Source organism: Pseudochaenichthys georgianus, chromosome 16, assembly GCF_902827115.2.
Source record: "Pseudochaenichthys georgianus chromosome 16, fPseGeo1.2, whole genome shotgun sequence".
NCBI lineage: Eukaryota > Metazoa > Chordata > Actinopteri > Perciformes > Channichthyidae > Pseudochaenichthys > Pseudochaenichthys georgianus.
In genome coordinates this window covers 10,959,483-11,030,227 of record NC_047518.2, presented here as the reverse complement: position 1 = coordinate 11,030,227, position 70,745 = coordinate 10,959,483, and the positions used below count along the sequence as shown (strand labels likewise).

At 42.3% G+C, this 70,745-nt stretch overlaps 5 protein-coding genes across 6 annotated transcripts; 3 read left to right on the top strand and 2 right to left on the bottom strand.

The window, feature by feature from the left end:
- Positions 1 to 10,368: 10,368 nt before the first annotated feature.
- fbl (fibrillarin) lies at positions 10,369 to 17,775 on the bottom strand. Its single transcript, XM_034102806.2, has 9 exons — positions 17,641 to 17,775; positions 16,325 to 16,498; positions 16,013 to 16,147; positions 15,681 to 15,775; positions 14,660 to 14,830; positions 13,981 to 14,113; positions 13,651 to 13,763; positions 13,232 to 13,377; positions 10,369 to 11,410 (listed from the first exon to the last, which is right to left on the bottom strand). Exons 1-9 carry the CDS (start codon positions 17,648 to 17,650, stop codon positions 11,386 to 11,388), a joined length of 1,002 nt encoding a protein of 333 aa, XP_033958697.1. The 5' UTR covers positions 17,651 to 17,775; the 3' UTR covers positions 10,369 to 11,385.
- Positions 17,776 to 19,840: 2,065 nt separating this feature from the next.
- On the top strand, positions 19,841 to 21,928 carry LOC117461419 (beta-1,4-galactosyltransferase 5-like). 2 transcript variants are annotated; one of them, XM_071206128.1, is made up of 5 exons: positions 19,841 to 19,934; positions 20,024 to 20,211; positions 20,379 to 20,501; positions 21,367 to 21,421; positions 21,583 to 21,628. In XM_071206128.1, the coding sequence occupies exons 1-5, from the start codon at positions 19,887 to 19,889 to the stop codon at positions 21,583 to 21,585; spliced, it is 417 nt and encodes a 138-aa protein (XP_071062229.1). In that variant the 5' UTR covers positions 19,841 to 19,886; the 3' UTR covers positions 21,586 to 21,628. The 2 variants fall into 2 exon arrangements, with proteins under 2 accessions (XP_071062229.1, XP_071062230.1); XM_071206129.1 differs by lacking the exon at positions 21,367 to 21,421 and having other exon boundaries at positions 21,583 to 21,928.
- A 2,488-nt stretch (positions 21,929 to 24,416) lies between these two features.
- Positions 24,417 to 33,531, top strand: tcaim (T cell activation inhibitor, mitochondrial). The gene is made up of 11 exons (XM_034101952.2): positions 24,417 to 24,936; positions 25,275 to 25,434; positions 27,226 to 27,358; positions 27,546 to 27,696; positions 27,770 to 28,025; positions 28,667 to 28,789; positions 29,607 to 29,704; positions 30,543 to 30,634; positions 30,710 to 30,942; positions 31,020 to 31,151; positions 32,615 to 33,531. The coding sequence occupies exons 2-11, from the start codon at positions 25,403 to 25,405 to the stop codon at positions 32,838 to 32,840; spliced, it is 1,476 nt and encodes a 491-aa protein (XP_033957843.1). The 5' UTR covers positions 24,417 to 24,936; positions 25,275 to 25,402; the 3' UTR covers positions 32,841 to 33,531.
- A 121-nt stretch (positions 33,532 to 33,652) lies between these two features.
- On the bottom strand, positions 33,653 to 59,270 carry cnot10 (CCR4-NOT transcription complex, subunit 10). The gene is made up of 19 exons (XM_034101951.2): positions 59,061 to 59,270; positions 57,248 to 57,339; positions 48,287 to 48,448; positions 48,016 to 48,166; positions 46,397 to 46,533; positions 44,840 to 44,917; positions 44,676 to 44,759; positions 44,145 to 44,262; positions 43,841 to 43,990; positions 42,599 to 42,798; positions 38,633 to 38,754; positions 38,204 to 38,380; positions 37,727 to 37,807; positions 37,536 to 37,649; positions 37,323 to 37,453; positions 36,165 to 36,197; positions 35,910 to 36,037; positions 34,717 to 34,792; positions 33,653 to 34,038 (listed from the first exon to the last, which is right to left on the bottom strand). The coding sequence occupies exons 1-19, from the start codon at positions 59,158 to 59,160 to the stop codon at positions 33,896 to 33,898; spliced, it is 2,277 nt and encodes a 758-aa protein (XP_033957842.1). The 5' UTR covers positions 59,161 to 59,270; the 3' UTR covers positions 33,653 to 33,895.
- Positions 59,271 to 68,632: 9,362 nt separating this feature from the next.
- On the top strand, positions 68,633 to 70,285 carry calhm6 (calcium homeostasis modulator family member 6). The gene is made up of 2 exons (XM_034101553.1): positions 68,633 to 69,151; positions 69,860 to 70,285. The coding sequence occupies exons 1-2, from the start codon at positions 68,633 to 68,635 to the stop codon at positions 70,283 to 70,285; spliced, it is 945 nt and encodes a 314-aa protein (XP_033957444.1).
- Positions 70,286 to 70,745: the final 460 nt, after the last annotated feature.

Here is a 70,745-nt window from a genome sequence, read left to right as displayed (position 1 = left end):
ACGTTTTCCTGTCAAGTTAGTATTTTATAAATTGCAAACATTGCGTAGAAACTGGCATACGCCATTTTTTGAGCGTATATCCCTTTATAAATGAGTCCCCTGGCCTTGGCTGCATCACATGATCCTGTTTTCAAACTCGACCCTACACTGAGCATAACCCACCGCCTGACAGCGGAACTATTCATTTCTCTGATCTACAACACGTCAGATCCAAGCATGTCCTGTCCGTCTGTCTGTAAGTCTCTATGCGAGTGTCTGTCTCTCGCGCAAACACTCAATACGCACAGAGTCATTCCTGAAAGCAGCTATGGTATACTTATAGCATGTGCATCCAACTGTGTCAACACCCCTCAAAGATTGAATCCATTTGGATCACACAATGAGTCCAACATACATTTATACAAAAAAAAAAGCAGTGGCTTTTCTTTAGTCCAGCAAAAAACACATCTTCATCATCTTCCAGCTACTGAAAGTGAACCTGTTGTGCCCACATTAGCCTTATCCCCGTCTTAGGAAAAGGATTCAGTTGGGTCACAGTTTTGCTGTAACGGCCGGGTCCATTTGAACCTATACAGCTTTGCTCAAGACCGGAATAACACACGTGTACACACACACACACACACACACACATAGTGCATACATACATATACAGACACTGTTGCCAGGCGAGACATAGTCAGGTTCAGTGTGAGACCCAGAAATAGAGTCCCAGTAAGGACAGGTGGAGGGTCACATGCAACCTCTTCGCCTAAATTACCACTACACCGAAAGAGAGACGGAGAGACAGAACCCAAAAGAGACTAATATACTAAAAACACACAAGCTGAATGTTTTTGGATCTGAAGTGACAACTACATTTATATTTATGGTTAGGATAATCTCAATCCCAGTAAATTCCAACTAACTACCTTTCCACCTCTTTCAACCTGATTTCACAGTTTGCTCATAGAGACAATTATTTCTGTATTTTCTTTCATCCTTTTGGAAAATATTGGAAAGGTCACCAAGCTTTCGGTTGCTGCCTGTTGCTGTCCCAACTCTTGGTTGCTACACCCATCTGGTGTTACTTTGGTCTGTTAGAAAACAGCCCCACATTAAAAACAGGGCTGCGGGTGGGAGAGTTTAGTTAAGGTACTGGTGAGACAATGAAATACGATCCGGAAGCTGACCTGATGCAACATCTTAAAGACCGTCCCGGAGCTATTATTTCTGCTGGAGAAGCGTGGAACCATTTCAATGAAATATTTAACGGCCAACCTTATTGGATATCAGTTATAGATCGGACGCTGCAGCGGACCCACTGATGTGATGCATTTCAACACTACTGCACTCTCATATCAGAGTGATGACATATAACAGATTTAACTCAAGTGCATCAATCTAAAGTTATATACTGTAACCTATTTGTTTTAGGATTTACCATCTAGTTAAGTATCTATCTCTTTTCAAGATAATTTGTTTCTCCCAACGAACTGATTATGGATGCAACTAAATCAAAGAGAATAGAAGTTGTTCAGCAAGAAACACCTTTTACATTTGTATTTATGTTTTTTCTCATTCAGTCACGTGATGCTGATAATTCCTTGGCACTGGGTTTAATATGGTGTTTGTTTAACCTGTTAAGCCCTGAGTCTGTTTTTCAGGTTTCAGGCTTGAAAATGACATTCCCAGAAGAAATGACTATATCTTCACTTCTAAAAGGGGTAAATTAATAATCTTTTTTCTCAAAGCAATTATAAACCAGTGAGTTGGATGTAGAAAAGTCAGAATCTATATAAATGTTTTTATTTTTAAAGTAAATTCAGATTGAACATAGTAAAAAAGTCCAACAAAAATAAAACATTACTTATAGTGAAAACCACCCATGATGGGATAGTAGACAAAAAGCTTTAGGAATCCAAACTATAACATATAATAAGTACCCTGTATCAAGATTGATGCAAAACAAGTGACATTTGACCTTTTTAGAGAGGTTTAGAAAAAGAAACCCACCTCTGGGGTCATTGGGTGTATATTTGCCGTTTCTCTGGAACCCATTGGTCGATTTTGGTGATTGACACCTCTTTTTAAACGATAGAGCCAATAGAATAGAGGGGAAGTTCCTAAATCCATCAAAACATTACCATTGAGAGTGATGCACACGCAGTTTGCCCAAAACCGGAAGCTCCGTTACACTCTATATTAAAAATATGGTTATTGCCATAAATGTCATGATGGATTATCAGTAATCAAAGTGACACAGAGACATTGGATTAACCTTCAGCAGTGTTTTGTGCGTTGTAATGCCATTGAACAGAACTTTGATCAGAAAACAGCAAAGGTAAGACGTATTTGCCCTTTTGGCTACGTAAAGCTAAGTTGTGTGTTGTCTGGTTTTGCCTTCGCTGCGCTGAGTTTTGGAGTCGTGGAGTGATGATACTTATACCATTGGAATCTGTTGAATCTCAGCTTTCATATAATATCTTGTTTGTGCAGATCCGATGAAGTATAACATATTTCTACAGTGAGTTATATGCTAAGTGCGTTCGCACTCTTTTGCTTCGTGCTCATTCAGAGTCTCAGCGTTATAATTGTGTTTTGTGTCGGTAAAAATGGTTCATATCGTCAGGTAGCTGAGTTTCTTCCCGTTAAGTGGGTATGACACATTCATAGTTTGTTAAATGTTAAGAAACCCTCAGACACTGTTTCTTGCAAGATGTTGCTCCGGGCTTAACAGGTTAATATATAACCAAATTAAAAATGTCCCTAAAAAAGTAAGCCTGATCAAAAATATCCAGTGTTAAAAGAACAGCAATATCATATCCTGATCCAATTCATTCACAAACACAACATCAATTAATACAGACGTTAATAAAAAAAAAATGCCATTTTGCCTCCAAGCAGGACATAGAATAAAAACAATGCAGTGTTTGTTCAACAGGTAACAGACCTGTGCTGCTCTGATAACCGTTTATTAGCATTAGCACAGCGTGTCCGGACACAAACCCCGTCAAAAGTCAGAATGTCTTATTTCTCTTAAAACACATTTAGTTTTTCCCTCTCATCCTGCATCACATATACGAGAGTATTTTAAGGTTGGGATGTAGCCATAGTTTTGCAGTCAGGTCATCAACTTTAAAAGGATAAAAAGCAGTTGTGTCGAGAAATTAAAAAGAGAGCTAGAGAGGAGTTTCAATGGTGGCTCCTTTCTTATGTCAGCATAGTTGACCAATCCCAGCGTGAGTTGTATGTGGATGTCTGCATGGACGTCAGACATCACAAAAGTGTGTGTGGGGGGGTCTGAAGCTTTTCAACTGTCAAGCATACTGGCCTTTTACACAACTGCTTATAGTGCTTACAGCAGTTAAAGTCAACGGTGACACAAACTGACCTATCAATTGCAGTATGTCAATACATCTGTTAAGGTGCAACAAAGCAGCAAAAATAAAAACAAAATACCACCCCGTACAAACCACATCGATCACTGCATCTGCCAGTGTGCTTTCATAGGCCTTCATCTTACTGGGTTGACCTTATAGAAGTCTTTATTGGGAGATGATCACACATTCTAAAACACCGGGGCTAAATCTTTCCCAAACATTGTGCAACCCACTGTTTTTCACAAATAATCTCAGGAAACCTTCATGATCATGAAAGTGATGTAAAGGGTTAGAGGTTTTGGAAGATGGCAAAATATGACATTCCAATATCTGCTATAGTCCCACTCTTTTGTTGCCTCAGGTGTATTTTCCAGATTTGCTGTGGGCAGGTACAATTGTAGCACACACAGGGCTCTTAGTACAATCCTTCTAGCATCGTCAGCATATCCTCCATGGTTTTTTTCATGCCTAATAAACTAATACTAGTGACCATCTGCTACATCACTTCTTCCAGCTCCCTGACTGGGACCAAACCAATTTTCAACCTGTAAAGTTCTGTGATGCAAAATTTGACCAGGGCGAAAAATGATGGCATGTAAATCATTTTTACTTGAAGGACAGCACTCGTGCTTTTCACTTTCTTTACCGACCAAAACTGTTGTAGCTTTTTGGAGCCTGAAATCAGGTTATAATCTCGAATATAACAAAACATAAATAAAATTACACAAAACTCAAGGAGCAAGCCAATTTTAAGTGAGTCAGAGTTGTAGCTAGCTTCATGGCTAACTCCTTTTACTTTAATCAGCAGGTGGAGCTTGGCTTAGGTCTTGAGGAGTTGTAGCATTTATTCATCGACAAATATACTGTACACACACAGCACTGATACCGACAGCTATAACGTTACTGCTGACTTTCCAGGCTAGCATACAGCGTCAGAAACCCTGACAGAGTATTCCAGGCAGACACAACTCATTGATGCAGTGGAGACTTACAGGGGAAGTGGCTGCATGTGTCCACCACAATGCACGCAACATCTGGGCTGCCAAGGACAGGTGAAATGGGGACTCAGTCTCTTTCATTTGCAGAAACACTGTAGCTGGCAATAAATAAAGGATTTAGGGAGCCTAAATAAAGGATCAGTAGCCAGGTACAAATGTACAGAATGTATAATTAGCTGTCTGCTTTCATTTCAATGTGTCTTGTTTCCTTTGAGGATTTTTAACCTAGTGTAGACCAAACTCTTGTGTTGCATTGACCAGCTTGTATATACCACAATTGACTTTATAATCCTAAAGGTTAAAGGGCTGTATTTAAACACCAAGCAAAGTTGTTGTCTTCTCAAATTGTGACTGTTTGCAGTTCAAAGGTATATCTCCTCCATCATGTTACATTTTCCTGGGAGGACAAGAAAATTGCCTGTTTTGCTTATACTGTAGCATTTTATATGTCATGAGTTTGAGTGTCACCACTCACATACTGTGTGTATAATACACTGTTCATTTTACATTTGTTTATTTTACACATTCACATGTCTTTACAGCATACAGCATTTGTCATACTCTATTCTATCTTATATGTATATGTTTTTCTTCTACCTGACTTAATAATAATAATAATTCCTTACATTTATTAGAGCGCTTTTCCAGATGCTCAAAGCGCTTTACAAATACACATTACACATATCATACATGCAATGGTCATGTACTGTGGACAATACCCACAGGAGCAAGTTCAGGTGAAGTGTCTTGCCCAAGGACACACCGGCGGCGGGTTTCACTCCTTGATCTGATGATCATTGCACAGCACACTGCGCCACACCGTCCATCTTCACGCCTCGAAGTCATCGAGGCGCTTTTACAAGTACACATTAGTATCATACATGTACGGACTTCTAACTAACTTGCACTAATAAGTCTATTGCACTATTTCATGTGTTTCCTTCTTTATGTGAAGTATATTGTATGTTGGATTGTTAACTGAGACTTCCAATTTTCATTGCATACATTTTCGCTGTAGCTTCCTACAAAAAAATCCTTCAAATCTTATATTTGAATACGAGTAATATACTCAGTCAACCCCAAATGTATTTTGCAGTGGTGCACCAGTAGGTGGAGGTCGCTTGCAGCTCTCCTTGGCAGGACATCGTTGTTTCCGTGGAGTCACTGTGTTCTCGCTTTCTGCAGGAAGGGCCAGGACCCCCTACTTCCAGCACGATATTGGTTCTTAGTGCATCAGCTGTCAGTTGCGATGTGAGTGTTTTTAACATGTCATTCAGCATTAATGCCAAGTCGAAGCATTTACTGTCATGAGGACAGTTCAATTCTTAATTCTTAAGAAATTCTTAATTTGTCTGTCACTCTGAATGGCAAGGGAACACAGAGTATAAATAAAAAATGCATTCGATGAATATATCTATTCTATACAACCAAAGTGTTTATTATTATATTGTTTATAGAGCACAGAATTGTAAACCACAAAAAGAGCAGACATTTTGTATATAAACTAGACCCCTCCAGATGAGGCTAATGCAGATAAAATGTCAAGATAAAGATGGACTTTAAATGCAAGTTGAGGTCTCAGACAGCAGCTGCTTCATGGTGAGGCCTATCTGTGGCTAACGTCAGCTCAATCCGTACCATTTAGGGCTCTTTACTTTATTAGCCTTTTAACCCTTTCAGATTCCTTCCAGGGGCTGCAGAATCCCACCCTCCCTGACAAAACACTTTTCTGATGTTTTTTATGCATTGATTAATAATGTTTAGGATAGGGCTGGGCAAAGCCAATAGTCTTAATGATTGAGGCATAACAAATTGTATTCAAAACATAAACAATTTGTCAAAAAATACATCAACAGAAAAAAAGCTTATTTTAAATAATGAATTGTTTCTTTTTTTTCTAGCAAAAATGCCAAACACTTCATTCAGCTTTAAGAGATGTACTAAACTGATTTATGAGTTTTGAACCAACTGTTGATGTCATTAGGAAATGGTGACATTTCCCTCAATTTTCTAAAAATGTTCAGATCAATGATGAGTCGTAACTAATTGATCAAGACAGAAAGAAAATACAAAAGATCAATTTATTATAAAAACTCAATAGCTCATTTAATATGAACATTTATAGATGTCCAAATTGAATTGTGTGAGACAAATAGTTATCATTTTAGAAACTCTTCCAACACCAAATGTCTACTATCTATATATCTATACAGAAGTCCTGGAGCATCATTCCAGCTCTGGAATGATAAACCTAGATATTATTTGACAACAATTTGTTCCATTTGTCCGGGACATTGAAATCTTCCCAGAAATGTTGACAGTTGAACAGAACCACTGATGTATATTATGATATATCTAAAAAATGCACATTCATTTAAAATTGTTATCCATTTTCAAATGTGTTTAATTGTACAAACACCCTGAAAAATGGAAACTGTTGACAACCCCTTTTGAAGGGGGTGTTTTGAGGAATTTTGGGTGTTAACTTACTTTAAATGTAATCGATTTTTATTTTTATAATAAAAAAGCATATGTATGAACATGGTTGTACTGACATCCTCCACCAGCCTTGGTCAGCCACAAACCACAATTTCCAGATGAAATGTGCTGATGGTGCCATTTAGTGGTGCATTATACGACATGATCAATATCATGTAAAATGCATGTAAAGTCCGTGGACAGATGTGAACAAAGGAAAATAAAGGCAACACTAGCTGAAGCAAAGAGTTACAAAAGTTTCATTATGGGTAATAGTGTTAATTTCTCATCTGTAAAGAGAGAAAACAGATATGAACAGAACAATGAGAGAAGGGAGAGGATGATGAGACAAATAAGGGACGCTTGAGTGTTTGGAAAGTTTTGTAATGAGTCTAGAAAAGGTTGAAATTGGTGTGTCGTCGAAGCTGTGACATTCGCACAGTCGGAACACAAGTCCACTCGCTTTTCAAGGGTCAAAAGACACAGACTGTAAAACCCCTCCAGCAGTCAATTCAAGCCAACAGTTTACTTAACATTGTGTTAGTGAGATGAGGCAGTTTCTTGGAGTGAGCGTGGTCTCTAGGCATGGCCCTAACACAGGCCACTCCTAGATGGCCCTCCTCTACGGTGAAAGCTACTTTCCTACAATTTCCTCCATGTATACATGCTTAGGGTTGGGGTAATGGTTAAGTTGTTGTGGCACACTGACAATACTAGTGATTGAATGTGACTAAACAGCAGATCAGTGAGAACAACGTTCATTATGAGCAGAGCTCAGTCAGCAAAACTCAATGTTTCATTGTATCGTCTGTGATCGTGCAGGACAAACTATAAGCAATAATCAGACAACATTCAGACCTATTTCGATCTCTGGTGTGCATGCTAAAAATATATATATATATATATATATATATTAGGTATATCTGTGTATTTCAATGGAACGGCAATTGCCTGGATTACATGTCAAATCCTCATATAGAGAGGAAGCATGTCCCAACTGGTCAATGACGTTTCTGACAGTAGCCTCAACCTGAGAGGTGTCATTTATCGCTTTTGAAATTTTCATTTCATTTCATTTCAAACCTTTATTTATACAGATAAATCCCATTGAGATCATTAATCTCTTTGTCAAGGGAGACCATAAATGTCCATTATGCCCTATGAATGGCCTTTAAAATAGACTTGGACAAATGGCCAAAAAACCATGCATTTTAGTGGTTTAATGCTACCAAGACATAGAAGTGGTCAGGAAAAAATATCACATTTGAGACTAGAGATAGTAACCTCAACTTTGGCGGAGTGGAGGGCATCATTTGTGACAATCATACTTATTTTAATTGGTAACGACCACTACATCTTCTGTCGGGCATCGACAGAAAAACGACCAAGGAACCATATCGAGAGAAAGAGGGGAGATGTCGAGATGGTTCCAGGTGCGCATCTGCACTGCTCTCATCCTGGCCCTGTTGCTTCCCTAGGAGCAGCCATCTCCCGGCAGCTGATGCCTGTGTCCCAGGGTAGGGGCTGGGGCTGAGGCTGATGCGGTAGCTAAGCTAGAGGCTAGCGTTAGCAGCTATAGCAGGTGATTGCTGCAGATCTGCAGAGGACATTCGGGGGTTGCTGGCTTCCCATCCACCCCACATCAGGGTATGACCATATATTGTATAATAGAGGCCATCAATACGTCTCCAATATGTAACAATACATTCACCCCCCCCCCCCCCATCTCTACCTTATAGTCAACCGGCATCATGCCTTTCTACTTGGTGTCGTGCATTAACTCAGAGCAGGTCGCGATACCTCTGCTACTGAAGCGCGCGCGCGCACCGCGCACCACACTCACACATACTCACACACACCCCTTTATGACCAACCCAAGACTTACTGAACTCGGCAGATGGTTAGCTGTTACAAACGACCGTCATGAGATGAATTAGAAGGGCAGGGGGCTGATGGCATAACGTTAGACTTGGAGGACATTGCATGTTCCCAAAACGGGGTAACGTGTAGTCCATCACCATAATGCACGGCTCAGCTACTGTAGCTAAGGCAGCCAAGCCTTAATTGTTCAACACGATCCATTGTCCAGCATCGACGTTAACACATCTATTTAACCGAAGCCTGCCTACTGCCCCACCAGCCTCTGGAGTACCAGAGGAATGGGGACACGAGGCCGGGTGACAGGGGCGAAAAACGTATGAAGGGGTAACATAATGCTACATGAAGCTGTTACCACTATGTGACTGTCACGCCTCTAACATATAGATTCAAGACAATAATCAACTAACTCCAAATTCATAGATGAATAACAAAAAAAGAAAACGCCGACCGGCAATTCCTTACCTCAGGCAGTGTGTCGAACCAAGTTCCGCGTAGCAGCCATGTTCGGAACCCCTATCTCCCTCCGTCCGCACGAACCGAGCCCCCTCCCCCGGGTCAGTCGTACCTCTTCCACAGCAGAAATCCAAATAATGTATCGTAGAATTATCAACCGATTAAATCCCGGTGAGATTAATTCCGAGTAAAATGTGGTTATTCTCCGGAGCTCAGAGAGCGGGTTGTCGGACTGATTGCCGGCGCAGCACGGCTAGCCGTGCCTAAGGGGAGGTGGGCAGCCCGCAGCCTCCACCACGGACACCTCGAACTCAATCTTCTTCTATCCGGCAAACTTCATTTACTCGTTCGAGATTGATTCTCAGATATACAAGATGCTACCATAAAGCGTGGGCCTGGATATACAAGCCCGTCAGCTATTTAAATTAATTTAAATGCAAGACGCTAACATTAGCTAGCTATTAGCTAGCGTGCTAGCTGTCTAATATAATACTGCCATTGGAATTTGGAGGAAGACAGTCCGCACACTGCAGGCTGCTTGGCGGGCAACGGCCAGCCGATTGGCCGCTGGAAAATACAGGCAGACTATGAAGAACTAAATATATTTTAGCAGGCACAGCTACAGCTAGCTCTTTGCTGGCCAGCCCCTCTGTGATGTTAATATCGGTCAAAGGAGAGGGGCTGCATTGAGAGCGCACTCCCGACACAAGGCAAGTACGGCCCAGCGCGTTCCAGAGACATTTCCCACAAAATGGCTGCCAAAACAAATCTGCCGTCGAGTCACAAAACTTTACTTCCAAACGCGGCTTGACATCAGTTTAACCGTTTTAGTAGCAAAAACGAGTTACCCGAATTCCTGCCGATTCATCCATGTACAAACCGTGCAGGCAGTTAACATTGAATGGACATCCCGCAATGCTAAATTTAACCAAGACGTCTGCAGCACTGCCAGAATTTAAATTTTGAGTCCTAAATCCAGTTTACAGATACCAGTATGGACATCTGGCCGAGTGGAGACGCTGCTGCGGGACCAACAATGAACTGACAAGTGTCGCTTTTGGAACTGTGTGCAGTAATAGTAGACGTAGGGTATTTTCATGAATGTTTGGATAAATAGTTTATATAGTGTAAAAGTAACATTTTCCCATTAGGTTTGTAGCTATACATGGTCATTTAGTCAAAGATTACCAATCAAGAAAAACAATCATAAACATTTTATTAAAACAAAGTTGCCGTTTATGTCAAAATATATAAACTGTTCAAAGCATACATTGTTTCAAGTTACATCGTTCTGTTCCTTCCTCCAACACAAAAGCGATACCGTTATCAAATTACAAGTTTATGTGAAAAGGTCACCATCTATATATGTCTGTACACGCAGGGTCAAGTTTACAACCTCGCCAGTCAACAAATCAGCATTAAGGGATCTTTACCCACAAAGTAACGGTATTGTTCACACAACACCATTTTATTTTACCATACGTAAGATCTGACGGATTATTACTTAACACTAAATATAGTAGCCAGTATGAGTGGGATGTGCCAACCTATACAGGATTGTATTGAATGGAATCAGAATGCCCCTGATAAGGGCCGTTATGAGAAGCGCAAGGGACAGTCAAAACATGTCATTAAGAAAAGGACCTTCAGTAAGAAAAGACTCCGGAGCTAAGAAGTGATAAAAATATTGAAATAAAAATCGTTAGCAACAAAAAAAAAAACGTCAAACCATGCAGTAGATATGCAAACTGGCGTAACTGCACACACGTTTTTATACAAAGGTTTAACAGTTTATCCTGACTGCTTAAATACACATGGTAAGAGTAGGACATTGTTCACAGATGAATTAAGTATCCCCAACCCATAGGATATTTAACACATCATCCCCACCGTCTTGGTGTAATAAGGGTGGTCCAGCTAGACATTAACATTTTATAAAAACCTACACACAACTGACATGACTTGTTCCAATAGTGCCATCAACTCAGATCACAGTCCCTGGCTAAATGGTCTCCAAGTTATACAATGTGCTCCCAACCTTATCAGTAATACAATGACTCCAACAGCTGGATGCTGGCATCAGTTAACTAAAAAAAAGAAGGGATTCCCTCTGAATCCGACCCTCATGACATGACAGGCGGATATAGGGCAAGGGACAAGTAGAAAAAGTAGATGGTGGTTGAAAATAGTCATCAGTTCCCGCCTTCCTCCACACATCATTTCTTGTCTTTTGGTGGAGCCCTGTGGAAAGAAAGAATAGAGCATGTTAGCACAGTATATCAAGAGCAGGCCATGTACAGTATATGTACAGCTGACTGCAGCGGTTTGTTCGGAGGGGAAGGTCTGGATGTATGCGTCAACCTGTCACCATAACTCAACTCAGGGAACATTAGTAGGGAGGGGAAACGGCTAAACCGCAAAGTCCCCGTCAGAGCAGTACCATGAATATTTTTTCCTGCAAGTTTACTCGTTCCAAATTCACCATATTGAGAACCTAAACTCTGCCCAAAGTAAGATCTGACTGACTTCAAGTTAGTCCCTGCACTATACTCTCATCCCTCAGACGTGGCAGGGTAGAGCAAAGCCAGTGACCCCACTTGTGTAGCAAGATCTGGAAAAGTATGTAAATGAATTCTTAATTTACTTTGCCAGGTGAAGCAATTGGACATTAGCCTATCTGTATCAACAAAGCAGGTGTCAGTGTTGCAATAGGGGAAAAACGATCAGATTTGACCCTAATCAACTTGTGTGCAAAAAACAGATTATCATTGAATCATTTAATATCGGCAACCAAATTAAACTGTGCTATTAACGGTGTCCCATTGCTGGTAAAGCATAACCAGAATCTTTATGATTTAAAAAAGAAATGAAACTACCAACTATGCTCAAATTTACAGTGAGGTAGTATTAGCAACATTTGTGCTGTGCTCAGTTTTACCAACAAATAAAGTGATTTAAATAATCTGGAGTAAGTGATGGTTTGATAGTGTGCTTCTCTTTTCACACTTTGCTACCACACCATTAATTAAATGCAAGTTTTTTTTAAGGACATTTGCGACATGTGGTGAAAATGTTACCATTTTAATAATCCACCAGATGGAGCTGTAGGTCACAGCATCAACTCAAACTGGGATTTAAAAAAAGAATATTCTGAGTATTGATTACTGTCTGGATTAAGTAATAACAAATAAAGATCAAGTTAATTTTGTCGATAATGATTTATATGCTTTTTGAGATTATAGCAGCCCCAGCCGGCAGAATGACCCTGGGTTTTGCTGCATACCTCGGAGAAGCACCAGGCTCAGTTGATAGCTGAAGAAAATGTGCTTTATGTTAGGGAAATTATTGACCTAGACTCCTAGATATGACATACAGGACCAACCCTGATGTCTGTTTCTCCTTTAAGGACATAGTGTTCAGCCATAATGTTATTGTTCCCATTCTGTGACCAGGCAACGGGTCTGTTGTTGTGGGTGCACTGGGACACTTCCTTCTTTGTTGTTTGTGGACTCCAAGGTATGACATCTTCGAGGCCATAAGTGACGGACGCAAGTGACTCAGTGTGCCCAACTGTTTAAACTATCTTATCAAAATTATGTTGATTACTCTCTGGGAAACCAGTTAAATGGGCTAACGCGAGAGAGGCGCTCCAGAATTGACGTGGCAATCCACCTGACTGCTGTGACTTGTGATGTGAATGCTCCGACCGTAACTCCAAATAAATCATCAGTGTTTGACATCGAAGCTCCTGCTCTACCATGTCTCCTTCCTGAGTGGGTGACTCCCACTGCATTGCTACACAGAAGTTTCCCTTACACTTTATAGTTTGGATAAAATAGTACACTTTTTCATAACTTGAAATATGAAGTTATGCAATACGTTTCCTGATGTCCATCCCAAACTTCTCTAAGCAAAATGATGTGAGTATCTGAAAATCAGCTGTGCAACTGGATCAAATTTGATGGGAAGTTTATAAAATAAAATAAATAAAAAACACGTGTCCACACACAAGTTATCCAAGGAATTCAGGTATTGTGAGAGAGAAGTCTTATTTGGGCGTACCTGTAAATGCCGACCACCACAGCGTGGTCTCTCTCATAGGGCTCCAGCGTGAGCTGCTCCTGTGGCTTCATGTTCTCCCCAGCCATCTTCTTTACCTCTGAGGCGAACACTGCCTCTGGAGGCGCCGTCGAATCTATACAGTTAGCCTAAAGAAATACAATTGTACATGCACTGTTAAGAAACAGATCAAATCAACTGAGTTCCTGTGGATTTCAACAGAGGTCCAAGGGAACATTTCTTAATTTACAACATCTGAAGATTCATTGAGGGGACTCAAGCTGTTTGCCCCTGATAATGCTACATTGTAAACAAACTGAGAATAAAATGCAACTTTCTAATCATCTCTTGTTACACACATTTAATTTACAGACACCATAGCTGGAGATAGTATTTCATGCATTATGGCTGCTTAAGTGTACCTTAATAGAGATAACAAAGTGTCCTCCGTTCTTCAGGAAGTTGTGAGCGTTCAAAGCAACAATTCTTGTCTGGTCAGGCTGCGCAACATCAGCAAAAATCACATCCACCATGCCTACAGAGGGAGAGAACATTACAGTCAGAATCACACATTTATATTGGAGTGGATTCTATCCAACTCTGTGTTTGCTGTGAGCTTTATGCTTTTCCCACTGTCTGACAATAGGCAGATCTTTAAAGTTACATGAAAATTGTGAACTTCGGGTAAATTGGTCATGTTAAGTTCTTGGTTGTGTTTTCAGAACACATGGCTGTGGCTTTGGACTACCTACCAACAAGCATGCGGTATTTGTGTGGGTGGCGGGCATCTTCGATGATGGGAATGATGTTGGTGCGTTTCTTTGCCACGTTGAGAAGGTCACGACCTGAGCGATGGGAAAACTCGACAGCGTAGACCAGCCCCTCCTGAAACACAAGACACAGGTTACTATAAAGGTAACATTTAGAGCTGAAAAAACAATATATATGTATACCCTCAGTGAAACAAGCCATTCTATATTATGTGATGCTCAGCTTAGTCTTACATTAAGGTTTAACTCTGCCCAGTGATCTCTTTAGTTTAATGTAGAAGTCTTTCATGCCAAGATCTTGGCACAAGTCATTTTAACACTGAACCTTTGGCTAAAAAAGTGGAACAATTGCTTGTGGCCAACCTTTATTTTCAGCATGTCAAATGTGTTTACTAACAGTGGAAAGATAATGTCTTCCAGAGATATCAGAATTATGTTGGTTGACCAGTCTGTGTTTTTGTAAAAGATGATTTAAGTTCAAAGGAATGCTTGGAGAATAAGTTCTTATGGGAATTTGTGAGGCCATAGAATTGTAGATGTAGCTGCCATATTTTAGCATTTATTAAAATACAGCCAACTTTTAATAATTAAATTAAAATCAAATTAAGATTGACAAATTCCATTTAGGAATAAACTGTCGTACTCGGTGTGTAGTACTCACCGGTCCAACAATGTCAGAAACGTGGGACACCGTGGTGCCAGAGGCAGCTCCCAGGTACATGACCTTTGAGCCGGGCTTGATGTGGATCTGGTCAACTCCTCCCAAGATGGCTGCTGCCAGCTTTGAACGGAACGGATTCCAGGCTCTGTACTCAATCTTTGTTTCTCCTTCCTAACAGACAAAGAAAGACAAAAAGAAAATCAGAATTTACAAAACATGTAACACTTAACTCCATAGTTGCTGCAACATTCACAAACAAAGACAACCGTCCTATCATCAACAGAGATTTGACACAAGCGCAAACTAGAGTATTGGTGTCATGGTAACATAAGGCTCAATGAGCTGACAAAGGGTTACTTTGAATTAGGATTGATCACTTGCTGCCATGACTGTTTCACACAACCAAGAGTGCAGCTAAAAATAAAGATGTCATAAATGCCATTATTGATCAAACCAACATTATTTTAACAGATGTACAATGATAGACAGTTCCACTAAGTGTATACGAGGCAGTGATATAAGCCTGCTAATTCAGAATGTGAAGTTTCTGCCATCTTGCATTTCCATTCCAACTTTATTTATATAGCACATTTAAAAACAACTGAGTTGACCAAAGTGCTGTACATCAATAAATATATAAAAAGCAGCATAAATACATTTGGACAGAACCAATAGGACAACAACCAAATGTAATTGTTTATTATCGTAGATCTGAGCACAGGGCTTTGATTAGTCAATAGGTGGTGTTTTACAAAAGTAGCCCTGTTGACCACAATATGCCACTTAAAGCTTCACACCTACAGGGTTAACGAACCATGGCGTTTTACTCCGGCCAGAAGTAAACTACTGTCTTAGGACTGAAACTCTGGGTAAGACCGTAGTTACTTGATAACATCAAGACCTGCTTTGTACTACAGACTTTAGGACTGGAAGACTGATGCACAAATGTACTTTGTATTTGACAAACAGATAATTCATGCATAGTTTTCAATGCCATAAATGTCTAAACTGAGTGTCTCACCTCAATACTCATCCTCTTTTCTCCATACACCGACTCCCCAACCACCATGTTTCTGGTCACCAGGGCATCCTCCTTCCCTCTGCAGATGAACACACCTGAGTGGACACAAAACAAATCACCAGTCAGAACTAAAGGACATATTTAGTCTGTTAAACATAGGTAAATAGTCAGACAGATAATGGTTCCCACAGTTTATCTACATGTGGATATATGCTCTCTTAAACCACAAACATTACATCTTCATTAGTAGATCTAATGAAAGCCATCTTTTTTGTATTTACGTATGAAAACTGTGTTCTAGCACAAATATTATAAATGGTAATAATACAAACCTTCATGTCTGTGTGGCTCAACCGTGATCTTCTTTCCTGCTCCGAATCCTCCTCTGCCGCCACCCCTTCCTCTGGGGGCACCTCTGCCGCCACCCCTGCCCCGGAATCCTCCACCATCTGGGGACCTGAATCCACCTGAAAACAGAATGTTCGCAACTTAATTTATTGCATGGCAAAGGGTTCAATTCAACCAAAATTAACCTAATCACGAATAGATAAATATCTTCCAACAATTGCTCCAAATGGCTGTTGTCATGCCACATGTGATTAACTTCAATATGTGCATGGTGTGATAATGCAGATGAGACTCACCTCTTCCTCCCCTGTCACCGAATCCTCCTCGTCCTCCCCTGTCACCGAATCCTCCTCGTCCTCCCCTATCACCGAATCCTCCTCGTCCTCTTCCTCCTCCCCGGTCACCAAAGCCTCCTCGTCCTCTTCCACCTCCTCTGTCCCCAAATCCTCCACGCCCTCGAGGGGTGAACCCTGAAAAGCAAACACATAATGGGTGGCATTAGAAGGTTATGGGGGCTACAACACAATAGGACAGCAACAACTGTGATTGGTCAGGTTGGGCTGCTTGAGTTCTCTCCTACTTATTGCATGTGCAATTGTTACAATACAACAGAATATGCTGTAGTAGCTAACAATTGTGTATACAATCTTAACTTAATACACTACTAGTTAGGCGATATGAAAATGTTCTTGCTTGATGTTTTTTTTTTACATCGTTTCGGGTCTGGTTGTTGCCATTGGTGGCCAAAGCCCCGCCCCGTTCTGCTGAGCAGGAAATACAATGGACACTTTGCTGTGGTGAAAAAAGCATGGCTGCACGTGTGACTCAAGTAAACTGGGTATACATAGCAACATGTAGACACTGTCGATATCCATAAAAAAAACAGCGATTAGATTTTCTTAGTCAATTAATTGTATGAAGATTTTCAAACTTTCATCGATTATATTGGTTAAGCATTCTGGAACTCAAAATACACGCATTAAAGGGTCCAGCGTCTTCGCAGTTTTACGTTACTTTAACATAATTTTCAACGCACGAGCACATTTAACATTGCATCCACAAAACGATGGTGACTCTTAACACACTGGTGAAACACGGATTTACAGTTTCCAGTCAAAACAAACGAGGTTTCGACACGAGCGTATGTTAGTAGAAACTATCGATAACTTCCTAAAATAGTGGAACACAGTATACAAGAAAAACGTCTTCAGATAGAAACACTATACCGAAACACTGTTAAGTATAAATGAGGTTGCTTGCATAGAAGGACGTGTCTGGTTGTGTTCAGCTCGTGGAGCTAACACGTGTGCTGTACTTTAGTGAGTGCTGCGCCGCTAGCTGCTACTGGACGCAATTTAGCCGTTTATTCACCCCTAACGGCACGTTTCTATATTTATATCTATATTTACAGCGATCCTAGTTAACGGAGAAAGCGCCCATACACGTTATTTAACTTGTCTTTGTGCCAACAGTTTACCATGAGGTAAACGGAGCCGCATGGCGGTGTAGGCCACGCTCACATCAGCACCTTCAACTTTAACGCAGTAGCTTAACCACAAATACATAATGATCTAACTAGTTAACATTACTTTAACACGATGGCTTACTGTACCTGTACTCATGTTTTCTGGTTTAGCGTGTTATATCAATGGAGGCGACGGTCCTCTTTGCTTCCTCCTCTCTGTGTCTCTTCCTCACAGTGACTCTTTCTCTGTGTGGGACAGCAGCACGTGTGAAGTCTCCTCACTGATTCACTTATTTTCCTTAGGCTCCACCACAGAGCACAGGGGACACCAGCGCCACCACCTGGTCTGGGGGACTTATAGATAAAGCCAGTACAAAAAGCGCATTCGTTCAATAAATGCTGAGGAAAAAACCAGCAACTTTTTACTTTCTGTATTGTCGACAGAACCTTGTAAGAATGTGAAGGATAAAGCCAGAAAAAAAATCCTGGTGTTGCTGCCGTTTTTGCTAAACCGGCAAATAAGTCAGTGGCTGTTCAGTGCTGACTGTAGTCACTGGTATAGCACTTTCTGTGAGGATATCCAGAATGCAGTGAAACCCTTAATAAAGTCTATAGTGTTATTCACAAGCTGAGCAGATTTGACATAAGCAAACGTCAGAATTAAAACGTATAATAAACAAGTAAAAGAAAGTTATAGTCTTTTACAGGAAAATAACATGTTAAAATAAATTCCCAAAAATCATTAAGTTTGAATAAGTTAATCACTAAGATGCAGTAGGAATAGTATACACTATGGATACTGGATGATTGCAAGGTTTATGATGTTCAGTTTAAACCAGTATAAAAATGCCATGATCATGATGCTGTCTTCAGGTGCAGGTGGAGTTCATTGAAGAAAGAAATGTGAGGGCGGATTTCTTTTGGTCTGATTTGTTTATTGTGAGCTGTGCGCGTTGGATCTGATTCTGAGGTCTCTACAAGAAGCATAATTTAGCAGCATTTCAATGAAACATAACTAAAATCCTGGCGGAAATTGAATGACTCAACGAAGGATATATTGGGTTTTAGTGTTTTAGTTCATAGTATATATTTAATATATTAATATTATTTAATATTTATTTATATTTATTTAAATAATATTTAATATAATAATATATTTAATAACTCAGATTCTTTACACATTCAAAATAAATCCTGTTCTAAGGAAACCACTTGGGTCCAAGTCTATGATGATAAATCAACCTGGAAATGGGTCTATTACGAATTAAAAACTGAGATTGCCATCACACATGACAACAGATTTCTGCAGTTTCCGGAAGTAAACTGGGTGAACAGAAGTCTATATATATATTAAAAAATAAATAAAGTGTCTGTTTCATCCTAATGGTTAATAATATCGCTTTCAACACTGAAAAGCCTGAAGCCTCAAACTGCCATTTCCCTGTTTAGAGAATGTAGGCTACCTCTATGGTGCCAGAGGTTTTGGCCCGAGACATGCTTTTGTTTTGCTGATCAGGGTCTGATAATAGCGCCGGCGAGCGCCGGAAACACTTGAAACAGACTATTCCTACACAAGATCAGAGTAGTTCTTCCACCTCAAACTCTTCCAATAACACCCTGAGTAAGTTTGCAGCTGTGTGTTTTACTCCACTTTGTTGTAAATAAAACTGCAGCAGCTTGACCACAGAGCCTGACAGAGACGTGCACACACATAAGAGGCTTCTCAATTCTTAAATTTCCCCTCCTCGACTCCCCTCCTCGACTCCCCTCCTCGAGACTTAGTCCCGCCCACAGGAGATGCGAGCGGAGGACCGAGGAGGGGAACCGAGGAGAGAGGAGGGGAAGCGAGGAGAGAGGAGGGGAAGCAGCAGACGTTTAAACAAATGAGAACTCCTCTCATATGAGCGGTCATATTAAAGCCACGTCCGTTCATTATTACATGACTACTGAGGTAACGATTCGGTGACAATATTTGACCTTTTTTACAAATTGAAAGACGGGCTCTAACATGTCGTTTCAGGAAAGCCATAATTTAAAATCTACTGCACTTCAAGCTTTGCTGCTTAATTGTTCTGTTGTAAAAATACAACACAAATATAAAATAAATGAGAATTAGCTAATAGCGGTCAGACCAATGAGCTAAGTAGCACAGGAACGAGAGAAAAACAAAGCCCTATGTTTTACGCTGTAGAAAGTTGTTATTTGTTTTAATGTGAAGCTGATTTATGTACCCCCCCCCCCCCCCCACACACACACACACACACACACACACACACACACACACACACACACACACACACACACACACACACACACACACACACACACACACAGACACACNGTTTAGAAACCGTCACGAGCATCTCCCCATCCTCTTCCAACATCTTATCCCCATGCTGCAGAGACAGCGGCTGCAGTTTGCCTTCTACGTCATCGAACAGGTGTGTGGCCCGCACTGCATGCTGCTGTATGAACACGTTGTGCATTACAAGACAGCTTTATTAACGTGTACTCAACTCATGGCGTGTAGAGTGGCAGCCAGCCCTTCAACAGAGCCATGCTGTTTAACGTGGGATTCCTGGAGGCCATGAAGGACTTGGACTGGGACTGCTTGATCTTCCATGACGTCGACCACATCCCTGAGAATGACCGAAACTACTACGGCTGCGGTCAGATGCCACGCCACTTTGCTGCCAAGCTGGACAAATACATGTACATGTGAGTGTGTCATCAGATATCTTTTAAGAACATAAACTGTTTGTCCTGCTTAAGTTAAGTATTGATTTCCTTTGGTGGCAATGACCAATAGATTTCAAAGTGTTTGGACAGGCTATGAACTATACAGATCATGTTGATTTTAACACTTTGTTTGTTTTTGTTTCCAGTCTTCCATATAGCGAGTTCTTTGGTGGTGTCAGTGGACTCACTGTGGAGCAGTTTCGGAAGATTAATGGCTTTCCCAATGCATTCTGGGGCTGGGGAGGAGAGGATGACGACTTGTGGAACAGGTTAGTCTACAAACAAGGTTTTTACAAAGTAATGAGAGCCCTTCATTTAGTTACTCAGCAGTGCTTGTGTTCTCGTTCGGTCATCGGACTGCTTTTCTCTTCTGTGCTTTTCACATAAAGAGAAACACAACGGTGATCTGTAATAAGGGGTGTATTGAGACAGAAAACATACAGCATGCAGAGACCTACCTTAAGTCCGTTAGTGTGGATTTTGATGCGCTAACCAAAGTCCGGCCAAGCATACAGTTTTTGTTAGAACCACAAATCTATGATGACATGATGCGTGGCACTAAAACACTCCCCTCGGTCCTCAGGAAAGCTTAGATGTTAAGACTTTCCTTCCAGACGTTTGATAGATAATCGAAACTCGGTATCGCTCACATTACACACACACAGGCAACCATCGTCGTAGGATGACAAATACCTTGCGGACCAAGAGGCTAATTGTTTTAGCATCTTCCATCTACATTTATCAAACTAAATGATCTGCAAAGGATCCTCCCCCCAAAATACAAATATGAACCTGAAAATGAGCTGAATATGTTCTCTTGCCTTAGAAGGTGGCACCATGTTTCCTAGAACATACTTTAAAGGTATAACGTATTTACTCCGTAATTATGGTTGCCATTTTAAGCATTAATCAACCTTAAGCCAAGAAAAGAGCTGTAAGCTGTTTTGCCATGGTTGAGACAATTGGAAGTCTTGTGATGCAGCTTCATCAATCCTCTCTTTTCTAAATAATATTAGGAGAAATATTAGAAAGATGTTTTCAGCAGTGTGTGTGCAGCATCTTTGGTGCAGGACCATAGCAGAAATGTGGTTCACTTTATGATACACTTCTGGTGTTCTTCTTTTCTTTTGAAAGTACAACAGCAGACCCTGACACAGGCTCCCTGTGGTGTCCATGGTTACTACTGAAGGTATCTGCACAGTACCATAGTTAACCTAGTGTAGATATCTCCAGAGGAGTAGATGATACCTTTTTAGATACCAGTTGTAATGTATTCACCCATATAGGCAGCATGAATGTCTTTGTGGTAAAAGACCTGGACCTGTGTTTATCAAGCGTCTCTCTTCCCAGTAATCCTGCTGAGAGTTCAACTGGGACTTCTGACAGCTGAGAGGGGTTGGAGCTGCTGCTATGATATTCATCTGCTCCCCAAACCTTCCAGTTTGAATTTGATGTTTTTACCACTTCAGTAATGTCTGATACTGAGTAGTTGTATGTCCTGGTCTGATATTGTTGGATGTGCTATGGTTGTGGTCATTACCACTGTTCTCATATACCATTGCCCCATAGAATGGTGCAATAATGATGTGTTTTTGTAGGTTGACCCGGAAGTGAGCATCGCGGGGGGAAAAAGGGATTTTAGAATATTGCAGCAAAAGATCTGTGGCATACATTTGTTTAGCTGGATAATCTCTACATATTAAACACCACTTTTATGATTTTGGAAGCATAATTATGGAAGCCCATTTCCGCCACTTGAAAAAAATAAAATCCCCATGAAAAGTCATAATAATGAGATAAAAAGTCATAATAATGAGATAAGAAAGTCGAAATAATGAGATAAAAAGTCATAATTATGAGATAAAAAGTCATAATAATGAGATAAGAAAGTCGAAATAATGAGATAAGAAGTGCGCATGCGCTGCAGTGGCGCTGTCTTCAAAGGTCCCTTCATCACCTTGCTGCTCTCCACCATGCAAACGGCATCTAGTCCTAAATAAGGTAACTATTACAGGTGACTTTTGTAAATGTTAGATGTTACATATAGCCTATATTGCAGCTAAACTACAACAATGCAGTTTATAGCTTTGACATTACCTGTTATGAATATAATATATATAATATATATCCCTATAGTTTTGTGGTAACGTTCACGGGTTAGAGTTAGAGCAACTCACAGCAGCAGTATGCCTACACTATTGTCATTAGTGGCGTGAACGTTACCACAAAACTATAGGCATATATATTATAGTTCATAACAGGTAATGTCAAAGCTATGAACTGCATTGTTGTAGTTTAGCTGCAATATAGGCTATATGTAACATCTAACATTTACAAAAGTCACCTGTAATAGTTACCTTATTTAGGACTAGATGCCGTTTGCATGGTGGAGAGCAGCAAGGTGATGAAGGGACCTTCGAAGACAGCGCCACTGCAGCACATGCGCACTTCTTATCTCATAATTATGACTTTTTATCTCATTATTATGACTTTTTATCTCATTATTTCGACTTTCTTATCTCATTATTATGACTTTTTATCTCATTATTTCGACTTTCTTATCTCATTATTATGACTTTTTATCTCATTATTTCGACTTTCTTATCTCATTATGACCTTTTATCTCATAATTATGACTTTTTATCTCATTATTCCGACTTTTTTATCTCATAATTATGACTTTTTATCTCATCATTTCGACTTTCTTATCTCATAATTATGACTTTTCATGGGGATTTTATTTTTTTCAAGTGGCGGAAATGGGCTTCCATACCATCATGATGCGCATGGTGTTATTTTTTAATATATGAAGCGCGAGCTGTGTGCTCGAGTCTTCTTGCCTGTCGGGCCGGCTGAACTCTGCTGCTCCGGGATGAGGGTCAGCTACATTATCTACGGTGTGTTCGTTAACTGTGCGGAGTCACTGTGGCACAGACAGAGCCGCTGGTGAACAGCTGTTAGAACAGGCCGTTCAGGTGTTCAGAGCAGAGCGGCAGAGCGTGATGTGAACTGAAAAGTTTTTCTGTTGCAATATCATTGTCACTATCTGCTAACGTTAGCTTTAGCCTTCGTTTTCTAATAGTTTTTTTCATATCATTTTTTCGTATAGAGATTGTACTAGAGTAAAAGTAGAAGTACTCAGATATTGTACTTTAGTAGAAGTAGGCCTACTCAGATCTTGTACTTGAGTAAAAGTAGAAGTACTCAGATCTTGTACTTGAGTAAAAGTAGAAGTACTCAGATCTTGTACTTGAGTAAAAGTAGAAGTACTCAGATCTTGTACTTGAGTAAAAGTAGAAGTACCAGAGTGTAGGAATACTCTGTTACAGTAAAAGTCCTGCATTCAAAATGTTCCTCAAGTGAAAGTAGAAAACTATTATAAAAATACTAAGAGGCATGAAAATACATTTTCAAAATGCTCAACAGTGCTGCCAAAATTATAAACTGATTGCTACACAATTAAAATAAATGCTTTTATATATTTCTATTAGATGTAACTCTTTGGCATTTCTGTTATTATTACCTGCTGTTTTAGTTGTTCTGACTGCTAAAATCCTCTGTTATTCCTAATTTTAAAGCCGATATTCCGTGGGGTCGGGGGACTCGGATCCTTGTCACCTTTTTCATACCTGATGAGTTTGCATCCCTGACTACAGTTGCTTTAGCGTGTATAAGCTAGTACGCCTACTATTTGATTTGTTTTAAATAGGCATCTGCATCAGACAGCATATGGTTATTGAAATCAATATATATGCAATTACGACATACAAGAAGTGCCTTTTAATACATCTCACACTACTAAGGCAGCCGGCGGTTCCACCAGGGGCGTCAATCCCGGGGGGGGGGGGGGGGGTTTCGTCGTCCCCTAGCTTCAGATTGGACCCCCCTAAGTCATTTAGAATAATAAAAATAAATGTTAAAATAATTAATTTTTTGATAATAAATCAGTAAAATCAGGCAAAAATAAGAATTAAATAACATAACCCTAACCTAACCCTTACACCGAAATAAAGTAACCAAAAACCGAAAAGAAACTAACAAAATCCGCCATTATCCGGCACAATTTCGGCGCGACAGCCACGACGACTCAGAAGGTGCCCTTTTTTTTCTCTTGAGCACCTGCCCCTATAAATGTCTGTGCACGCCACTGGAGCCTGAACGTTGTGATCAGCTGATTTTGCGCAGTTCTCCAGTGTGTGCGCGGGGCACAGCATGTGCAAAGGGGAGTCTCCCTCCGTAGCCAGTTGGCGTAGTTTTGGCACAATTCCGTTGTACACACCGACGTTACAGCAGCCCCGTCTGAGCACACGGCACCAATTTTGTCGTCCAGTAATCTAAGCTTCACAAGTCCGTCGGTACACAAGTGACGTTATACGCATTTCAGATGTTTGCCGCGCATGCGTACCTGCGTACCAGTTATGTGCACCCCTGCTTGACAATAAAGCCTTGTTTACGTTTTTAAAACCTAGATTTGAGTTGTTCACTTTTAGTCTTAATGCAAACAGAGAGCTTTGGATCACACTCCAGTTAAGTAGGCGGCGGTAATGTACCGATTACCGAACACGAGAATTGCCATACATCATTAAACAAAAAGAAGAAGAAGAAGAAGAAGAAGAAGAAGAAGCGGCTGCTTGTCTCACAAAAATAGTCGTAGAAGAAGAAGAAGAAGAACACAAACACATGAGCTAAGCTAGCGGTTCTCCGGTGAGGACAATATTACTGTTTTACTGTGGCCAACTTAACAACTACCCTTACCTGTTAATTATTGCAAGTCATTCATAGCCAAACAACAACTGCTGTTTGTTATGCTTTGTATGCTAAATGGAGCAGCTAACTGCAGCCATGTTTTGTTGCTGTCATTGAGTAACTTTAGCAAACAAGGCTTTAACCTTAACCTCCCCTCTGACCCTAATATTTTTAGTTTGATAAGTAAGCTAACTTTTATTGGCCTTAAGTTGTATACGTTACATTTTCATTTCATTTGTATACGCTTTGGTAATGTCTTTTATAAGTTGCTAACAGTCTAATATTCCTCTTCAAAGTTGCTCTCTGATTGGGATGAATGTACATCAAGTGAAAGCTACTGTGATGTGAGACCTGCCATGGACTGTCTGCAGAGAAGAGCTCGTGAGGATTTAATGCACATCTGTTGACACGCGGTCAGTCAGTGATGGCTGTCAACTCCCTGCTGAGATGCATCAGGTAACCCACGCTGCTGTGACGTGTGCATGGTGTATGCTAGAGCTGTGTCAGCTTCAGCCTCACATGTGTTGTGACATGTAAGCCTCACATGTCACAACACATTTGGTAATCTCAAGGTGATGATTCTAGATAATAGTCAAGCCAGGATCAAGGAATGTCTGTATACAAAGTGCATGTTTGACAGACTGAATGTTCCCCTTTTCAATGACATAATGCAACCATATATTGTGTACACAAAATATTACTACAAACTGTATTAAAGACTAATGATTAGAGTTTATTTATTGTAAGTCAGTTATCAAATACAAATGCCAAACAGTTGTGTACATCCTCTATAGCAGTGGTTCTCAAACTTTTGTCAATCATGTACCCCCTTTGAAAAAAAAATTCAGCCAAGTACCCCCTGATCAGCGCAAAAACAATTTGTAAAGGAACAAATGCCTATATAAAGAGGTACAGTACGGCGCTGCAACATCAGTGTCTGATTTATTAAAACAACAACCTTGTAACTGAGAAACACTTAAATGCCACATTTCAAATGTTTACAATCCATCACTAAATTCATGGCAAACCAATTTTAACATCATGCAATAACACTAAGACGACATTAGTTGCATTGAACTGATCTTTTTAATAAGTTGTACTTACAGTGTAGTGAGAAACATGGGCTTGAGCTTCACTGAGGATCTTTGTTATTCTCAGTGACAGGAAGGCCACTGCAGTTATTACTCTTTGCATTTTGAAATATGTGTAACTCTGTTCATATAAAACCCACACTGCTCAAACTTCTTACTTGTTACTTTTCCTACAATTTGTATATTTATTTATTTTGGGGCGTGGGGAATGAAGAAAAAAAAAGATATGAGCATGGGATTTTGACCCCTCATATAAACATATAATGATGCGCTATACTTTGCGGCCACACACCGTTGCCAAGCAACGCTTATTGTTTTGGTCCTTTGATAAGCAGGCAGTCATATCATTAACTAGAACTACCTAGATCTGATAGATTTGGACAAAAACGCGAGTGAAGTCTAACTGGACGCGAGAGAGAGAGAGATCAGAGATCAGATCAGCTGCTGACGGAGAACACGCAGCTCTGCATGATCACAGCTCCGCCGCTGTGACGGATCGTTGAGTGGAGCAAAATACACTAAGAGTTAGACCTAACACACTTAGCTAGTTTATCTACTCTGGAACTAGCTAAACTAGATATACATATATGTATTCTTTACTGTCGGGTCACTTAGTACAGGTTCAGCGAGCTGCACGAGACTGACGGGCTGTCAGGAGAGGGAGAGGAAAAGAGAGCACGCTGTTTATTTTCCCCATTTTATTATCCAGAGTTTCTGTAAACCTTTGAATAAAGTAGTTAATCTACTATTAGTAGTTTGTTTAAATGCATTAATTATGTTATTTTTTTTCATTAACATAAAATAAATCTCACGTACCCCCTGCAGTACTCCAACGTACCCCTAGGGGTCCACGTACCCCCATTTGAGAACCACTGCTCTATAGTGTGCCAATGATCCAGCTTTCATCTCTAACTATTTCAACTGAAACTACGCAGGCTTGAAACTGTTGTTGAGACAAAAATACAATTGAGTGATTGCACATTGGCCTCTTCGTTTGCAATAAGCGTTTTTAGTTTTTATGGGGTAAACAATTGGTTGAAGAACAACCGATAATTTGATCAACAATCAAAATAATCTATATGTAAAACTGTGTGACAATACATACTATACTTCCATATTATTATAAAACGAGTCACCTTCCTGTGTTTCTGAGCAGGCTGCTGAGGAAGCGTGTGGCCACACATTTAGCCCAGCAGAGAGCGCTGTCGGGGGCAGAAGCTGTCACTGCCCTCAGACCCTTTTACTTTGCAGTCCATCCTGACTTCTTTGGTCAACACCCCGTGGAACGGGTAGGTGTCTAGTATATTATCACAAATGTTCTGTTGAAAAGATAAAAACGCTAAAATTGTTGAACTGAGCCTATAAACGTCTGGTTCTCAGGGGTTTGGTGTGTATTTATCACATAGTTGATGTTTTTTGAACACAAGACCAATCATCATCATGTAAAGAGGAGATTCCCCACACTGTGTTTTACAGGAAGTCAATGAGACTTCATTGAAGAGGCTGAATAGCTATCTGGACCACCTGCAGAAACCCGGCTCACACTCAGTCCGGCCAATGAAGCTCACTTTTTATGTCAGGGACACGAAGGACAGCAGCGATGTGCAGCCAGACCTCCTGGCCTCAGGTACACTTTCATTAAAACTGCTCATAGTATTTAATCTATCTTTACAGATGTTTCACCTTCCGCCTGTCCTCAGGGTTCCGCTCAGTGAGCTTCACCCTGCACACATACGATGTCCTGAGCACGGTGTGGAACGTGTTGAAGTCCTGCAGCCTGCCCATTGAGCACATGAAGGATCTCAAAACAAGTGTAGAGACATCTAAGAGACCACCTGCGGGGGGGGGGGCTTTCTACAGACCTATTCGATGGCATAAGAGCTACTACAGCTTCACTGGATTCAAAGACCCTGAGCAGGAGCTGCAGCAGGCCAGGAGGGTGGAGCCCACTCTCATGTTGGTAACAGTGAACGCACATACAGTACATAACAAAGAATTCACTACTTTTTTGATACAAACCAACATATCAGTCCAAACTGTTGTTTTATGCATTTTGTTTACCTATAGTTCAAACAAACATGGTACATGTCAATAAGCATAGGTATGTGTTTTTGAACTCCGTAAAGAGGCAGGCTAGCCGTTTCCCCCTGCTTTCAAGCTTTATGCTAAGCTAGGCTAACCACGTCCTGACTCCACTCTCATCACAGACATGGGACATCTTCTCATCTCACTCTTGGAAAGATAATAAATGTTTCTCATGAAGTAGAATAATGAAAGTAAAGTAACCCAAAGACCTAGGGGACCATTCTTGAATATTCCAAACGATCTGATGGACAGGCATTTACCATTCTTGTAGCAAACTATTTACATGTCCAGCATTTAAGTAGAGGTCTTTTTGCTTGTGTCCACCTGATGAATGTAAGTCCATTATTTACACTCTTTTAGCTCTGTTTTGGTCTTTTCCAGCTCAGTAGCTGCTAACTGCTCTACTATGTGCAGCCGCTAGTTTCTAAAGGCCAAGTCATGGTTTCAACAAGTAACTGAGTGCATGGACTGTAGCTTTATAGAGTTGTTTCTTATTGCCTTTTCTTTGTCAGCTTGTGGCTGAGAAACAATGAGCCTGAGGCCACGAAGAAGAATACGGCTAGTCTTCCTCTGAGAGAAGAGCTGAACAGACTGAAGAATGAACTTAGTCGCAAGTTGGATCTGTCCGACATCAGGTACAGTCAACTCTACTCAGTATGATAGGAAACTGTAGTCCTGAACGACCTAAGGAGCCTTGTTCGTGCAAAATGATTAACCGCTTACCAAGAGAGTAACTGATGATGTCATCCCTGAACCCTGAGTAGGATTTAAATGAAGCACGCACCACATATGGTCAATTAGAGGCAGATAATAGAACATGTATATGTGTTTGTGTCATTACGACAAAAAAATATTGATAGTATTTATCGGTCAATAATAGGAAGCCAAATTGCATCCATTGAGTTAAAGAGGCCCTATTAGGGGTTTTCATTTTCCTGTAGTGTGTCTTAGAGGTTTCTGTGCATGTCAATGGTCTGCAAAGGCCCCTCCTAAAACGCTACCATTCGACTCCTTTGTTTACTTCTGTTTCAAAGTGACCTCACTATGTTATACTTGAGCTTATATTGGCTATCGCTCCAACACATTGTAGGTGATAGGCTAAGGGGCGGGACATATGAGGGTGAAAGGAGGTGCTGCAGCACAGGCAGTATGAGAAAAACAAAGAGCTTTTTGAACATTAAAGCATGAAAACATGTCACAGTAGAGACAATAAAATACTGATATGAACCTGAAAATAAGCATTACATGTCCTCCTCAGCTGAGGATAATAAACTACAGATTATAAATCTTTTTTAAACCCACAAAATGTGAAATCATTGGTCATCTTATCAGTAACAGCTCCACAAAATCCACATTGTGCATCCCTAATCTAAATGAGTAGTAAAGGTTTTTATGGGGACTGGGCATGAAACTGTACGTTACCATGACAATGACATGAGTTGTGTGGTGCAGGTGGCAGCGCAGCTGGGGGGTGGCCCACAGGTGCTCTCAGCTTCAGAGTCTGAGCCGGCTGTCCCAGCAGGACCCCGGGGCCCTTAGGAACCTGCGAGGTAAACACAGGCCCTGCTCTGATCTCTCCATTAAACCACCCACTCATTCATGGCTGCATGTGAGTGGGGTCTCCTGTGGGGTCTCCCTGTTTCTTAACCTGTCCTTTTCTAGTGTCTTAGGGTACATCCCATATCTCTTAAATATCATCTATGTTTCCCTCACTTGTGTCTTTTCTTAGTCCCTCCACCACTAGGGATTTTTTGAGGGATGCAAGGAAACCAAACGAGGAAACTAGGAAATGTGTTTTTAGAGCTGGAGTGAGGCGATGGTTTGGGTTGTGGTTTTAACAGCTGGAGGAGTTTTTCTTCCTGCTGTTCTATTACTCATAAAAGGTCCAAAAACCTGCACATGAACAATTCTCTGCATTTACTCTGCGTACTGTGTCCTGCTTATAGCGGCACAGGACCTTTTTCACCGGCAGACTGCATTTGTTATTTATTTTATTACGAAAGAAATGCTCCGTTTTGATGTCTTATTACATATATCACCTACGATACATTATAAAAAAAAAAAGTACTGTATCAAACTTAGGAGTGCTGCACTTCACTTTAATCTGCCATCAAACAGGTTAAAGGAGAATACAGATGTATGTGGCAATGTGTGTTAGCTTCCAATAAAGCTATGGAAGGTTTACGTAAAATAAAATCCACCACATGCTTTTGTATTGACGCCCAAACCCTCACGGCAAACTAGAACAGAAGGTGTTCAACTGCAGTGTTATGCAGAACTGTTTTCACTTGGTTAGCTCTTTCCAGCAAAACATGTAGAATTGGTGAACCTCCCTTTAATGGGCTTCCCCCCCCCCCCCCCCCCCCCTCCCTCCCTCCCTCCCTCCAGGACACACGGTTATGTTTGCTGACCAGTCGGGGTTGAACGCCTCTGGACACATCATGCTGGGAACCATGGACGTCCATCACCAGTGGACCAAAGTAATGCAGCGCAGTGCTTCTGCTGCCGGTGCTCTGTGTGCTCCTCTGTGTGCTGACGCTGCTCTGTGTCTCCAGATGTTCCAGCAGCTGCCCAGCTACCACAGCCTACTGCAGCAGAGCGCCTGGCTGAAGGAGAGGATCAGCCTCCTGCTGGGGGGGACTCAGGTGGTCCACAAGGAGAGGCTGGGCCCCATCCAGCCCATCACCGAGCACTACAGCACACTGAACACGTTCCACAAGAGCCTGATATCCCGCCGCCTCCGGCTGCACCCCCGCAGCATGCAGGGCCTCAGCATGTCGCTCGAGAAGTAAGCCGTCACATGACCATCGAACGCGCTTTTGTACTTTGACTTGGTAACACATGTGTTCTTTGTGTCAATCACAGTGACCGCACTAATCCCAGTCTTCATGAGATGGGGTACTTCATCATCCCTGCCACCTGCGACCCCCCCAAGCTGCAGGTGTTCCTGCAGAGCCACGCCCCTGAGGCCAGGCAGCGCACCCAACGCAGAAACCAGTGAGTCAACACTTCATTTGAAGGATTCCAGTCACTCGTTGAGAGGAATCACTGCACTCTGAGCAGCGTCACAGCATGAAACCTTAACGTGCTGTCTATGCAGTGGTGCAGTGATGATGTCTTTTTGTAGGCCGACCTTGGAGTTAGCATCGCAAGTGCTCCCTCAACAAAGAATAAGCTCTTTGGCAAACACACTTGTTAGCAACAGGACGGACGCTTCAGAGAGGCGCTTCTCAAACCTTTTTCAGTAATGTGCCCCCTTTGAAACATTTTCTCAGCCAAGTACCCCCTGACCGACCCCGAGCATTTGATAGAAAAGCCTTAATTACAACAAACTAAGGATATTTTCATCTTTATGCAAGAGACATTTTTTTAAAACAGATTTTTAAGTCATATGTGTTTAACAAACCAATGAACAAAATGAAATATTATGCAAAAACTATAAAATACAATACACAAATATTATAATAAAATCCACTGTGGTGCCTGATGTGCAATATACCCTCCGAAACTTCATGAATATACAAGAAAACAGCGTTAAATTAGCAGTCTCTAATGTAGTGACAACGGTGCATGAAAGGTTTAAAACAACGTTGTAACTGAAAACATTTGCAATTCTAAACAAACTATGTAATAACACTGCAATGACACTATTTAGGAGTTGTAGGTCGTTAGCAATCGTGTACGGCTTTTTGGCTTTAGCGATGAGAAGAGACACCGCATACGAGGCCTCCACTGCTTTGGCTGATGCTGTGGAGGCTTTTCGCATCATCTCTTGCGAGGATCTGTACTCGGCGAGTTCTCTCTTGAAACATTCCGGTGGCTCATCAACATGACACGGTGTTTGGTGCTGAGATGTCTCTGGAGGTGCACTGGTTTCATCGAGCCGTTGGCTAGTTTCTCCCCACAGAAAAAACACAATGCCTGGGGCGGGTTGCCGTTTGTGGACGTGAATCCCATCAAAGCATACGCCTCCTGATATTGACGGCATTTTGTTTCACAAGCAGTAGCGCTGAGCAAAGTGACTAGAACGTGACCACACACTTGTAAAAACAGAGAAGAACCAGTTAAGCACCAGAAATGCACAAGGAGGACGGATCTTGAACCCTTGGTGGTTCTAGGAATATTTTATATAAAATTGTGTTAACTTATTGTGCTATGATTATTTTTGTAATCATGTATGGTATTTTTTTAATTAACCTTTTTATTAATTTTTATCTCACGTACCCCCTGCAGTACCCCCAGGGGTCCGCTTACCCCCATTTGAGAATCACTGTCATAATGTGAAAATCTCTCCAGCTTGTGTTTCAGGCTTTTAACCAGAAACACATTTAAAAAAAAGTTGAGTTTGAGACGAGGGAACACAAAATGGTATAACTCCAAGTCATTTCAGGAGTTCAGGACTTATCGCTGCAGCTCATTCCACATTGCTGTGTTACTGACCCACTCCTCTCTGTGTGCAGGCTGCAGGCGGAGGAGGCGGCTGTGGTGAAGCTCTGTCTCCACAACCTGTCTCTGAGTAGTCTGTCCAAAGAGCCCAGTGTGAGCTCCAGCCAGATGATCATGTGCTGCAACAGGCTAGTGGAGCAGCGCTCTCCCCTCATGCAGGGCCTCCACATCTGTGTCTCTCAGTTCTACTCTGTCATGCAGGACGGGGACCTTTGTGTCCCCTGGGACTGGAAGAGCTGAGACTCGGTCCATGTGCTGTTCAGTCTCAAGGGAAACCTTTATATGGTTAGTGGTGCAGGCGAATCCAAGTAGAGCTCAATGCTTCCCCACCTGAGGGTAAGGACCTCTCAATGACACGAAGAAGAAAGATACATTTATGCTGGTTAGAATTCTGTGCTTCATCCATCCGTCCATCTTCTACCGCTTATTGGGGGAGGAAGCAGTTCCAGCAGAGGGTCCCAAACTTCATTTCCCCTGGTCACATCAACCAGCTCTGACTAGGGGATTCCTAGGCGATCCCAGGCTGGCGTTGAGACAAAATCCCTCCACCCGGTCCTGGGTTCGCCCCTCGGTCTCTACTGTGGAGTCCCTCAGCATGACCGAACTCCTCACCCTATCCCTCAGGGAGACGCCATCCACCCTCCAGAGGAAACCCACCTCATCTGGTTTCAGGCATGTCTTCTGTTTTTCTGAAATGTTTGCTTTTCTTCTTGAATACTGGATATTTGTAACTCTTCAGGAATGATATCAAAAATCCAAACCATAGTATTTGCCTAAACTTGAAGGTTTCGGAGGCATTAATGTGTGCAGTTTGACAGAGTGAGTATTTCTAATTGTTGGGTTGAGTGCACTGAGAAATGATGGTACTTTAAAATAAAGTTTGTACAGAGTTCTCTGTTCTGATGCCCAATAAAACACTAATATAACTACATCTTTTATTGTATTAATTATTAGACTTGAACTATATATTGTTATTTTCTGAATGCTCTTTGATTACATCCACTGTTAATCTACTGTGGACAGAACAGACTGTAGTATAAGAGTCACACATGTTGTACAGTAAATAAAATTTATTTTCAATGTTCAGACAATACACCGATTCCTCATTTAAATGGAAATAAACAGTCCACAGTGAGCGCTGCAGCTGACGCTCTCCTCGTGCCTGCAGCGTCTCCTGCATTTCAAACGGCTCCTGGTGCTGAGGGGAAGTAGCTTTATAAATATCAAGGCTCCTCAGGGGGGTACTGTGTGTGGTGAAGTTTGAGAGGGGGGGGGTCTGGGTTGGCTGGAGAGGCTCATTTGCGCTGAACTTGTGTAAAGGATGAGGGCAGCTGGATGGGCTGGACGGGTTTCTTGCGGGAGTCTGGGGAGACCCTCTGGACCGGCGAGGGCAGCAGCTGGTTCCGTTTGATGATCTGCAGGGCCAGCTGGGTGTTTCCTGAGGGCGCAGCACACACACTTTTAACACACACTTAATCTAAGGAAATACCACTAATGGATAGGGCTGCATAATATATCAAGAAGTCTATTGTCATATCAACATCTAGGGTAGACGTATTGCAAAGACACCTTGACCTGATGTCAATGCCATTCATTCACCCTCTGCATGGTAATATACTTGGCTATCAGATGAAGAAGAAGTTACGCTAGTGGCTGAGGCGGTACATTTACAGTCGATGAGTCGAGCACATGGATTTGAGCTGAAGGGAAAGAGACCAGTGATGAAATGATGTGGGATGAAGTAGAAGAACTGGCATCTAAATCACGCCTGTTTTTTGGAAGCATATTGGATTCAAGAAAAATGGCGTTTTATAAACCCACATTTTATGCAAGGAATGCCGAGCACATGTGAAACCCAGCGGAGGTGACCTGCAGCCCCTGAGATGTGCCGCACCAGAGCGCAGTGCCGTTTCGCAGTTGGATGGACATCATTACGTTAAAAAAAGACAGTGACCAGAGAACGGGTTTGTCATCATGATGCCTGTCCTCACTGTCCAAGATCTTTGTCAAACTTTACAAAGTTATCAGATTTAAAGGATAAGTAAACATCTTTCTGAACATATGTTATTCCAAATGAAGAAACTAAATGTTTCGTTGATTTCAGTGTGTGGCATACCGTTCTGCAGCTCCAAGTACACTGCCAGCAGGATGGCTTCAGGTGGAATTTCCTTAGTGTTCACCATAGATGCAGCCTGATGAAGAAGAAAAGAAGAGATTGTAACGTTTTAACTATAACTTAACACCATTTTGTAGAGAATGCACTATACTTAAGAGACGATTGTTTTTTCCTCCACACAACATACTTGAAGCCATCATATCGACTGTGAATAGAAGCTTGTGAGGAACGAGGCAGAATAAAGCTGCCTTACAGTGATCAGCAATCTGCTCTTTGCTCAGCTAGTTACTTTGGTTTCTATGGTTACCTGAAATTATTGCTAGTGCTGCTTCATACAGCGGTCATCTCATTGGTTGCGCTTTAAAAAAGGGGAGTGGCATTCCATTTTCATATAATTTGAACGTTGCGAGCCGCATATTGGGGCAATCTGTAGGAGTCATGCACCACAGAGCTCCCAGGAAGTGACCAAGCAAAAGGTGGTATAACAACTTCGGTGTCATATAAAGCCTTTTGGGCAGGACAAAAGAGGAGAAGCAACTTCCCAGTATGAACACTTGAATAGCCCTTAATCATTAGGTCCTCAAAAGTTGTAAAACTCACTTGGGTGGGAGGTGGGGCTTAATGATGGGGAGGCGGGGTTAAGACTGGGAATCTGGGTTTAAGGGAAATGTAGGCATGCTCTTTAAGCCCAGATGATCCGAGTATCGACTGTCAGGCTGTTTTTCACTTCATGAGGGATAAACGAGGCCCCACCCCCAACACTGTATCCACTTCTCTCGATACATCCACAGCTTCATAGAGGAGAAGGACGGCAATATCAGCACAGAGCCATTTTACCACTGATTCAGTGAAGGCAGCTAAGGCAGATTGCCACACACTCTTAACCTTTCTGCATCGTTGACATTTGACTGGTTTTGAAAACCATATCCATCTGGGTGAGCGGTCTCTGCTGCAGCAGTAACAACATGCCCTCACACAAAGCTCCAGAGCTAACCTCAGAGGCACTGCTATGTTAGGCATGTTCACCTACTTGTGCTGTCCTGTTCTGGGATTGTGTTGCTTTATGCTAACCTAAGGCTGTTGCTGGAGTTTGATGCACTGTGAAAGAAACCCTGACTGCTGCCTTACACAACAAGCTTACATTGCTGCACCTAATGAGTATATGCAAGTCATGTAGCTGTCGTCATGGTTACCTGATGCAGGCACTTGCGGGCCTTCTCGTACTCGCTCCTCAAACAGTAGGCGCTGCCCAGGTTGAAGAGCATCATGGCCCGGGCTGACGTCACACTGCTGGGGTAACACAGGGGGGTCTGCTTCCCTGCTGCACACACACCACACACACCACACACTTAGTATTCTGATGTCATTTGAAAAGGAATCATTTCTTTTTTTCTGTTGTACATATCATTTTTGTTCAATCATAGATGAATTTCTGAATGTTTACTCACAGGCCTCCACAGGCTCTTCTCCTTTCTCTGAACCTGTTGACGAAAACAAAGCCGAGCATTAATCCCCGAATCAAAGGAGGGATGGGAACGATTAATCGAATATTCGAAATTATTCATGTATTCGAATATGAGTTATGAATATTATATATATATATATATATATATAATATAATATATATTTTTTTTTCTTTTTTGGGAGGGATGCCTAAGTTGATTACATATTATCAAATTGAATAATTCAATGTATACGACCGTGCCATAGCTAAATGTGTTAGGTGACGTCTAAAGGTGTGTTTTGCTCCGCTCACCGGTCCCTCACAGCGGGCAGAGCTGCAGGTGCTGATCTCTCTCTCTCGCGTCCGGTTATACTTCACTCGCGTTTATGTCCAAATCCATCAGATCTAGCTAGTTCTAGCCAATGACATGGCTGCTGCCCCTCCCTACACGCAGATCACGCAGACTCAAACCTCATCTTAGGCCCAAATGTGGCGCAAATGCGCTCCGCAGCCGTTGCGAGGTTACGGCGCTAACAGTTCATGAGCGTGCTCCCCCGCCCCCTGTCAACACTCGCGACACATGAGTGGCCAGCCTAAACAACAATAAGCGCTGCTTGGCAACCGTGTGTGGCGGCAAAGTACATAGACATTTTGAAAGGAGAGATTTAGTTTAGCCGGTATTCAACATATTTTACCTAGGAAGTCCTACATGGCGTCAAAAAGGAGTAATGTGTGGAAATATTTCGACCAGGTTAGTGAGTGCGGTGTAGAGGTCAAACTATGCCAAATTAAACTTATATACATACTATACCTTGCTATACCCGCAACCTCCGTTCCAGCTGAGAGGGTCTTCTCTACAGCTGGCTGATTGTGATTCGCCTCCGCACATGAAAGCTGTAGGCCTATAGCTGTCAAACTGTGATCACCAGTTCAATACATTTTACAAATTCGACTTGGTTTCTATACTTATTTGAACATGTATTTATTTAATTCCAAAAATTATTGGAAAAAAGAATTTCCAATTATTTTTTTATATAGGATATGTACATTCCGGTTAACCGTTTTTTGGGGGGTCGAATATTCGAATATACATTTGCTTTCAAATTCCCATCCCTAAATCAAAGCAGTGTGTTCTGTAGAGGACAGTGGAGCGGCCCCTGACCTTGGTCCTGCTCGCTGCTCAGCACCCCCATCGACACGTCGCTCACGTTCTCTGGGTTGAGGTGTCCGATAGCGTCTGAGATCCTGTCCAATGAGATGAGGGCTTCAGCAGCATAGAGGTGACCCAGGAACCTGCATAGAGAGCAGAGGGCTGAGTGACAAGAGCAAACATGGCTGACGACCAGCTGATCCCTTCACTGATGCTGTGACTCACTTGAGCGATCCGGACACCTTGTTTTGATGGAGCAGTTTGTCAGCGTGGTTCAGCGCCATCAGGTTGTCTCCCAGTGCCAACGCCACATAGGCACTGCAGGCCAGGATGGAGCACCTGCACATCAAACAGAGGTGAGTGTGCAGCCGGGTCACAGCTGATGTGTCGGCTGTAGTGAGGAGAGCAGTGTTTACCTGAGGTTCTCCACTTCCTGTTTCCTGAGAGGGGACGATGGTGCAGCGGACAGGAACTTATCGGCCTCCGGACCCTTCCCACTGCAACACATCATCACACAACTGTCAAACAGCAGCTCTTCAGTCAAGAGGAAGCCATTCTTTACGGTGGATCAGATTATGAATATTCTTGTGAACGACAGAAAAGCTGTCCTAACTGAGCAAATAGAGGCTCAAACAGTCCTAGTTCTAACAGCAACTATATGGAGTACAACATGCTCAGCAGAGAGATGACGCTCCTGACCCAGGTAAGCGCCAACATCACATTACTGAGTTGTGTTAATGTTCCGTGCACTGATCATATTTCACCCTCACAATTGTAGTAAAACGCATTTCCATTTTTCTAGGGGAACCTGAATTTGACATCTATACTGAGGTAAGACTAAATTAATCTTGATACAACTTTTTAGTGTGTTTGTGCTCGTGTGCGCGTGTGACCTGTAGGGGTCGCTGTTCTCGTTGCCGCTCTCTGTGCTCCCTGCCTGGCTGCAGATCTTGGAGCCGTTCTCTGTCTTGGCGTCCTGCTGGTGTTCAGGCAGCAGCAGCAGCGCGTTCCTCAGGCCGATGGCTGCAAACTCCATACTGGCTACTGGGATAGCTGCTGACTGGCCCTCACTGCGCACACCACACACACACACACACACACACACACACACACACACACACGATATTATTAGAGTCAAACATGCTGTCATATATATTCTGCAAGAGACCTTGTCATATTCAATGGTATTGTGTTTTTACTTAGGACAGAGACAGAGTAGCTGTTCCCCAGTTCCTAATCTTCATGCTAAACTAATCCACGCCCAGTTTTTCATATAAATGCAGTTAGTTTCAGCAGTTAGTACACACTGTGTGGACACTGACCTGTATATAGTGTTCTGGGTAGACTGCGATGCCAGGATGATCTTGCGATGGTAGCCTTGCCCGACAATAGACTGAACTATACCTTTTTTACAAGGTAAACCTTTGCTTTCTTGCTCCGATCCCTGAAAACAAACAGACATTGTTCACCTTTATAAATCTTTACAATGAGTAAACGTTACTTTAGAAATACATGTTCAACAACAAATAGTTGGTGTGCCCATGGTATCTCTTGAATAATTAGTGACCAATATTACATATTATTCCACTTTAAATAAATAATGTCTTTCACTTAAATCCAAAAACTACTTAGGGAGTGCAAGGTTGTCTACGCTAACAACAGACACCAACGCTGAAATAGAGGATTTATTCTGCTCATTTTCAGGTTCATAAGTGTATTTTATGCCTCTACAGCAGGGGTGGGGAACCTCCGGCCCCCGGGCTGTATGCGGCCCGCGAGACCATTTGGTACGGCCCTTGAGGTCATTTATAAACATAAGCAAAAAAATAAATAATTAAGAAACCTAGACCGCAAAAAAATTAAACAAGCGAGTGGCCATTTTTCCTGGCCAAGGTCCTTGAACACAACACGAGCCTAATGTGTCATCACGTGGTATATGTCTCGTCTGACAGGGGTGCAGTTCTGACTGAGAGCACCAGAACGCCGCTCCGGCACTTCAGAAATTACAGTACCCATAAGGAGCCGTACACATGCTGCAGTTTTTGCATGGCTGTGTCTTTAGTTGAAAGCCCAGTGGCGATCTGTTCATCTGTCATACTGATCATACAGTCAATAACTTTGTTGTTATTAGCATCTGGTTAGCTAGCTATGCTAACGAATATAAGAAGCTTTTTCTACAACCAGCTATATATTATAAAAAAATAAGACAATAAAGTAAACAGGTATAAAATACTATATGACAGTAAAAAAAGTTGTTATTAATGAACAAGAATACAGTTTGAAAGGGGAGTGATTTGTAAAATATCCATAAAGAAAAAGAAATGTGCTTACAGTTCCGTTTCATCTGGGTGTTGAGAGATGTATCCATAGATCTCCTAATGTTGCTCTCAAAGTGCACCAGATAGATGCTTTTAACTTCAACATTTAAAAAAAATTAAATCTTCCTAGCGGAGCATGCCCCCGGACCCCCCTACAGGAGGTTAGGCCCCCCCCCCCCCCCCCCACTTAAATCATGTTCACATGGATAGAAAACTAAATACATTTGCACTCATCTTGTGTCCATATCTTTCCGTTTTGGTGGTCATGCCACACCGTGCACGTGCATGCATGCGCGAGTCATGGTAAAAATATCTGGACTAAGAGGTTGCTTTTTCTTTGCACAGCATGAAAGAAAGGCGAAATGAATGGGCTGTGATTTTTGTTTTTTTAAGCAGAGGTCAATAATTTGTACGGCTCTCTGAGGATGTTGAAAACATTGAAATGGCCCTCGAGAGGAAAAAGGTTCCCCACCCCTGATCTCCTCTGACATGTCTCCATGCTTTAATGTTCAAAAAGCTCTTTATTTTTCTCATACTGCCTGTGCTGCAGCACCTCTTTTCACCCTCTGCTTAGGCCCCGGCGACACGATGACAAAAACGGTCGTTTGCGTTACTGTTTTGTGTCATATAGACCGTTCGGCCACACAAGGATGACCGAATACGGCACTAAACGACTGCGGAAACGATAACGGGTCCCAAGGTGGATAGAACAGCATACGCAAGGCTCTGGGGGGTCCAACGGCTCCGTGTGTACGCCCTATACCAGGGGTCGGCAACCCGCGGCCCACGGGCCACATGCGGCCCTTTAAGCCCTCTGCTCTGGCTCCCTTGAGCTTAGACAAAAATAAGAATAAAATAAAAGTATTTGTAGGACTATTTATATTTTGTTGCATGGTTGAAAATGTTTCGTATGTTGTATTTTGAGGTGATACTGTGACACATAAATAAAAAACAAAACGGTTTTAATTAGGTCAACTAAAATATGCGTCACATCCTGCTCCGGTCCCGCGCGAGTGCCTTTTATTGGAGGCGAATAACCCCCGGCTCGATGAGCGAACTATGGACAAATCAAAGAAAAGTACCGGAGGAACACAGGATTTAATTCTGCGTGGACAGAGTTGTATGCTTTCACAGCAAACGATGCTGGTTTACCGGTATGTTTGATATGTAGAGAGAAGTTGTCAACGGTGGTGCAGCCTTTACGAGGGAGAGGAAGACAGCTGACATAATTCAATGGGGTATGTAATTTATTTCAGAAAACACTTTTTGTTATATTCCATGGAATGCTCTTAACGTCCCGATAGCAATGAATATATTAAATGCTTTGACAATAAATACATACAAAAATTAATCTCTGGAAGCCGTAGCGCTGTAAAAAGCACGACCAATCATCTGAGCCGGCCCGGCTAAAATAACTGGATGGCCTACCTGCCTGTCAGCCTTCCATCTGGGCACAAACTTATATCGTGCCCTCATTGGTCATGTGCGCGTTCGTGTGTGTTGGAGGAGGGACTCTGTAAGAAAGTCTGAAGGAAGAGGCATATTTTTTCCGGTTGTGTACTTTCAAATTCTAGCGCACTCGAGCTGGTTTCTCCATTCTTACCTTTAACTCTTTTTAGGGTGCAGATATGTTTTATTTATTTCAAAGTGGGCCCATTTAATAATATTTTTCCCCCTTCAAATGTGCAGAGGACTCCCCAAGTGCTGTGTTTAATTTATTTTAAAGTAAGCCTGTGTATTATTTTTAATTCTCCTTATAAAAGTTCTTTGTTTCTTATTAGAGGTTAACAGTTTTATATCATGTAATAAATAGCCTAATAAATGCAAAAAAAACCTGTAGTTTTTGTCTGATATAACAATAAAAAACTATGAAATATGTTTTGCGGCTCCAGACAAAACATTTTTTGAGAAAAAGGAGCGAAATGGCTCTTTTGGTCAAAAAGGTTGCAGACCCCTGCCCTATACGATCATTTTCTGATAATGATGAGGCAATAGCCCCGCCTCTGCTGCTCACCCCCGCGTCAAAGTAAACTGCACACTGAATTCAGATTATTTAGCTTTCTCTCGATATGGACCTAAACGCGAGTGAAGTCTAATCTGACAGGACGGAGACACCTCTCAAACTACCTAAACTAGTTATAAATATGTTTATTTTTACTGTCGGCCGGGTCACTCATTCCTGGATCAGCTGCTGCATGAGACAGACACTGGCGCTGTCTAAAGAGAGGGAGGAAAAAGAGAGGCTCCGTGTATTTTATTATTATATTATATAGATTCGTTATTCATTTGTTTTAAAGCTGAATAAATAACAAAGAAGACATTTGACCGGCACTTTTATAATTTTGTCGGAAGATTTAAACTTTAATACACGCTGACTGGCGAAAAACTCTGCCCGGTTCCCTCGGCCCCCACCGCAGAGAATAAACAGAAGGGCAACCATGACAACCATGCTTCTTCGCTGCTTTTGTGGAGGAAGTTACAGCGCCACGTAGAGGCTCCTGCATATGTACTGCAGCTTCTCCAGCGGTTGGAGCTAAACGGAGCGGTCTCGTGTGGACAGACACTATCCGGTGAATATTGCGTGTGGACGGAAGCTTTTTTGCAATTGCGTTTGCGTTAATCCTATGCGTTTAGCCGTTTTCGTCCTCATGTGGCCGGGGCCTTAGATGTCTCTCTCTCTTCCCCCCCCCCCCCCCCCACATACAATGTGTTGGAGTGCTAGCCAATAGAAGCGTGAATGTGACGTAGTCTGTCAGTAAACCAAGGAGTCTAATCGTTACAGGCAGGGTGGGGGAGTGTTTGGGAGAGAAAGGCCCTTTGGGGGGAACTTTGTGACCATTTACATGCACAAAAACCTATAACACTCTACAGGAAAGGGAAAACCACCAAAAGCATAAAGGGTAAAAAGGAAAATCAACATGCAACAGAGCTGAAGTGAAATGAGGAGGTTTCTCAGTCAAGTGTGAGCACCTTGTTAGCAGAGATGCAGCACTCTGCCAGGCGCAGCCACAGTCTGGGGTTGGAGTGGTACACCTGCACGGCCTCCATCAGACACTCGAAGGCAGCCAGAGGCCTTCCGATGTGCAGCAGCTGGATCCCGCAGTTATACAGCAGCTCGTAGCGCTTGTTCGCTAGCAGAGCGCACATCGGGATACCTGTGAACTTCTTAGCTGGAGAAGAGAAAGACATCTTCTTACCGTGGTGATAATAATAATAGTAATAATTTAGAAAACTTAATTTGTATAGCACTTTTATACATAGGATGCAGCTCAAAGTGCTTTAACAATGGAGGTAAAAAAGGGAAGAGAATAAATTAAATAACTAAATTATCCAAAAGTTCACAACAGATAACCTACTCTCAGTAAGTAATACAAAACACAAGACAAAATAAATACATACAATAAAACAATTAAAAAAGGCAATATAAAATCAATAATAATAAACTATGACCAATTATAGGGGGACAAAAAAATAATGTGTTTCCAATCGTTTGCCTCCAATATGTGACCCGCTCCATCGAAATCAGTCGGAAGTCTCAACGGCTCATTTCAAAATAAACGTGGATTTGCGTAAACAAATTGATTTCCGGGGTTTGGGTGTTTTTGTTTGATTTTAAATAAACAAAGTCTTGGCTTTCAGAATATGAAACTTTTATTTCCAAAATCACACGATAAATACATTTTAGAAGCGTGTAAAGGGAAGATGACAGATCTCAAAATGATGACTCTGTGATAGTCATTATATAATGCGACATATTTAGCTTGAGCACAAAAACAATCCTGATATCATTGGAAAGCTAGGAATCTCCTCTTTCCAACAGTGTATACAACCAAAATGTGTCTTCGGGTCAATGCGACTGATTTCGATAGAGCAGGTCACATATGTCCTGGCAGGGTATTCCAAAGTCTCATAGTGCAGTGAATAAAAGCTGCTTCACCCATTTAGTTTTTAGGGGAATATTTTAAAAGCCGGCTGAAAAAACCTGGGAAGTGTTCACAACATTTGACAATAATGTTTAAACAAAATCCTCAGCAGAAACAATGTCCTCATTGCTCTGGATAATCCATAAATCTCACTGTCAGCTGTTTTCATTAGGGACTATTTATTTAGTAGAAAGCAGTTCCGGTGAAAGTGCTGACGGAGAGTAACAGTGCATCTAAACATCACAAACTATAAAAACCTGGACAAATCAAAGTCTAGCCCCAGCCTCACCGTGCGCGTTGCTGCCGTCTCCTAGCTGTGCGCACGTGTGGTCGTTCTCTTGCAGCGCCTTCTTGAAGTAGAAAATGCCTAGGTTGTGTTTCCCCATTGCGAAGTGTATGCAGCCCAGATTGTTCCAGAACATACATCGAACACATTCCCCTGTATGAGACAAGATGCACAACCATTAACAAACACATACAAAATAAATCAAACTACTAAGGCAAGTTGCATCAAAAGTAAAGACAATGTTTTAGCAATCTGAACCGTAAGTAGCTGTGTGGCTTTTCAGATAAAGAGGTAGAGGAGTGTTTACCCGTCTTGATGGGTCCAGGATGCTCTGCGATGTTGGAACTGTTCAACAGCTTCACTGCTTTCCGGTAGTTTCCTCTCAGGTACTCAAAGTTACTCTTGAGGAAAAGTGAAGGTGCAGACTGAGGGAGGAACAGGAAAAAGGTAAGAGAGAAACACACAGACCGACATACACTGGGAGAACCATCAGCATGGTGTCTGGCACTGTGGCTTATGTTCTTTTTAAATCTGTGCCATGTCAATACCATGAAAGTCTTTAAAACATTATATCCACCTTTCAAAAACAACGACATCCTGGCTTGGGGGTGTAACTTATTACATGTAAAGGGAATAGGTCATTAGGATTTAAAGTGTGTGGGAGAGAAACTTTGGGATTTTAGTCTTTGCTGACCATTTACAAAACCCTATGTAAAAACCTGCAGGAAAGAGATAACCCCAAAAGCATAATAGGGGCTCTTTAAAGTAACCCTGCCAGCCCTCATGACATCACATCCCCCCCCCACACTGTTTGAACAACATCATCGTGTAGACTCACGTTCCCTGCTGTGTTCATCACTGACTTGATCTCTCTCTTACAGGCCTTGGAGGATTTCATCTGAATGTAGGCTCTCACTTTGTACTGTAAAGGAAACAACAGCCAGTCACGTCACATAGGCTGGAACAGGGGGGGGGGGGTAGCTGGGATCTATGAGCTCTTACCTGGTGCATCTTTGACTTGGCGGCCTCCATCATGGCTGTGAACTCTGCCTTCTGGTTGGCTCCATCTTTGTTTGAACTCTGGAATCAAGCACAGCATTCAAACATTTAAGTATATCTTTACTTAGTTAGTGGCTTCAGGCGCAACTGCATAACTATGGGCTCAGAACAGTCTCATAATACCCACATGCACACAGAAGGATTCACACTTGTATTTCCGGATCCACACTTGTGTTTTTCAATGCACACACAAATGTGTTCCGTTTCATATACATGTAAATAAAATCCAAACACAGAAAAAAGTTTTACATGTGTATTTTTGATCCACACATTTGTTTTCCGTTTAAATCCTCTGCACCTGCAAACACAACCCGCTGTGCATTCGTGTGTGGGTTTTTTGAGACTCTCCTGACGGTCAGCCGATTCGTACTTGTAATTTTTTCTATCTATAGCCAATCAGATGTCTCCTTCATTCTAAGCCAATCACATGAGCGCGCCCCCACGAGGGTATGATTTATTGCGTTCATGACACTTATACACACATACGCATTTTTAGCTGTCCGGTCAGCTCGCTAAACAGAGGGCGGAGCTTCAGGTGATTATGCAGAGCGGCGTGTCTCCATCAGACTCAGCAGCTGATCTGATCTCTCTCTCGCGTCCAGTTATACTTCACTCGCGTTTATGTCCATATCGATCAGATCCAGCTCTCCTGATCGGCCTTTATAGAGAGCACCGATCAAACTATTACGAGTGAATATCGGCCGATAATGACCGGCGGGGCTCCCCCCGTTGACAGTTCACTGTCTAGCACTGGCTTCGTAGTGCACTGATCGATTAGCGTAAGCTAACCTGTAGCTGCTCCCTCCACACTCACAACAACTTCGTACAGACATAAATAAAGCAGCTGTATTCGCCATACAGGAAACACACATTTAAAACGGTTTTGCCTGCCGTTTTGGGCACAAGCATTCATCAATGGTTCGGAAAGTGGTGCTGTACCTTAATAATATAAAGGCTTGTATTTGCGTGCATTTCCTGTTCGGAAAGTGGCAATGTTCTGAGAGTGGAGGTGTCCTGAGATTAGCGCCTGCAGGCAGGCTCCATGGACCTGTCAGCTCCGAACAGCGCAAAATGCGTAGCCTACATGAAGCGCTACGTCATGAACGCAAGAAATCTACCCTCGTGGGGGGGCGCTCATGTGATTGGCTTAGAATGGAGGAGACATCTGATTGGCTATAGATAGAAAAAATTACAAGTATGAATCGGGTGACCGTCAGGGGAGTCTCAAAAAACTCACACACGAATGCACAGCGATCCGTGCACAGAAAGCTGTTTGTGTTTGCAGGTGCAGAGGTTTATATGGAAAACAAATATGTGAGGATCAAAAATACATATGTAAAACCTTTTTCTGTAAATTGGATTTTATTTACATGTATATGAAACGGAACACATTTGTGTGTGCATTAAAAACACAAGTGTGAATCCTTCTGTGTGCATGTGTGTATTATGAGACTGAGCCCATACATAACTAGATACAAGTGTTTACAGCTGTAGCCATACCTCTCCTTTGCCGTTCTTGCTGCTTCCTGTTGTGGACAGTTTGTCCAGCACAGCCAGCAGGTGGAGGGCCTTCTCTGGCTGGAAGGTGAGCAGGTACAGGTCCACCAGCAGGAAGCACACCGCCTGAGCAAACTTCTCTGCAAGGACAAATCAATAAAAAGGACTGTGTGTCAAAACCTGGTTCCTTAGAAAATATATGTACAATACTTTCAGATGATGATGGGATGATGGGATGCCCCCTCCGTATATAAACCCTGTTAGTGGGACAGGTTTCAGACTCTTTTACCTCATTCACACCGACGCAACTCCGGTTCAAGCTCCGTGCTAGAGCTTTTCAGGTTCAGAACCGGTTCTTCGGTTTCGCTCCGGCTCTTTTCACACCGCCCAGAGTCCGACTGGTGCTGCGTCATTGCGTCATCGTTTGCGTCATGACGTAACCGTTTGCGTGCCTGCTTCATAAAGCCAAACCGTGCGGAAACTCCTCACAGCTGACACCGACAACAACAACAACAACAACAACAATGGCCGATTGTGCTCCAGCTTCCTCTGTACCTCTTCGGAAGACCAGATTCCCAGTAGGTAGCTGGTCTCTTCAGTGGACCACTGCTGCTTGTTAAGTTTCTCCATCGTTGTGTACAAACTGGATAAAACTCCGGCTTTCTGTTGTTGTTCAGGAGTTGATCCCGCCCCTGCCCCCGCCTCAACGTAAGCGTGACGTATGCGGTGCTTTTGCTCTGCCCGGACAATTTTTTGGTGCTTGAAACGAACTGGATTCCGGAGCTAAGAGGCTGGGTGTGAACAGGAAAACCCGGTGCTTTTCAAGCTCCAGCTCCGAACCGGCCCTGAAACACCGTTGGTGTGAATGAGGTAAAAGACTTGAAAACTGTGTTGAAAGGGTTAACCCTGACCCTTCATATAACTGTGTCTAGTCTATCAAATGGTAGACTTGCTCATTTTATCATAACGTTTTTTATTTAAAGGGACTGAGAGGTTTGCAAAAAATAAACACCATTAGTTTATTATTTTTGACCAAAAGATGCTGAATCTAAACCATGGTTACAAAAAGTTAAACACAGTTACTCTTTATGACAGAGAGAGACTAGTTTGTCCCAAAGCTTGCTGCTGTATTCACACCTTACACATTAAAGAGTGCCTTATTCAGCTGTGAGTGTGACTCAAGACGAAGTTCACTCCATCATGGTGTGGTAGTGTAGTGGGTGGTATGGAATTGGGCCTAGGTTAAAGGAAACGGTGGGTTTACACATCCATGTCACGATATGATCAGCATTTTCTAATATTAAAGACACAATAAGTCAAGACTATGCAGCTTTTTGTCTACACTCATAAAAGTATCCAGTTTAAATGTCATGTCCTTAAATCCTTTAACATTTTGTCAAAGTCACGAAAAATGCTTGTCACATGCTATCAAGGAACAATGTCCTCAAAAAGCTACAAACACCTAAAAGGTATTCACTTACATGATAATACATGTTTATAGAGTTTTATCAAATATTGAATGATTCTGTCCTTGAGATTGAATCGGGAAAACAATGGATCGGCAGTTGGGTGATCAACCAGCTGTTGTATGGAATATTGTCAGTAGTAACAGCAGAACATACCAAACGGTTCCAGGAACTGGTAGAGCCTCTCTCCTATTGCGATGGCGTCAGAGTACTGTCGCATGTGATAGTGGATGATGGCTTGATTATAGTACAGCCAACTATTTTCTACATCATCCAACCCATCAATGTCCTCTGCCGATGTGTGAACCTGAGATATAAAGAGTGATGTGAGAAGAAATGCGAGACATCAGGAAGAAGCACGGTTAGTCTACAACTTATACTGAAAACTGACCCAACACGCCCTGTAAACATGACATTCAGCAGTTACCTGGTTCTTCATTGCCAGTAGTGTCTGCTTCAGAGTCCCTGTTGTAGTCTGACTGCTTTTGTAAAACTCTACGACGGCTTTGTTCATAGCGATCTTATAGTCCTCCTTGTTGAGGTCCTGCAGGGTTTCCAGGTGTTTGAGTGACTCGTCGTACTTCCCGCTCTGTGAAGAACAACATGACCAGAGGTCGCGTTAACCGAATATTTTCCGTCAATGACGGAAAAATCTGAAAGCATTCCGTAATTTTGACAGATTAGAACACAACTCGGAACAGCGCCACAATGTCCACCAGCGGCCCACATTATATTACATCCTTAGTGGCCAGGTCGACTGAGGGCGATCTACTGTACTCTACTGTAGTCTTATTTAGTCATTCACACCCCTGTCCAGTTGGTGGCGAGTGTGTGTATATTAAGTAGCTATTGTCTAGTCTTGTTTTTGACTCGTTGATTACCTCGTTGTTTAACCGGCTTTAGCAATCGCAAAATGTCACGGCAGCTGATCGTCCGAAGATTTTTTAATAAGCCCAGTAGTTGTGATGGCGTGGATAAACGAGGTGAAAAGAGGGATTGATGCGGTGGAGGATGAAGCAGAAGCCAGTAAGACTCAAACTGACAACGTTCAGCCAGCGGCAGAGGGGCAAGCAAGTGGCGAGGAGTTCAAGCGGGAGTACCGGGTTCAGTGGGAGCAAGAGTTTAAGTGGCCGAGGAGGGAAGATGGCAAAATGTTCTGCGACATCTGTAGAAAAGCTAAGATGAGTAAGGGATTTGTCCGAGGGTGCACGACGATGCCGAAATCAGCGTTCAGGCTACAGCAGGTCAATTGAGTTGTTCTTGTACATTTTTTGTTCATATTTTGATTGTAATGGTCTCATTTAAAACAATGGCATTGTTCATATTTGCCTGTTTAGACACAATGTGGCGGTGTTTTTAGCAGCCTCTGCCCCCCTTTGCTGTCAGTGCAGGAAAAAATAAATCATTCATGTTCGTGTTGACATGAAAAGTGACCACACGGTCGGTCGGTGTCCCTGTCCATCTTTTTTTTTCTCCATGCCCTTAAAAGTTCTGTATGAATCATACATTTTTTTTTATGAATGAACATTTGCTGCTCAGTACCCAAACATAAATATTAAATATGTCTCATCTCATCATTAAAACATGAAAAATAAAATGACTGGTAATAATGGATTGTGACGGAAATGTTACGATCCTGTCCGTCACAATGACGGACAACGAAAAAGTCTAACGCAATGACATCATTTTTTCTTGCGAAGTGTTTTTCTGACAGTTATCTCTGAGTAGCTCCATGTCTGGCCAACACAATAATAACGTGTCTGTGTAAGAAGATGAGTCAAACAAACTACATGTTGACCAGAGTAAAGGAATATTTCACCCAATGCAACAGTATATATTTATAAACCATTTGTTTCTGATTGAACTTACATGATCGGCAAACAAAGACTGTAGTTTTATCTTACATTAAAAGGAGAAAATAGTGCATTTGTTGGAGACTTTAACAAATAATTCACATTAAGTGCTTTAGTGTTCTGCCACCTGCACTACGTGAATGGGATCAGTCTTATAAACTAAATTGTGTGAACATGTAAACAAGATATTTGACTGTCTACAGAGTTTTCACTGTCTCCCTTCAGTTAATGATCCTTTCCCGATTTAAAAAGCGCTTCCAGTGGCACTTCCAACAGGATAAGGGCTTAAATGATATTATGGTAAAGTAGGTATATTAGGGTTCAGTGTGCAAAAAAGTACACGTCCCACCGTCCGGGGCGTGTTATTTACAATATCGGACAAATAACAATTGTCCGTTCCCGGGATTAAGAGTTGTGAGGACAGGAGGCCGAGCCCCGCGGACTGCAGCTCTCTCTATATTCTCCGTATCAGCTGATCGCTGCACGGTGCAGCTCAGCGTCCCTCTCTCTCTTTCTACACACAGCGGATCCGCTGCCCGTTTAACAGCCTCATCTTTGTCAAACTTTCTTATGTTCTTCCTCTAACACATAATGAAGGTTACTAAGCGTTTTAGCTCCTGTGTTGTTAATATTGATGCCATTTCCTTTATGAAGTGAAGCAGCCTCCCTGTCTGTGTCCTCGCGCTGTCCTCACATCCCCGGACCCCCAGACTCGGAGGAGCACAGGGATGTCAGTATTGTTTATGAAGCAGGGTATAGAAAGTACATTATTGAAATTCTATTTATACTATTTATTTACTTTTACAAACAGTGAGCAGCTGGGCAGCTGCAGCATGTGTATTGCAGGACATGTGTAAGCGTGCAAGCTCTTTGAGTTGTAGAAAAGCGCCAGGCCTATAGGCTATAATAATAATTAAAACTGCGGTCGCACTTGTGCGCGCAGTGATGAGCGGGCCCTCGCGTCCGTGCGCCTGTCGGGGAGGGTTGCTGGTCCCCCCCCTCAGTCCTCCGAAATGAGCCGTTTGTCATCCCTCTAAATTGTTTACCTGACTTTGCGTTCCTTTGTTTCTGACCAGGAAATCTTAGGCATGTGCGCCAACTGTGTTGGTACCATTTTTCCTGCATCAACCAGGTAGCGATATGCCGACAGTGAAGAATAAACATATTTATAACTAGTTTAGCTAGTTCCAGAGGTAGATGGAATAGCTAAGTGTGTTTGGTCTAACTGTTAGTGTGTGTTTTGCTCAGCTCCGCAGTCCGTCACAGCAACAATTAAATGTAAACCTAAGACGCAAAGAAGTGCAAGATAACAGATAAATATATAACAACCACAATGTAGATTCAATAATATGAGAGAAGTTGTAGATTAAGTGTAGACAGTATTTAAAAAATGACAATGTTAACAGCAATGTAATAAGTATATACAGTATTATGCAAAATGACAAGTACTACATGGCACACAGATGTAATTTTTAATTATAAGTAAAAGTATGTAAGGCTGAAGTGACAGCAGTGATGAGCATGTAGATTAATGACGGGCATATTTATCGACTGAACATGCTCATTTTCTACAGTAATGTGTCTGACCCTCCACTGATGCTGTATACTAAGTTTGGCGTTGAAAAAGAAAACATGGAAATTTAAGGTAATATTTCACTGTTTTTAACATTATGGTAATTTAAAAAAAATCAAGAAGTTGGAGCTTTGGGGTTCCAGGACATAATATGTAGAGTAGGTCCACCCGAATAAGTGGGCACAATTTCAGGTCATTCGGAGTTACGGTGCCACTTTTTAAAGGTTTCCAAAAATGGAAATGTAGTAGTTTGGATGAATTTGTGACATGTAAATCGTCAAAAATGGTGTATTCGCTGTAAGCTTACGACCTCCACGAGTAATTTTTCAAAAATGTGCTCCTCAATTAAGTATCATATTGGATAGGGGCTGAACCTGTCCTGCATTGGAATTTTTCCGATCATTCCCCTAGGAGGAGTTCGCAAGAACGTGCGTAAAATGGCTGAAAAACGCACATTTTTCAAAATGCCGACTTTCTGGGGGGCGGAGCTAATGGAAGGCAATTTGAAATATCTGTGCAATCATAATAGCAATATGTATACAGCGTTTCGTGAATATCGGAATAACTATATCCGAGTGGTTTAGAGTAATTTGCGACATGTAAATCGTCAAAAATGGTGTATTCGCTGTTAGCTTACGACCTCCACGAGTAATTTTTCAAAAATGTGCTCCTCAATTAAGTATCATATGGGATAGGGGCTAAACCTGTCCTGCATTGGAATTTTTCCGATCATTCCCCTAGGAGGAGTTCGCAAGAACGTGCGTAAAATGGCTGAAAAACGCACATTTTCAAAATGGCCGACTTTCTGGGGGCGGGGCTAATGGAATGTATCTACAAATATGTCCGCAATTCCATGAGTAATGTCTGTGCTAAAATTCGTGAAGTTCTGAGAGTTATATGTGACTACCACACAATAGGGGGCGCTAGTGAGCAGTATTTTTGAAATATTACGGTTTTTTTACATTCTTGAAAAGGTCATGGGCTGTGATGCGTGTCCCAAGTTTTGCGTACTGAAACACATTTAAGCACATCGTCATAAAAAAAAAGTACAGGCCACGCCCACAATTGTCATTCGTTGTGACACTTTCAATATAAGTCCATACTCATCCCCAGAGTATGTCTAAAAAAAAGAAAAAAGATTTCGTCCATCATTTCATGAGTTATACATTTGTGATGTTTTTGGCGCCCCCTATAGTCCAAAATGGATATTACTTTTTGTGCTTATTCCCCAATACAGACTGAACCTTACCACCAAAATGTGTGTTTTTTTGGTACATTGTTGATGAATTATGAGCATTTCTATCTAAGCCCCGCCTTTTTGCGAACACGTTTAGAGTACTGACGGCCACATTTATCGACTGAACATGCTCATTCCCTACGATAATGTGTCTGACCCTCCGGCGATACTGTATACTGAGTTTGGTGTTGAAAAACCAAAATTTGAAATTTAAGTGAATATTTCACTGTTTTTAACATTATGGTAATTAAAAAAAAATGAAGGAGGTGGAGCTTTCGGGTTCCAGGACATAATATGTAGAGTAGGTCCACCCGAATAAGTGGGCAAAATTTCAGGTAATTCTGAGTTACGGTGCCACTTTGTAAAGGTTTCCAAAAATGGAAATGTAGTAGTTTGGATGAATTTGTGACATGTAAATCGTCAAAAATGGTGTATTCGCTGTTAGCTTACGACCTCCACGAGTAATTTTTCAAAAATGTGCTCCTCAATTAAGTATCATATGGGATAGGGGCTGAACCTGTCCTGCATTGGAATTTTTCCGATCATTCCCCTAGGAGGAGTTTGCAAGAACGTGCGTAAAATGGCAGAAAAACGCACATTTTTCAAAATGGCCGACTTTCTGGGGGGCGGGGCTAATGGAAGGCAATTTGAAATATGTGTGCAATCATAATAGCAATATGTATACAGCGTTTCGTGAATATCGGAATAACTATATCCGAGTGGTTTGGAGTAATTTGCGACATGTAAATCGTCAAAAATGGTGTATTCGCTGTTAGCTTACGACCTCCACGAGTAATTTTTCAAAAATGTGCTCCTCAATTAAGTATCGTATGGGATAGGGGCTAAACCTGTCCTGCATTGGAATTTTTCCGATCATTCCCCTAGGAGGAGTTCGCAAGAACGTGCGTAAAATGGCTGAAAAACGCACATTTTTCAAAATGGCCGACTTTCTGGGGGGCGGAGCTAATGAAAGGCAATTTGAAATATGTGTGCAATCATAATAGCAATATGTATACAGCGTTTCGTGAATATCGGAATAACTATATCCGAGTAGTTTAGAGTAATTTGCGACATGTAAATCGTCAACAATGGTGTATTCGCTGTTAGCTTACGACCTCCACGAGTAATTTTTCAAAAATGTGCTCCTCAATTAAGTATCATATGGGATAGGGGCTAAACCTGTCCTGCATTGGAATTTTTCCGATCATTCCCCTAGGAGGAGTTCGCAAGAACGTGCGTAAAATGGCTGAAAAACGCACATATTTCAAAATGGCCGACTTTTTGTGGGGCGGGGCTAATGGAATGTATTTACAAATATATCCGCAATTCCATGAGAAATGTCTGTGCCAAAATTCGTGAAGTTTTGAGAAACTATATGTGACTACCACACAATAGGGGGCACTAGTGAGCAGCTTTTTTGAAAATGTACGTTTTTTTTTTACATTTTCGAAAAAGTCCTGGGATCTGACTTGTGTCCCAAGTTTTGCGTCCGAAGCTCATTTTATGCTATCGCAATTTAAAAATAATGTATAGGCCACGCCCACATTCTGCACTTGTTGCGACACTTTGAATATAAGTTTGTAGTCGCCCCGAAAGTATGTGTAAATAAAAAACAAAAAGATTAGTCCATCCCCTCTTGAGTTATAAATTGGTGGTGTTTTTGGCGCCCCCTATAGTCCAAAATGAAAATACTTTGGTGTGCCTATTCCCCAAGACAGATTTAACGTTTCCACCAAAATCTGTGATGTTTGGATACATTGTTGATGAATTAGGAGCATTTATTTCTAAGCCCCGCCTTTTTGCGAGTACGTTTTAATTCATGGCGGAAATATTTATCGTTTGAACATGCTCATCTCCTAGGGTAATGTGTATGACCCTCCGGCGATACTGTATACGAAGTTTGGTGTTGATAAACTAAAAATTGAAATTTAAGTGAATATTTAAGTGTTTTTAAAATTATGCTAATTTAGAGCTAAGGAGCTAAGGATTCCAATTGGGTTATTTGTAGAGCAGGTCCACCCGGATATGTTTGCAAAATGTCAGGTCATTCGGAGTTATGGTGGGACTTTGTGAATTTTTCCAAAATGGAATTGAAATAGGTGGCGCTAGCGAGCGGGTTGGACAATTTGAACTAATTGACTCCAAAATATCAAATTTTTCACCGATCCTGGCGTCCGTGCAAAATTATACAACTTTTTCAGCATCCTAAAGGCCTGAAAACAAGGATTCCGTAATTATATAATAATAATAATAATACCACGAATAACAATAGGTATCCTTGCACTTCATGCTAGGACACCGTTGGGTCCTAGCACTCTCGTGCTCGGGCCCTAATAATAATAACTTTATTTGTATAGCACCTTTCATACAGGGGATTGCAGTTCAAAGTGCTTTACATCAGTACAAAATAAGACATAAAATCAGTGTAAAACAGGCAGCAAGAGCAAAGCATAAAGTGGGATAAAATAATTAAAAATAAAAACATGGGGAATAAAACATAGAGAAATAGTGCAATGTCAATCGCAGAGAATAGTGCAGTATAATAGTGCAGTATAATAGTGTAAAACCAGTAAAATGCTTTGGTAAAGAGAGGTTTTAAGCTGGTGACCTCTAATAGACCTGCATCTGATGATCGCAGTGTTCTGGCAGGTGTGTAGTTCATTAGAGAGTCAGCAATGTAGCTGGGTCCTTGTCCATTTAGAGCTTTGTATGTGAGGAGAAGCACCTTCAAATCAATTCTAAAAGTTACAGGAAGCCATTGTAGAGTAGCTAAGACAGGACTAATGTGTTCCCTCCTTTTGGTATTCGTCAGTAGTCTAGCTGCAGAGTTTTGAATGAGCTGGAGTCTTCCAATAGCTTTCTTGGGGAGACCAGTGAATAGTGCATTGCAGTGTCTAGTCGGCTAGATATAAAAGCATGAATTAGCTTCTCTGCATCATTTTGATTTATGAATGGTCTTACCTTCGCTCTGTTTCTGAGATGAAAGAAAGCTATTTTGGTCACTTTGTTTAAATGGGCGTAGAAGTTCAAATCTGAGTCCAGGGTGACAGAGACTTGTCACCTCCGGGTTAATCCAAGTGGTTAAACTTCCTAGATTATTTGTTAGCATCTCTCTTTTTGAGATAATAATAATGTATTATTTATTATTATTATTATTAGGCCTATGTGTTGGAGATGTGTGGTTGGACTCTGTCTCACAGGCAGGTTGCAGTGTAACATCAGAGGAGACTGGGCCTATTGTACATTCTCAAACTGCACCACTTATAACTAACTAAACAATGCAGAGATTATTTTTATATAATTGTATTCAATAACCGTAAGAAATTAAACAGTATGAAGTGATTTGTAAATAGGAATATAGATTTGACTTAATGTTTTCATAAATATATTTTTCTCCCAGTTTGTCATGGGACTTATTTTTACCCTCTCAAAGAACCGGAATCGAGAACCGAAAATAACCGGAATCGAAAAGCAGAACCGGAATCGTTAAAATCCAAACGATACCCAACCCTATGTGTGATGCAGTCAAATCTTACCGCTCACTTACGTTAGCGGTGTTGTAAAAACCGTGGGAAAATGTAAAATACGATGACGAAGAAGAAGATTCCAGTGGCCCCAATTTTTGTCCATTCGGACAACTAAATTACCAAACTCACTTGTCCATGGACAAGTACTCTCTAAACACTTTTTCTCACACTGGGGTTAGGTTAAGGTTGGGATTAGAGATAAGATTAGGGTTAAAGTAAACAGAAACACACATTGTTACAACACCTAAACCAGACCACAGATGAGTTTAGGTCTGTTCTGTCATCAACAGTGCCGAGCCGTGACTTTTATACCTAAAGCCCAACCATTTAGAGGGAAGATATGATTGGTCAATTGTACTGTAATTTGACATTACTCTCTCGTTGAGTTACTACAGCAGGACTGCCAATCAGTTCCTGTCTTCACAGTAATAAGCTTTTTTCATTTAACCCTTCACATTCAAACAGAAACTGAACAGGCAGATTTGAAGGATTTATTTATTTGGAAATGTTATTTTAAATACAATTAAAGCAAGTTATTTTGGTAAAGCTAATGAAAAATATAACTAAAACAATATATATTTGAAAAAAAATGTTTTCAAATATTATTTTTAAGACTATCTTAGGCCCTCCGAGAGAGGGCCCTGACGGCTCGCCACTGGTCATCAATTTTCTCACATTATTAGTGACAGCTGATATGACCTGCTGCTAGAAGGTCACTTTAACTAATTACCATAACTCATCAAGAAGCCACTATGGGTTTTTGTTGTACACTGCTATTCTTTGAAGAAAATTAACCTTTATTTATCCCCCTAGGGTGAAATTCAGTTTTCAGTTTCTGTGCCATGGAGAAAGACAGCATTAGGGTGTTTGTGTGAAACTGTTATCCAATCCATCAGCTACAATCAGCTCGGATCTCTACTCTTGATGGAGGAATTATACAGAAGGTATCGCAATCACTAAGAGAAGAAGTAAGCTAATTTACAAGGTGAATTACATTCGCCAGAAGTCAGAAATGTGTGAATTTATATATGGAGACAAATGTGACCCTATGCTTATTGCTGACTGTCTTTCTGTAAGTGTTGCAAGTACACTTTGTTGACACTGCAGAACAGTTTTGAAAGGTGACACAGTGTGACTGCAGAGAATAGCCAAAATATATGTAGTGGATTTCAAAGTATGTTATGAAAGGAAGACTTACCAAATATGCTTCATATGCACTGGCTGCTATTTCTTTCTCCTGGTCTGTCACGCCAGGGGACGATGAGCTGTCATGCTTTGCTTCGTTTTGTTCTGATCCAAATGAAAGAGAGAAACAAATGTCAAGGTTACATAACATCACACTTAAATAGAGACTTGACATTAAAATGGAGATCACTGAACACATTGTCATGTTGGTGGAACCGCTTTAATATGATGTGTGATTTGTGAATGCAGCATTTGCCTGCTGGAGGTAGATGTGTGGACTGTAGCCATAAGGGATGGGCACTGTTTGGCATTTAAACAGTGCAATTATATCTCACTGACAAGGGTCGGGAGGGAATTTGGCCACACTGCTTATACTGGTAGCTCTCTCTAAATGCTGGCCCTACCATCCGCATGTGGGAGCAGAAATCAAGCTTGGTCCAGTTGAGGTGAACCTGCACTACAGCCCCTGTAACCCCAGCTTCCTGTTCTGATCTGACACTGGAGCCTGCTGTCGGCGGTCCACTTCACGGATGATATTGTGCTTTCAGAGATGCTCTTCTGCATAACACTGTTGTCCCGCCTTGTTAAAAGAGTTACTGTTGCCTTCCTGCCAGCTTGAAACAGTCTCATCTGATCCCTCTCATTTTTGCTCACAGAACTTCCGATCAACAACAGTCTGATGTTGTTCACACCATTCTCTGTAAACTGTGAAGACTATTGTGGTTAAATCAGCAGATACTAAACTACCAACAACTAGACCATGCTCAAAGTCTCTTAGATCACATTACATTGCATTTAGCTGACGCTTTTATCCAAAGCGACTTACAATAAGTGCATTCGACCAAGAAGATACAAACTAGAAGAAAACAGAATCATATAAGTACATCAGGTTTCATAGAGCCAAAACATTTCAAGTGCTACTCAACTGGCTTTAGATAAGCCAGTCCTTTATTAGTATGTAAGTGCTTTGTTAGTAATTCTATCGCTCGAAGTGGAGTCGAACGAGGTGAGTTTTCAGTCTGCACATATATTTCAGTCTATATTATCTTCAAAGTATATTACCAGTTTTCAGTCTGCACATATCCTCTCAATTATAATGTTTGGTCTGAACAACCACAACTCCACATGCTTTACGCATGATTGGCTGAGTAGATATTACACACGAAAGAGAAACATGTACTTGTGTAGTAAATACAGTAGCACTTCACATGACGGTATGTGACAGTTGACGGATTAATTGAGAATTTTAAGTGCCATTTTAAGAAAAGGAACATTAACAGTTCATCACATCTTTAAATCCTCCTTTTTATTCAGAATGCATTAATTGATTTGAATAAAATAAACGTCTCAGCCGTTGCCTTGGTTCACCCTGACAACGCTAACTGTTAGCATATCTATTAGCCTGCTCACTGATGTGGGATTAAACTACATATTATTATTATCGGTACTCGGCGGATTATACGACAGCCGTATTTACCAGGCTGGAGACGTTAACACTGGACGTCTGAAGACTTGTTCATGTCCTTAATGTTTTCCACTGAGAGAAAAAACTTCAATGCGACATTTGTGAATTAAGTTCTGCCTGAACGTGTCTTTGGGCAACATGCATTCGGCTAGCTAGGCTAACGTTTACGTTCACGGGCGCTGTAGATAAACTAAGCCTTATGCTACACAGCACGTCTCAAACTAAGGACAAACTGAGCATCGGGGTGAATATTATCTTCAAAGTATATTACCAGTAATTAATTTTAAAATGTGCGTTAAAAGTGCATTAGCTTAAATTGACTATATCTAGCTACGCAGCTAGCATTAGCTAACACACTCACCTGTATTTTCTGCCATATCTGTGGCCTTTTCGAGGATAGTTAGAAAACCTGTATGAGTCGGTTCCGTTGAGATTGGATTTAATTCCGTTGATTGGCACATGTAACGTTGAAATTATCCGTGAATACCTTATCATCAGTGTTTCACACAGAAGATGGCTATAGTGTCCGCTCTAAACAGATTCTTCTTCGGCGTTGCTGACAGTTTGCAACTAACTGGTTATACCGCAACAGCGCCCCTGCTGTTATGCACATGTCAGCACCGTTTGAAAGAGCATTCTTCATATCATTCCTATTTGTCAATATAATATTTAATGCCCCATAAATAATAAAGAGAGGTGTGTTTCTGGCAAAAAGACAGTTGTCTAGTAGTCTACCACACAGCCAAGATACACATCACAATGTATCATATTCAATAAGATTACAATGTATCGTGTTTGCTGTTCTGTAACAACCAGGTATCTCTACTAATCTTTTCATGATTTTCTCAGAAAAAAGCCTTTTTTTTTTTGACAATGAGTTTCCAGCTTACTTTCTGTAGGGCTATTTAAATTCATGAGAATTGCATATATTATTCAGTGAACACATGGGCACCTGTAACCAGTGTTATCACGCCTTAGATGTCGATTTGTGTGTGTGTGATAGATAAATATGATTTATATATAAATAACTACATCAATCTTTAAAACTATCAGGATTTACACATAATGTATTTGATATTATTTACAACGAGATCAAACAATTAGATTAAGTTTGAATAAGAATTGTAAACGTATATGCACTTACATGACCAAACGACAAGCCGTCACACATTAACACATGTGTACACATACGATTTAGGTAGGAGATTAATTAAATAACCTGTTAAACAACACTGTGGTCTTTGTACTGTGTCAGAAGTGGGTGTAGACATAAATCTATAAAAAGCAGAGAGAGCAGAGGATACCTGTTGCTGCTGCTGTCAGAGGGAAGTTAAAGGTGGGGTAGGTAAGTTTGAGAAACCGGCTCGAGATATACTTTTTGTTATATTCCATGGAATGCTCTTAACATCCCATTAGCAATGAATATCTTGTGCTTTGACAACAAATCCATAAAAAATGTCATCTGTGGAAGCCGTAGTGCTGTAAAAAGCACGACCAATCATCTGAGCTGGCCCGGCTAAAGTAACTGGATGGCCTACCTGCCTGTCAGCCTCATGGATGTATAAGGGTCAGCCTTCCATCTATGCACAAAATTATCTCGTACCCTCATTGGTCATGTGCGCGTTCGTGTGTGTTGGAGGAGGGGCTATGAGGGGCCGTACGGGACATTATTCAGATATACCGTTCACACACACATATGAAACGCACTCACACGCACACGCACACACACACACACACACGAAACTGGTATACACGCATGTGAAACGCACTCACACACACATATGAAATGCTCTAATACACGTGTGAAACGTGTTTGTGGATGTATGTGCATTAATGAATAAGGCAACTCAGGCTGTGTCTCAACGCCGTGTATTCACATTAAGCAGGCAATCATACAACTGAGGTATATTCACGTGAGGCAGATATATATATAACACAGGCACAATACGTCCACAGGGTGGAGCTGCAACCTAGCCTAAACCACCCTGTAACATCTCCCTTCCTTTTGTTAAGTAACAACACAGGATCAATACTGCCATTAAACTGTTGACCTTCAATCAGAACATTAATCAAATGATTTCAACAACAAATAGTGCACATAGCAGAGACACTTCAATAATAGCCGGATCCGAACACATCAGCAATAAACTCAGAACAATCAATCACATTTGTTTTACAATCTCTTTTACAATCTCTCTACTTTTTTTCAATCTTTATCTTCCATGTGTGTTGGAGTGCGCACAGTCCAAGTGTGTGTGTGTGTGTGTATGTGTGCGTGACCTAGAGGTCAAGTCTGTCAGGAGGTCTAATCAGCCGTCCGCTCCGGGAGATGGCCCGGCCCTGTAACTCACGGCATGGTGTATCCCCAGTCTGCGGGGAAGAGCGCGACGACCCCGGGGGTGATGGCCTTGGAGACTCCTCGGGGACGCCAACGACCTCTCTGGCGCTCCCCCCACTCGCAGGCTGCTCCGGGGCCGATTCTGGGAGAACTGACGGCTGGAGAAGGGCCGCCTCTGCTGGTCGAAGATCAACCCTGTTGCGCCGATACGTGGTCCCCTCCACACCGACCAGATAGGACCGGAGTCCCAACTGCTGAAGGCACACACCTCTCCTCCATCTGCCCGTCCTGTCTCCTGGGAGTGGCTTCATCCGTATGGGCTGGCCGACGTTCAGCTCCGGCAGATCCTTGGCTGATCTGTCATATGTCAGCTTTGCTGCTTGATGTTTCATTTTCAGCTTGTCAGAAACACCCATGACGACCTGAGGCACCAGTAGCTGATCGGCCACAGGGAGAAGGGTTCTCAGTCTCCGCGACATAAGCCGCTGTGCTGGGCTGCAATGCATACCCTCAGTGGGCGTATTTCTCCAATGCAATATGGCCCTCCAGGGGTCCTCTTTGGCACGGTCTGCCCTTCTGCACAGGCTCTTTACAATTTTCACTGCTGACTCCGCTTTGCCGTTAGCTTTTGGGTGCCTCGGTGAGGACATGACATGCTCAAAACCCCACTCTCTCGCAAACGCCCGGAACTCTCCACCGGCAAACTGGCCTCCACCATCCGAAATGGCCCTGTCTGGGACACCATAGCGTGCAAACTGTGCCTTGCATCTACGGATCGTGGTGTCCGCTGATAGGTCAGGGAGGAGGTCGATCTCCCAAAAGTCAGAATAATGGTCCACCACGAGTAAGAAGTTCTGTGCTGCGTAGCTGTACAGATCCATGCTTACTAGCTGCCAGGGGCGTGTGGGGAGCGGGTGTGACATCATAGTCTCTTTCTGTTGTTCGTGTGCATACTCATTGCACACAGAGCACTTTTGCACATAATCCTTGACTTCCCCTTGCATACCGGGCCAGTAAAGTGTATCACGGGCCTGCCTGTAGCACGCCTCGCCCCCCACGTGGTTGTAGTGGATCCGTCTCAGCATTTCCGGGCGCATAGCTTTTGGAATGATGACGCGCTGACTCCTGAAGAGCACGCCATCCTGGGCACTTATCTCATCTCTGATGGCCCAGTAGTCCCTGACGGCTACAGGGGTCTCCTCTTTGTGTCCTGGCCATCCCTCCAGCACGACAGACTTAAGTGTTTGAAGACACACATCCTCCTCAGTGTGTGTCCGAATCTGTGTCAGGCGTTGGCTGCTGACATTTAAATAGTCTGCCTGCTGAATGGCCGCCGTGTCACCCTGCTCCTGCTGCATGCTGCAGACCATCTCACGTTGGTACAGTGTGTCTGTTCTCTGTGGCGGGGTGGTGGCTCTGCTGAGCGTGTCACTTATGTACATCTCAGGGCCTGGCTTGTATACCACCGCAAGGCAGTAGTTCTGAAGTGTGAGGAGCATGCTCTGAAGGCGCTTTGGCGCACTGAGGAGGGGCTTGGTGAAGATGGACACCAGCGGGCGGTGGTCGGTCTCTGCAGTCACATCACTCCTCCCATATAGGTAGTAGTGGAAGCGTTGGCAGGCGAATACGATGCTCAGGCACTCCTTTTCAATCTGTGCGTAATTTTGCTCTGTTTGGGTCAATGCCCGGGAGGCGAATGCGACAGGCTGTCCCCCTTGAAGCAAGCAGCAGCCCAGACCCGCCTGACTGGAGTCGCTCTGTACGGTGACTGGCTTGCGGACGTCATAGTACCTTAGGACTGGCACCGCCGTGACCAGTGCCTTGATTTCCTTCATGGCGGCATCATGTTTGGGCAGCCAGTGCCACATCACATCCTTGTCCAGCAGTCTCCTCAGCGGCTCACATACCGCTGACAAGCGTGGCATGAATCTGGACAGATAGTTCACAAATCCGACACACCGCTGGACCCCTTTTGCATCTGTGGGGTTTGGCATGTCCAGAACCGCCCTGACTTTTTCAGGGTCAGCCTTGAGGCCCTCCGCGGACAGTATGTGGCCGTGGAAGCGGACCTCCTTCACTCGGAACTGCAGCTTTTTCAGGCCCAGTCTCAGTTTTACTTCCCTGCATCTGTCCATCAGAGCGATGAGGTTTGTGTCATGGTCGCGATTGGCCTCATCCTCTGTGTCCCCACAGCCGACTATAAGGATGTCATCGGCTATGGGCTCAATCCCTGTCAAGCCGGCCAGCAGCTCATGCTGCTTCCTTTGATACAGCTCTGGGGCAACTGACACACCGAAAGGGAGTTTCAGCCAGCGTTTCCTACCCCACGGTGTCCAGAATGTTGTCATCAGGCTGCTTTCTTCATCCAAGCGGCACTGCAGGAATGCATCACGTGCATCCACCAGGGTGAATATACGTGCCTTTGGCAGCTTATACAACACGTCATCTAAAGTGGGCATAAGGTAGTGGGACCGTTTCAGAGCACGGTTGAGAGCCTTCGGGTCAATGCATAGTCTCAATTTGTCTGGCTTTTTCACTATGACTAGATTGCTAATCCAGTCCGTAGGTTGAGTGACTGTGGTCAAGTGTCCCTCCTCTTCATATCGATCAAGCTGAGCCTTAACAGCTGCCTTGAGGGCCACTGGAACATTCCTGGGAGCACACTGCACCGGTGCCACAGTGCTGTCCAGCTCAAAGTGAATATCACCGGGCAGAGACTCAACAGGGCTGGTGAACACGTCGTGGTAGGTGCTGACCAGACACTCCTTGGTCAGGTCTCCCTTCCTGCAGTGCTCCACCTTATTCAGCTCCTCAGGAATGGTGAAGCGTATCAGACCAAGTCTCTCACATGTCTCACCCGAAAGCAAGGGCCTCTGGCCAGTATGCACAATCTCAAAGTCCAGTCTGTGCGTCTTACCCCTAATGACGCATTGTGTGCTGTACACCCCTAGTGAGCTCATCCACTCACTGTTGTATAGTTTTAATCTGGTGAGACTCTTCAGAAGAGGGGTTCTAGGCGCCAGTGTTGTCTTGTCCTTGATGCTCATCACATTGCAAGTGGCTCCAGAGTCGAGCTGGCACCTCTGAACCCCACTTTGCAGTGGCAGGTTGACAAACCACTTTTTACCTCGAGTGTTCACAGCCCCCACGCTCTCCGCTGTGTACACGTCTCTCTCATCGCTGTCCTCCAGTTCCCCTGGCAACGGGTCATCCACAGCATTCAACTGACGTGCCTGCTGGCCTCTTTTCATGCATACTTTTGCAAAATGGTTAGCAGTGCCACACGAGCGGCACGATTTACCAAAAGCAGGGCACAGGTCCCGCCCACGCTTGTGCCGTGTGCCACAGTACTTGCATTCGCCAGCGTCTCTCATGCTCTGTGGTTGTGCAGATGTGTTGGTGGACTCGGATGGCCTGCTGCCAGACCTCCGTCCATATCGCTGTCCTTGTGTGGCATTAATGCTGTCCCCAGGTCCAGAGCTGCCCAGTGACATGGTTTTTAACTTGCTGTCCATGACCTCGGCTGCACGGCAAATTTTAATGGCCTCGTCCAATTTAAGGTCATTTTCCCTTAGTAAGCGACGTCTAGCACCCTCGTCAGTTATCCCGAGAACAAGCCTGTCCCTTATGAGTTCATCTTTTATAGCTCCATATTCACAAGAGGCAGCCTTTTCCCTCAGCCTGGTAGCAAACGCATCCAAGAGCTCTCCATCCTCTTGTTTAAGGTTGCCAAAAACGTACCTCTCAAAGATTACGTTCTTTGCGGGTGTGAAGTATTGCTCCAGTGCCACCAGTATAGCACCCGCATCTTTTTGTTGGTCCGCGGTGAGTCCCAGGTTGTGTTTGTAAACATGTCGGCAGTCGTTCCCCATTAGCCTCCTGAGCGCAGCTGCTTGTACCGGATTTACTTTCTCGCTGAGCCCGGTCGCAAGCAGATAATCCTCAAATTCTGCTCGAAAGCTCACCCAGTTGCCGTGGATGTCCCCCGCCATCTTCATAGGCTCCGGAGGTGGGATGCTGGATGCCATTGTTCCAACGTGACGCTAATGCTAACAGGCTAACTGAAACTGCTAAACCTCACCAAAACAAATAAACGCACTCTGTCTCAGCGACGGACAGTAGCATGCAATCCACAGCTGGGTCCTATTTGAGCTTCTGACACCATGTTTGTAGATGTATGTGCATTAATGAATAAGGCAACTCAGGCTGTGTCTCAACGCCGTGTATTCACATTAAGCAGGCAATCATACAACTGAGGTATATTCACGTGAGGCAGATATATATATAACACAGGCACAATACGTCCACAGGGTGGAGCTGCAACCTAGCCTAAACCACCCTGTAACAAAACGCACTCACACGCACACACCTGAAATGCGATTTCAGTAGGCTATGTTGTGTGAGAGGGATTTCAGTTGAAACGGAAGGCATCTCAGTTGAAAGAGGGACGATAGCTGACCGTCCAGTGCGTTCCCACTTGCAGCTCCAACAGTCGTTTGCGGCCCGTTTGTAGCCACGTTCGATAGCGTTCGATAGTCTCAGCTGAGGCCAGAATACTACTTAGCAACGCTGCTGCATCAGTTAAGCTTTGTGCAGGCTGCTGAGCAGACATGATGAAAAATATTGTTTTCGCTTTTTTGAAATTCGCGGTTCTTCGCTGTTTTTTTAAAACGACTTCCTGTTCCTTCCCGCGGCGGGCAACGGACTACAGCTCCCCTTGTAGGGAGAGACTGTGCACCCCGATATCAAGCACAACACTGCTTTGCTCTGCAATTGATTTAGTGGTGTTCAGGGGGGAAAATGAATAAAGATTAAAAAAGCACAAAAGCATTATAATGGATAATTATAGATAAGAGACAAAGAGGAAAGATGATAAATGTTAGTTATTTCCGATGTATGACACCTGATTGTGTTAACTACGTTGAGGTTTTTTTTAACTTTTTCTTCCATACTGAAGAATGAAAGCATTTCTTAATCGTATACACACTTTTATTCTACTGCGGTCAAGCCAGCCAGCCGCCCGCACGTTATATTGCGGTGCGCGAATATCCTATGCATTACGGTAGAGGCCTGGAAAAACTGCCTTCAAAATAAAAGTGCTTACTCGGTCAATAACAAATATACCAAACATATTCATATATACTGGCAGTGGCGACTGGTCATTAGGGGCAGGTGGGGCACAGCCCCACCTAGTGTCAGCAGAAAGTATTAAAATAATGATTACAACAAAATGCAAAAAATAAATTAAAAAATATATAAAATATATTTTAAGATCATGTTTAATCATCTGATTCGTCTGTACATTTCTGTTTTAGTCTGTGCTCTTCTAATTAGTGTCTACAGTGTGTGCCTATTGAGCTGTTTAGAGCCATGTGGGACAAAACCTGATCCTGCCCCTCCCTCTGACTATGTGAACGGTGACTGCAAAAACTATACTGCGCATGCTCAGAGTATTTTCCTATTTAATGTGTGTGGCAAAAAATAATGACCATAGGGGCAAAGTGCTGCCATCCCCACCATACGTCATCTCACATCACTCAGAGCTGATTGGCTGTAAGTACGTGTGCCGCGAAAAGTGTGGTGTGCGAAGAGGAGGAGAGAGAGCTGCAGTGAGGCGTCCTAAAACCAGGAAGTAAGCTGCGCATGGCTTTCCTCCACAAAAAAGCAACGAGATTTCTCCATAGGATTTTAGAAAATAGCTCAAAATAAGATCTGTGGGAAACGTAGCTGTTAGATAAATGCACGTTTTGTTCAGCCGGATAATATCCACATGTCTACCCTACTTTTATCATTTTCGAATCATAAATCTATTGATTAGATTAGATTTATGACTTTTGAAACTACAAGAAGATGAGGAGGACTTTTACAAAAAAGTAATAGAGATTGTTGTCCAGAAGGATAGGCAAATGGACTTCATCTTCAAGTCAAGGTAAGACTGCAATTTTATTGAAAATGGGATCTTACTAAGAGAGAACAATTCAATATTTAAATGATAAAATTACATTTTTTTGGGTATCCTTCTGTTGAACTCTCTGTTTAAAAGTAATTGAAGCATCAGACAAAAAAAGCTTTTGAAAATAATATTATATTTTTATTTAATATAGTTGTAAACCTGAAGAGTCAGTGCCAGCGCCTCACCAGCCATGCACCTCTCTGCAGAAGCTTATATATAGACATCTGAGTTTTTTGTGCCCCACCACTTTTGTACATATAGAAACGCCACTGGTCACATACTGTATGCAGAAGTATTATTTTAAGCAACACATTAGGTTGACGAAACACTCAACTCAAATGTAATTAAAGTCAGATCCACTCGTGTCTTAGACGGGGCAGTGATATCATAAAACTGTTACGCTTTCAAACACTCTGTAGTTTATTTATTTTGTAACCAGTTGTTCTGTATTCACCTTGCATGTGGCTTGTATCCTGGATTATTATGTTTAAGTCATGGATGACTAACATTAGACAAATATGAACTTTAAAGTTCATATTTGTCTAATATTAGTTTACTTTTCATTAATGAAGTATGACCCTGCGCTGTCAGTACACTTGTCCCTGTTTGTGATTGGTCAAATGTTGCTAACCCCACCCCTTTCACGTGAACGCGCTCTCAGCTGATGAGAGAAGCCCTGGCTTGATTTACCAAGTTGATATTAACCAGCGTCGAGATCTCGTTTGTTAGTTTAGATAACTCAAACATATCCAGGGTTTGAACTGGCTTCGTAGTACAGGGCACAGGTGGCTGCATAGCAGCGCTAATGTCAAAGACACAAACATTATATTTTTATTTTACCAGGATGCAGTGACACAAATATTTGGGAAGGCTTAGCCTTCCCTAGCCAGCACCCGCCGCCCCTGCACACAGCCTCAATCCTGCTGTTTCTCCCTGAACACAACCTGCAGCCACCAGGATCTCACACACACTCTACCAGCAAGTTGTTTCATTTAAGGTCTGAACTGTAATTCTTCAAAAAATGAATCATTAAATGTTGTGTTTAGATTGGTAGATAGGTTTAACATTACATACTGTCTTTAAACATTACATCTAAACAAACACTGCAAGCTAAAGTTTGAAATGATTTAATCTGTTTTAGCTGTTTACAGCACTTGCTTCCAAAATAAAACTTATGATACAACCTTGAGCAAGTGTTAACACTTTATTGAAGGCGTTTGGTCTTCTGTGAGTTTTTGGTGCGTCACTTTATTGAAGGTGTTTGACCGTAATAATTGAGGGACACTGTAAAATAACAGTTTTTACATGCTTAACTCTAAATTATGTCCGTAATAAATAAGGGAAGAAACCTGTAAAATAACAGTGTTTCTCTGTAAAGGAAATTAATTATATTTACTGTGAATTTACGTTTTTTTCCCATTATTGTAATTAAGGTATTTCACTGTAATTTGACGGTACGTTTTTGGAAGCACCAGCTGCCAGACTTTTACCGGTTTTTTCTTTTACAGTGTACATAAAGTGTAGGGGTGCTACTGCTGCTGCAGGGAGGGGGGTAGGGGATGTGGTAACGAGAGGGAAGTTAATGTAAACAGTCAGTGTGATAATATTTTCGGTGTCAGTGTGAGTCCCACAAATATCAGAGATGGAAATGTTTAAGACTGCTGTGGCCATTGCCCACAAACAGACAAGCATGGGGTTAGGGCTGGTGGCCCTGACAGCTGGGGGGGAGCAGATCTTCTCCACAGTGGTCTTTAGCTGTCCCTGCAACCAACTCAACTTCCTCTACGGCTTAGTATTCCTGCTTGTGCCCGCTCTGGCTCTGCTGCTGCTGGGGTTCATCCTCAGTGAGAATACGTGGAAGGTACTGACGGGCATGTGTCAGGAGCCGCGCCGCTGGAGGAGGCTGTTCACCGCCGGCTCGGTCCTGTGCCGGGTCAGCTGCATCGCACTTGTGGCACCCTGCAGCTGGATAGCCATGGCTCTGCTCAACGGGAAGTACTATGAGTGTGCGATGACCGGCACCAATGTGACCGCTTACATCAAGCACCTGTGTGGAGACAAGAGTTTGGACCAGTGTCAGCAGGAGCTGAGCAGCTTGCCCTGCCTGGGGCCGAAGGAGGACCGGCAGCGGGTCCTGATCACTCTCAGAGCCGATTCCCAGGTCAGTGCACACCTCCACACATCGTATAGCAAGTAGCCTACACTGTGATGAAGTGAAATCAAGTCTAAATCAAGTTGTCTGAAGAGTAGACAGCATCACTTGATTTAGATGCGTGTCATATAATAACACGTGCCAAGGACAACTGCAATATAAAGTAAATAAAGTTACAATTTGAGAGGACCTGCATATGTCATATCGAACAGAACGGTGAGCTTGCTTTAGACCTTTTAGATAAAAAAACTAACATTTGCCCTCGCTCAAACGTCACAAAAAGAAGAATGGATGAAATGCCACCTGCAAAACAGTATTCTGATGCTGGCAGATGTGTATCTGACACTTCGAGATTTGACACAGAAAGACCTCTTTTCAGGGTTTTCTGCGTAAACAAGTTATTTTTAATGATTCAAAATGCACTGACGTTAATTTTTTTATTTTTCAACTTTATAATAGATTTACCTTAAAAACAGTGCCCTTCCTTTTCTGTGCAAAAGTCATGTTTTCAAATCACAAGCGTATACTGTGCAAGTGAAATCATATGGCTGACAGATGCTAACAGTCCCTCAGTATAACATGAAGACCAATCTTGCTGGGCCATTAACATACAAAGTTGCATAAAACATTGTTTTTGTTTTTGCTTTATTTTCTTTCAGCTTTTAATGGGTAAAAAGTGATTTTATAGCTCTCTTATTCCATCCTGTGTGGCCATAGATTCTGGGATGGCTGCTCATCGCCTCCATCATGTTGTCCAACCTGCTGATGATCTGCATGGCTCGGTGCACATCCCCCATCAGCTACCTGCAGCTCAAGTTCTGGAGAACGTATGTTCAAGAGGAGAGCAACCTGATGGATTCATACAGCTCTAAACACGCCAAAGAGCTCGCTAAGAGGAACCTGAAGAGCTTCTTCGACCAAGAACCGCCTGCAAACATCAGCACACCTTCCAACAGGGCCTGGAAGAAGATCTCCTCGCTCTACAAGTTCAGCACCAAAGACCATTACTACAGCACCATTCACCGCTATGTGGAGGAAAGTTGTGACAATGACATGATGAAGATCGCTTCGGTCAAGTCCAGCGGGACTGCTGACAACATCCCAGCTGCTCTTGGTTTTGTAGACGATGTCAGGATGGCGTAGTGACAAACATTTTCAGCACCAAAGCCCATCTGCAGGGATACACCAGCTGAGGGATCCTGCTGAACATGATGTCAGTGAACTGCTTATAGTTTATAGTGTAAAACAATATGCTCTGAGAATGCATTAGCTTAAATAGTAGAGATTTGGAGAAAAAATGCCATAATATTTCTATATACCATTTTTAACGTGGACAATATGTGAGATGAACCCTATCACCAAGATAGTCGTCATCATCATCATCATCATCATCATCATCATCATCATCATCATCATCATCATCATCATCATCATCATCATCATGGAACGTGAAAAACCCAAATTGTTGAGAACAATAAGGACACCTGGTTTTAAGTCAAACTCAATAAAGGAATATGCTATAGATGTAGAAATATAGATACATGACACCAATGAAACATGAACAGCAGCACAGTCAGGCAGAATGTAAAGCAAGAGATTTGTG

What these genes read in the sequence shown, in the direction of transcription:
- fbl (XM_034102806.2), bottom strand. An exon ending in CAAATACCGCATGCTTGTTG is followed by an intron (nt 13,764 to 13,980) that starts GTAGGTAGTCCA and finishes CTCCCTCTGTAG; the next exon opens with GCATGGTGGATGTGATTTTT. An exon ending in ACTTTGTTATCTCTATTAAG is followed by an intron (nt 13,378 to 13,650) that starts GTACACTTAAGC and finishes GTATTTCTTTAG; the next exon opens with GCTAACTGTATAGATTCGAC.
- LOC117461419 (XM_071206128.1), top strand. Translation starts at nt 19,887, where the DNA reads ATGCTGCAGAGACAGCGGCTGCAGTTTGCCTTCTACGTCATCGAACAG. An exon ending in CTGGACAAATACATGTACAT is followed by an intron (nt 20,212 to 20,378) that starts GTGAGTGTGTCA and finishes TTTTGTTTCCAG; the next exon opens with TCTTCCATATAGCGAGTTCT. An exon ending in GATGACGACTTGTGGAACAG is followed by an intron (nt 20,502 to 21,366) that starts GTTAGTCTACAA and finishes TTCTTTTGAAAG; the next exon opens with TACAACAGCAGACCCTGACA.
- tcaim (XM_034101952.2), top strand. Translation starts at nt 25,403, where the DNA reads ATGGCTGTCAACTCCCTGCTGAGATGCATCAG. An exon ending in AGGGTGGAGCCCACTCTCAT is followed by an intron (nt 28,026 to 28,666) that starts GTTGGTAACAGT and finishes TTTCTTTGTCAG; the next exon opens with CTTGTGGCTGAGAAACAATG. An exon ending in TTGGATCTGTCCGACATCAG is followed by an intron (nt 28,790 to 29,606) that starts GTACAGTCAACT and finishes TGTGTGGTGCAG; the next exon opens with GTGGCAGCGCAGCTGGGGGG.
- cnot10 (XM_034101951.2), bottom strand. Translation starts at nt 59,160, where the DNA reads ATGTGCCAATCAACGGAATTAAATCCAATCTCAACGGAACCGACTCAT. An exon ending in AGACGGCAGCAACGCGCACG is followed by an intron (nt 42,799 to 43,840) that starts GTGAGGCTGGGG and finishes TCTCTTCTCCAG; the next exon opens with CTAAGAAGTTCACAGGTATC. An exon ending in GCTGCATCTCTGCTAACAAG is followed by an intron (nt 38,755 to 42,598) that starts GTGCTCACACTT and finishes GTTTGTTTTCAG; the next exon opens with GGATCGGAGCAAGAAAGCAA.
- calhm6 (XM_034101553.1), top strand. Translation starts at nt 68,633, where the DNA reads ATGGAAATGTTTAAGACTGCTGTGGCCATTGCCCACAAACAGACAAGC. An exon ending in CTCTCAGAGCCGATTCCCAG is followed by an intron (nt 69,152 to 69,859) that starts GTCAGTGCACAC and finishes GTGTGGCCATAG; the next exon opens with ATTCTGGGATGGCTGCTCAT.